The sequence below is a fragment of the Eleutherodactylus coqui genome, chromosome 1 (assembly GCF_035609145.1).
Source record: "Eleutherodactylus coqui strain aEleCoq1 chromosome 1, aEleCoq1.hap1, whole genome shotgun sequence".
Lineage (NCBI taxonomy): Eukaryota > Metazoa > Chordata > Amphibia > Anura > Eleutherodactylidae > Eleutherodactylus > Eleutherodactylus coqui.
In genome coordinates this window covers 536,529,303-536,600,722 of record NC_089837.1, presented here as the reverse complement: position 1 = coordinate 536,600,722, position 71,420 = coordinate 536,529,303, and the positions used below count along the sequence as shown (strand labels likewise).

The 71,420-nt window shown below is 54.5% G+C and overlaps 2 protein-coding genes across 6 annotated transcripts in view; one reads left to right on the top strand and one right to left on the bottom strand.

Moving 5' to 3' along the window:
• Window positions 1–24,170, top strand: part of LOC136592012 (FH2 domain-containing protein 1-like) — a 55,843-nt gene extending 31,673 nt beyond the window's left edge. The window contains exons 2-13 of one of the 5 annotated variants that reach the window (XM_066588568.1): window positions 6,728–7,077; window positions 7,189–7,676; window positions 9,790–9,851; window positions 9,931–10,033; window positions 12,269–12,354; window positions 12,919–13,019; window positions 13,286–13,356; window positions 19,702–19,809; window positions 20,104–20,174; window positions 20,376–20,493; window positions 21,490–21,654; window positions 22,178–24,170. In XM_066588568.1, coding sequence (XP_066444665.1) covers window positions 6,816–7,077; window positions 7,189–7,676; window positions 9,790–9,851; window positions 9,931–10,033; window positions 12,269–12,354; window positions 12,919–13,019; window positions 13,286–13,356; window positions 19,702–19,809; window positions 20,104–20,174; window positions 20,376–20,493; window positions 21,490–21,654; window positions 22,178–22,951 — 2,409 coding nt within the window. In that variant the 5' untranslated portion in view covers window positions 6,728–6,815 and the 3' untranslated portion in view covers window positions 22,952–24,170. Of the gene's footprint in view, window positions 1–6,727; window positions 7,677–9,789; window positions 9,852–9,930; window positions 10,034–12,268; window positions 12,355–12,918; window positions 13,020–13,285; window positions 13,357–19,701; window positions 19,810–20,103; window positions 20,175–20,375; window positions 20,494–21,489; window positions 21,655–22,177 lie in introns of all 5 variants that reach the window. The other 4 variants (XM_066588566.1, XM_066588567.1, XM_066588565.1 and 1 more) reach the window with 4 other exon arrangements.
• Window positions 24,171–37,563: 13,393 nt separating this feature from the next.
• TRIM3 (tripartite motif containing 3) lies at window positions 37,564–64,613 on the bottom strand. Its single transcript, XM_066588564.1, has 11 exons — window positions 64,476–64,613; window positions 55,524–55,758; window positions 55,289–55,440; window positions 55,019–55,199; window positions 52,664–53,387; window positions 52,139–52,242; window positions 51,889–52,056; window positions 51,601–51,781; window positions 51,409–51,479; window positions 49,025–49,165; window positions 37,564–41,063 (listed from the first exon to the last, which is right to left on the bottom strand). Exons 1-11 carry the CDS (start codon window positions 64,586–64,588, stop codon window positions 40,911–40,913), a joined length of 2,223 nt encoding a protein of 740 aa, XP_066444661.1. The 5' UTR covers window positions 64,589–64,613; the 3' UTR covers window positions 37,564–40,910.
• Window positions 64,614–71,420: the final 6,807 nt, after the last annotated feature.

The following is a 71,420-nucleotide window of genomic DNA, read 5'->3' as shown; positions in this document are numbered from 1 at the left end:
GTTGTCAGCTCTACACCGGTGACATCCCCCCCCACCAGAGCCAGTTGTCAGCTCTACACCGGTGACATCCCCCCACCAGAGCAGTGTCAGCTCTAACCGGTGACATCCCCCACAGAGCCAGTTGTCAGCTCTACACGGTGACATCCCCACAGACCACGTTGTCAGCTCTACACTGGTGACATCTGTTGTCTTTCCCAGATGAAGTCTTCAAGTAGGGTTGAGCCGGCAGATACTGATAATTATAGGCGTGACGGATATTCTGCAGAGGGAAGGGATGATCTGCAGTCCTGGTGGAGCTCAGTATCTGTATCTCATCCATGATGGATGTCTACATGAATCACTGGAGGTTGCCCAACCTGTCCTGCAGCCCTCGGTGCCCCACACCCCGCTTATCTGCCACATCCATAGATTACACATATCACTGGAGGTATAAATATATGTACATACGTCATATATATATATATATATATTACACATACATACATACACACACACCTACATCAGACGAGACCATCATATCACACGTCCCCCGCAGACCCCCTCCCCCACAACAGCACGTCCCCCGCAGACCCCCACCCCACAAGAGCACGTCCCCACAGACCCCCTCCCCACAAGAGCACGTCCCACAGACCCCCTACCTACCCACAAGAGCACGTCCCCCACAGACCCCCTCCCCCACAGACCCCCTCCCCCACAGACCCCCTCCCCCACAAGAGCACGTCCCCCACAGACCCCCTCCCCCACCAGAGCACGTCCCCCACAGACCCCCTCCCCCACCAGACCCCGTCCCCCACCAGACCCCGTCCCCCACCAGACCCCGTCCCCCACAACAGCACGTCCCCCACAGACCCCCTCCCCAACAGCACGTCCCCCACAGACCCCCCTCCCCCACAGACCCCCTCCCCCACAACAGCACGTCCCCCACAGACCCCCCTCCCCCACAGACCCCCTCCCCCACAACAGCACGTCCCCAGACCCCCCTCCCCCACAGACCCCCTCCCCCACAACAGCACGTCCCCCAGACCCCCTCCCCCACAGACCCCCTCCCCCACAACAGCACGTCCCCCACAGACCCCCTCCCCCACAAGAGCACGTCCCCCACAGACCCCCTCCTCCACAAGAGCACGTCCCCCACAGACCCCCTCCTCCACAAGAGCACGTCCCCACAGACCCCCTCCCCCACAAGAGCACGTCCCCACAGACCCCTCCCCCACAAGAGCACGTCCCCCACAGACCCCCTCCTCCACAAGAGCACGTCCCCCACAGACCCCCTCCCCACAAGAGCACGTCCCCCACAGACCCCCTCCCCCACAAGAGCACGTCCCCCACAGACCCCCTCCTCCACAAGAGCACGTCCCCCACAGACCCCCTCCTCCACAAGAGCACGTCCCCCACAGACCCCCTCCCCCACAAGAGCACGTCCCCCACAGACCCCCTCCCCCACAGACCCCCTCCCCCACAAGAGCACGTCCCCCACAGACCCCCTCCCCCACAGACCCCCTCCCCCACAAGAGCACGTCCCCCACAGACCCCCTCCCCCACAAGAGCACGTCCCCCACCAGAGCACGTCCCCCACAGACCCCCTCCCCCACAGACCCCCTCCCCCACAACAGCATGTCCCCCACAGACCCCCTCCCCCACAACAGCACATCCCCCACAGACCCCCTCCCCCACAACAGCACGTCCCCCACAACAAATCTATGTCAATTTCTGTAGTAAATGACAGTCTGAGGCCGCCGTGCTTCTTCCTTATAAGCCACACCCACTTTTTTAACTAGTGTGAATGGCATGAATTTTTTAAAAAGTTGCAATTCTTTGTGTAAAATAGGCTAAATCACAACTTGTGACTTCTTATTCCCTGTGCACTGGCTGAAGTGACTGCAACCATCAAGCTCATTGCCTCTCTGAAGGTTAAGTGTTGTGTTGGATCCGTCTGTCTCTATCTGCCTCATTCTTCCCATTGAAAGAATTTGCAGCCGATTGGCCCTTTGATCCCCCGACCCGTGTTCTGCAGGCGCATTACACCCCCACACTCACCTCTCTCGTCCACCCATAACCAGGAAGCCACATGGCCGATCAGTAGCAGGAGCCTGGCGTTGGGCAGCGTGAGGGCCGTGTATAAGGCATAGAGGGAAGCTGCAACCAACTGCCACCTGATGGTGGTCCAACAATCTGAATGGGCCCAGGTGACCCTCCATGGGGTCCGTGCAGCAGCAGTCGAGGCTAGGAGAGAGAACACGAAGTGTGAACCAGGCCTGAAAACTAGAAACCACAAGTACTTTGAGGCAGAGCAGGTGCCTGGCTTTATGGGGTTAACATCTCTAGGGCAGAATGGAGTTTGGACTCGGGGCCAGCCGGAGACAGGACTCAGGGATGAAGGCTGCAGTGGAGCCTGGACTTGGGAATGGAGCCTGGACTCAGGGATGAAGGCTGCAGTGGAGCCTGGACTTGGGAATGGAGCCTGGACTTGGGAATGGAGCCTGGACTCGGGCGGAGGGTGCAGTGGAGCCTGGATTTGGGAATGGAGCCTGGACTCGGGCAGAGGGTGCAGTGGAGCCTGGATTTGGGAATGGAGCCTGGACTTGGGAATGGAGCCTGGACTCAGGCGGAGGGTGCAGTGGAGCCTGGATTTGGGAATGGAGCCTGGACTCGGGCGGAGGGTGCAGTGGAGCCTGGATTTGGGAATGGAGCCTGGACTTGGGAATGGAGCCTGGACTCAGGCGGAGGGTGCAGTGGAGCCTGGATTTGGGAATGGAGCCTGGACTCGGGCGGAGGGTGCAGTGGAGCCTGGACTTGGGAATGGAGCCTGGACTTGGGAATGGAGCCTGGACTCAGGCGGAGGGTGCAGTGGAGCCTGGATTTGGGAATGGAGCCTGGACTCAGGCGGAGGGTGCAGTGGAGCCTGGATTTGGGAATGGAGCCTGGACTCGGGGAAGAGGGTGCAGTGGAGCCTGGACTCGGGAATGGAGCCTGGACTCGGGGCAGAGGCTGCAGTGGAGCTTTGACTTGGGGCGGGCTGGAGCATGGACTCAGGTGTGGAGCCTGGAGTGGAGCCTGGACTCGGGGCGGGATTGGGATTTCCTGTGACTAAGACTTTAGTCTGGAGGGTGGAGAATAAGGTGCTGAGTCCGTCCTCCCAGTCATGGCCAGGAGAAGGCACTGGGGCCCCAGACATTAAGCAGGTGTGTGAAGCTGGGGGCCACACATTTACTATGAATGATTGCAAACCAAAGACCCCCCCCCACAAGTGAACGACGTAGAGTTGGGAATCCCACTCGAGCTCGTAAGTTGTGTTTAGGGTTCTTATAGTGAAAGATGGTGAATAAGATGGCAGAAGTCTGAAGGAAGGGGTGAAAACCGACGTGGCAGCTTCTGGGGAGGTGACAAGCCATGGCCAGCAGGGCCGCGCTAGAGAACCAGTTGAGGATGTCTGGGTGGTACACACAACCGATGTTTCCAAGATGGCAGCACATGGGGGGTGGTCTGTCCTGTACACACCTGATGGATCCAAGATGGCGACACGTGGGGGCACTGCATTATATTAGACCATGTTATGGCTTTGCAGACCAGCAATATGAGCAGCGAGCTGCCTGAGACCCCTAGAGGTTGCTGGCCGCAGGCCCCTCAGTCATGAAGAAGCGCAGAGCACTACAACCCCCAGTGGAAGACACCATTACACAACAGGCCTCGCTAATCACAGCGACCAATCACAGCACACCTCTCATTTTACCTCAGCAGTGAAAGGAATGAGAGCTGCACTGTGATTGGTTCCTGTAGGCAACAAGGTCTCATGAGGGCAAACGTGTATCTAATCCTCTGCTGTGTGGTGCCGTCTGCTGAGCCGCATATGCAGCGTCTGAGGAGCGGGCCCTCAGCCAAGGAGACAGTGGGGTAGAAAACTAACCTTGTCACAGGGCTCTACCGTCTCCGCCCTAAGGGAGGCCAAGAACCCGTCCTCGTTACTAATCGGGGGAGATCACATTTAGTAACGTGAGTTACCTTAAGTCTTGTTTTTGTCACCGTGACGCCAACGTTCCTTCTTCTGCGGTGGATCACCCAACTGGAATAATCCGCCACAGAAGGAGCCTCCATCATTATAAAAGTACAGCGCCATTCCAAAAAAGGCCGAACAAATTCCGCAGCATTTCTGCATCCAAAAACAGTCAGAATCTGTACCATTTGTGTGGATTATGACTGGCGATCAGCCGCGTACCCACAGCTGCCATACTAGGCTGCGCTCCCCCTCACCTCCCCGAAGGCTTCCCACATCAGTGCTACCAGCTTCTGTTCCCAGCGGCCTGTAGTGGCCGCTTCTGACCAGCATCTCCTGAGGAGCGGCGCCGCATCTGACCAGCATCTCCTGAGCAGCGGCGCCGCATCTGACCAGCATCTCCTGAGCAGCGGCGCCGCATCTGACCAGCATCTCCTGAGCAGCGGCGCCGCGTCTGACCAGCATCTCCTGAGCAGCGGCGCCGCGTCTGACCAGCATCTCCTGAGGAGCGGCGCCGCGTTTGACCAGCATCTCCTGAGGAGCGGCGCCGCGTCTGACCAGCATCTCCTGAGGAGCGGCGCCGCGTCTGACCAGCATCTCCTGAGGAGAGGCGCCGCGTCTGACCAGCATCTCCTGAGGAGCGGCGCCGCGTCTGACCAGCATCTCCTGAGGAGCGGCGCCGCGTCTGACCAGCATCTCCTGAGCAGCGGCGCCGCATCTGACCAGCATCTCCTGAGCAGCGGCGCCGCATCTGACCAGCATCTCCTGAGCAGCGGCGCCGCATCTGACCAGCATCTAATGACCAGGCCGCTGGGAACGGAAGCTGGTAGCACTGATGGTGGGAAGCCTTCGAGGAGGTGAGGGGGAGCGCAGCATAGTAGGACAGCAGCTGTGGGTACGCGGCTGATCGCCAGTCATAATTTGTACAGATTTTGACTGTTTTTGGATGCAGAAATTCTGCAGCATTTCTGTCAGGTGTAAACACAGTGTAAGTCAGCTTGAGGTACACTGCCACATGCAGAGCGGCCCTCAGTGGTATTAGTGGCCCTCAGTGGTAATGGTGGCCCTCAGTGGTAATGGTGCCCCCCACAGTGGCCCTCATTGGTAATAGTGACCCCCCCCCCCCCCCACACACACACAGTGGCTTTCGGAGTAACAGTGACCCCACTCCTCTTCTCTTGTGGAACTAGTGGTAACCTGTTCCACTCATTGATCCCCCTCACTGTCTAATATCTAATCTGTGTCTCCTCCCTTTCAGTTTCACCCCATCGCTTCTAGTCTTTCCTTGTACAGATGAGAATAGGGCTGATCCCTCTGCACTGTGACAGCCCTTCAGATATTTGTAGACCACTATTAAGTCTCCTCTCAGCCTTCTCTTCTGCTAAACATTCCCAGATCCTTTACCCGTTCCTCATAGGACATGATTTGCAGACCGCTCACCATCTTGGTAACTCTTCTCTGAACTTGTTCCAGTTTGTCTATGTCTGTTATAAAGTGGGGTGCCCAGAACTGGACCCAGTATTCCAGATGAGGTCTGACTAAGGAAGAGTAGAGGGGATAATGACCTCACGTGATCTAGACTCTATGCTTCTCTTATACATCCCAGAATCATGTTTCCCTTTTTGGCTGCTGCATCACATTGTTGACTCATGTTCAGTCTGTGATCTATTAGTATACCCAAGTCTTTTTCACCTGTGCTGCTGCTTAGCCCAACTCCTCCCATTCTGTATGTGCTTTCTTCATTTTCCTTGCCCAGATGTAGGACTTTGCATTTCTCCTTGTTAAATACCATTCTGTTAGTCGCCGCCCACTGTGCAAGCTTTACTAGATCTTTTTGAATCCTCTTTCTTTTCCCTAGCGTTGGCTATACCTCCTAGCTTTGTGTTATTGGCAAAATGATCATGATCTATATTAAAATTAATCTTAAAATCCTGCACTTCACCCACTGGCCACTAGGCCTAATACTAGTCTGACACTTCCTGTTATGTAGAGGAAACTTCTTAGTCATCATCATCACAGGCAGGATTACACTGAGAGGAGACACCTATATATAGGTAACACAGGACCCACCATTCACAATAGTCACAGCTCACCTCCTCCCCCCTCCCTGTACAGACAGGATTACACTGAGAGGAGACACCTATATATAAGTAACACAGGACCCACCATTCACAATAGTCACAGCTCACCTCCTCCCCTCCCTGTACAGACAGGATTACACTGAGAGGAGACACCTATATATAGATAACACACGATCCACAACACATCCAGCAAGTAAAGAATTCCAGGCAGCATCAAACTGGTGCAAATTACAGCTGCCCCATAGGGAGAGGTCTTATAGTGCATGCAATCCCTGCGTAGCAGCAACGTTTCGACCCTCTGCACTGATGGGTCTTTGTCAAGCTTGTGCAATATAAGACCTGTCCTTATGGGGCAGCTGTAATTTGCACCATTTTGATGCTGCCTGGAATTCGTTACTTGCTGGGAGTCTTACATAGAATAAAATGGTGATCACAGGCCACCTCCTCCCCTCCCTGCACAGAGCATGCCCATAGCACTCACCATAAGAGTCCAGATGTGACATGGAAAATAAAAAAAAAAAGCCAAACATTAAAAATAAAACCCATAACCCAAAGCTTGATTGATCAGATTGCGCGTATCGCAGTGACATCTTCCTTAAACCGTATTATGTACGTGGAGCGATTCGTAGTGACGCCATCTTGTTTTTCCTCCTAGGCCGGAGTTTTTACCATGAAAGTGCCCTGAGTGATCGTCCTCTTCATACTCCGCAACCTCACTGATCTCATTACTTGCTACGGAGCAGATGGATGACACACCTGATGTTTCCATGGTAACTACAAGGAACTCTCCTTCCCCGCCATTACCCCCCTGCCCACCACCACTGCCACCTGGGGGCATCTTTAAGTCTAGTACTTCTATATTAGTGGACCTTCCTGTATCTTCACTGCTACCTCCACCAGGAAAAGTCCCGCTACTGCCACCACCACCCCATGGAATACCTCCTCCCGCTGTTCCGCCACCCCAAGGAATACCTCCTCCCGCTGTTCCGCCACCCCAAGGAATACCTCCTCCCGCTGTTCCGCTACCCCAAGGAATACCTCCTCCCACTGTTCCGCCTCTGCCACCCCAAGGAATACCTCCTCCCGCTGCTCCGCCTCTGCCACCCCAAGGAATACCTCTTCCCGCTGCTCCGCCTCTGCCACCCCAAGGAATACCTCTTCCCGCTGCTCCGCCTCTGCCACCCCAAGGAATACCTCTTCCCGCTGCTCCGCCTCTGCCACCCCAAGGAATACCTCTTCCCGCTGCTCCGCCTCTGCCACCCCAAGGAATACCTCCTCCCGCTGCTCCGCCTCTGCCACCCCAAGGAATACCTCCTCCCGCTGTTCCGCCACCCCAAGGAATACCTCTTTCCGCTGCTCCGCCTCAGCGCTTAGAACAGCGGAGGCCTAAACTACGCAACTTCAACTGGGAAGCTCTACCTGCTGAACGGGTGTTGGGAGGATGTAATCTCTGGACTTGTGGCCCTCAGGGAGCCAGTCTGCAAATAGATGTAGTTCATATGGAGGAACTTTTTGGGCAGAGAGAGGAACCCCTCATACGTAGAGGATCAAGGAGCTTCAGAGGCCGACCATATCACGGGGTGACTGAGCACGACATGAAGGAGGTAGGAAGCCGTTTCTTCTGTTTTCTTGATGACCATATAGACCGTGTTCACCACAGTGTCCTGCACTTGGTTGGCTCATTGCTCTGCTTAATGACTTGTTGGGGATTTGTCTCTATCTTGTCCTCTTCATTCTTCTTCATAGTTGTCCGTTTTCTCTAGGGAGTCTAGTCTTGAAGACTCCTCGATCACTGTGGGTGACTTCTATGTGGGTTGCAGGAAGGAGGTTGGAGACGAGGGCTGGCTTCTACACCCCGGCAGTGGCCCACCTTTTCATGGGGCTGGTTTTTACTTTGAGTCTGAGATGCAGCACCGGACAGAACTATTGAGGGAGCGCTGAAAGAGCCTTCCTCTATCATGCAGCCCCTATCATTCTATCACCAAGGTTGTGGCAACTGGAGGGCAACATGACTGACTAGCCAGTATAATCTGCTTACCAGTTCACATACCCCCCCATAAGCATGGATACCGAAATCAGTTGATTGTGTAGCTGAATTGCTATGGGGGAACGTACTGCTGTCTGTCCCCCCTTCAAACTGTTGTTTAATAGTGGACACTTGGCTGCAGTGGTGACTGGCATTGGTTGTAATGGCTTGGCTACGTAGAGTAAGATGGTGATGATTGGCATTGTTTGTATTGATTTGAAAATGTAGAATACAACGGTGATGACTTGAATTGGTTGTGGTTACTTAGCTTCGTAGAGTAGGATAGTCATGACTGGCACTGGTTGTGGTGCCAATGTAGAGTAGGACAATGATGACTGGCACTGGTTGTGGTGACTTGGCTACAAAGAGTAGGATGGTGATGACGGGCATTGGTTGTGGTTACTTGGCTATCAAGAGTAACGCGCTGATGACTGGCACTGGTTGTGGTGACTATGTAGAGTAGAACAGTGATGACTGGCAGTGGTTATGGCGACTGTAGAGTAGGACGGTGATGACTGGCACTGGTTGTGGTGACTGTAGAGTAGGACGGTGATGACTGGCACTGGTTGTGGTGACTGTAGAGTAGGACGGTGATGACTGGCACTGGTTGTGGTGACTGTAGAGTAGGACGGTGATGACTGGCACTGGTTGTGGCGACTATGTAGAGGAGGACGGTGATGACTGGCACTGGTTGTGGCGACTATGTAGAGGAGGACGGTGATGACTGGCACTGGTTGTGGCGACTATGTAGAGGAGGACGGTGATGACTGGCACTGGTTGTGGCGACTATGTAGAGGAGGACGGTGATGACTGGCACTGGTTGTGGCGACTATGTAGAGGAGGACGGTGATGACTGGCACTGGTTGTGGCGACTATGTAGAGGAGGACGGTGATGACTGGCACTGGTTGTGGCGACTATGTAGAGTAGGACGGTGATGACTGGCACTGGTTGTGGCGACTATGTAGAGTAGGACGGTGATGACTGGCACTGGTTGTGGCGACTATGTAGAGGAGGACGGTGATGACTGGCACTGGTTGTGGCGACTATGTAGAGTAGGACGGTGATGACTGGCACTGGTTGTGGCGACTATGTAGAGGAGGACGGTGATGACTGGCACTGGTTGTGGCGACTATGTAGAGGAGGACGGTGATGACTGGCACTGGTTGTGGCGACTATGTAGAGGAGGACGGTGATGACTGGCACTGGTTGTGGCGACTATGTAGAGGAGGACGGTGATGACTGGCACTGGTTGTGGCGACTATGTAGAGGAGGACGGTGATGACTGGCACTGGTTGTGGCGACTATGTAGAGGAGGACGGTGATGACTGGCACTGGTTGTGGCGACTATGTAGAGGAGGACGGTGATGACTGGCACTGGTTGTGGCGACTATGTAGAGGAGGACGGTGATGACTGGCACTGGTTGTGGCGACTATGTAGAGGAGGACGGTGATGACTGGCACTGGTTGTGGCGACTATGTAGAGGAGGACGGTGATGACTGGCACTGGTTGTGGCGACTATGTAGAGGAGGACGGTGATGACTGGTTGTGGCGACTTGGCTACATAGTGTTGGACCTCATGCTGTATTTTGGGCTGCAGGACCATTTTGAAGAAACCCTTTGCACCCATTTGGTTTCTTCCATATGTGATGTTTCGTACCACTGATGGCTGATGATGTCCTTTTTATGTAGGTGTCTCTTCTGGATTCCAAGCGGAGTATGAACCTGGGAATCTTCTTGAAGCAGTTGAAGAGGTGAGATGGCTTACGTTGGTGGTGATCATTCTTTTCTGCTCAGACCTGTCAGTTCTCTTATGTTCTCGATTCCCCGCAGGCCGGTACTCGTAATGATAGCCGATATAAGGCAGGGAGTGGGATCTAACTTTGGCGCAGAGAAGTTGGGAGAGCTGCAGCGACTGCTTCCAGAAAAAGATGAGGTACGTGGATGTCCCAAGACCCAACCTAGTATTCACCTGCTACATACTGGTGAATGATGGCTCAGGCTCCACTGCCCCCACGATAATAGAGGGTGACGCGCCGGCTCCGCCGGGATACGGGAGGCAGGGTGACGCGCCGGCTCCGCCGGGATACGGGAGGCAGGGTGACGCGCCGGCTCCGCCGGGATACGGGAGGGAGTGTGAGCGCCGGCTCCGTCGGAATACGGGAGGTAGGGTGACGCGCCGGCTCCGCCGGGATACGGGAGGGAGTGTGAGCGCCGGCTCCGTCGGAATACGGGAGGCAGGGTGACGCGCCGCCTCCGCCGGGATACGGGAGGCAGGGTGACGCACCGGGATACGGGAGGCAGGGTGACGCGCCGCCTCCGCCGGGATACGGGAGGCAGGGTGACGCGCCGCCTCCGCCGGGATACGGGAGGGAGTTTGAGCACCGCCTCCGCCGGGATACGGGAGGCAGGGTGACGCGCCGGCTCCGCCGGGATACGGGAGGCAGGGTGACGCGCCGGCTCCGCCGGGATACGGGAGGGAGTGTGCGCGCCGGCTCCGTCGGAATACGGGAGGTAGGGTGACGCGCCGGCTCCGCCGGGATACGGGAGGGAGTGTGAGCGCCGGCTCCGTCGGAATACGGGAGGCAGGGTGACGGGAGGCAGGGATACGGGAGGCAGGGTGACGCGCCGGCTCCGCCGGGATACGGGAGGGAGTGTGCGCGCCGGCTCCGTCGGAATACGGGAGGCAGGGTGACGCGCCGCCTCCGCCGGGATACGGGAGGCAGGGTGACGCACCGGGATACGGGAGGCAGGGTGACGCGCCGCCTCCGCCGGGATACGGGAGGCAGGGTGACGCGCCGCCTCCGCCGGGATACGGGAGGCAGGGTGACGCACCGGGATACGGGAGGCAGGGTGACGCGCCGCCTCCGCCGGGATACGGGAGGCAGGGTGACGCTCCGCCTCCGCCGGGATACAGGAGGGAGTTTGAGCACCGCCTCCGCCGGGATACGGGAGGCAGGGTGACGCGCCGGCTCCGCCGGGATACGGGAGGGAGTGTGAGCGCCGGCTCCGTCGGAATACGGGAGGTAGGGTGACGCGCCGGCTCCGCCGGGATACGGGAGGGAGTGTGAGCGCCGGCTCCGTCGGAATACGGGAGGCAGGGTGACGCGCCGCCTCCGCCGGGATACGGGAGGCAGGGTGACGCACCGGGATACGGGAGGCAGGGTGACGCGCCGCCTCCGCCGGGATACGGGAGGCAGGGTGACGCGCCGCCTCCGCCGGGATACGGGAGGGAGTTTGAGCACCGCCTCCGCCGGGATACGGGAGGCAGGGTGACGCGCCGGCTCCGCCGGGATACGGGAGGCAGGGTGACGCGCCGCCTCCGCCGGGATACGGGAGGCAGGGTGACGCGCCGGCTCCGCCGGGATACGGGAGGCAGGGTGACGCGCCGGCTCCGCCGGGATACGGGAGGCAGGGTGACGCGCCGGCTCCGCCGGGATACGGGAGGCAGGGTGACGCGCCGCCTCCGCCGGGATACGGGAGGCAGGGTGACGCGCCGCCTCCGCCGGGATACGGGAGGCAGGGTGACGCGCCGCCTCCGCCGGGATACGGGAGGCAGGGTGACGCGCCGCCTCCGCCGGGATACGGGAGGCAGGGTGACGCGCCGCCTCCGCCGGGATACGGGAGGCAGGGTGACGCGCCGCCTCCGCCGGGATACGGGAGGCAGGGTGACGCGCCGCCTCCGCCGGGATACGGGAGGCAGGGTGACGCGCCGCCTCCGCCGGGATACGGGAGGCAGGGTGACGCGCCGCCTCCGCCGGGATACGGGAGGCAGGGTGACGCGCCGCCTCCGCCGGGATACGGGAGGCAGGGTGACGCGCCGGCTCCGCCGGGATACGGGAGGCAGGGTGACGCGCCGGCTCCGCCGGGATACGGGAGGCAGGGTGACGCGCCGGCTCCGCCGGGATACGGGAGGCAGGGTGACGCGCCGGCTCCGCCGGGATACGGGAGGCAGGGTGACGCGCCGGCTCCGCCGGGATACGGGAGGCAGGGTGACGCGCCGGCTCCGCCGGGATACGGGAGGCAGGGTGACGCGCCGGCTCCGTCGGGATACGGGAGGCAGGGTGACGCGCCGGCTCCGCCGGGATACGGGAGGCAGGGTGACGCGCCGGCTCCGCCGGGATACGGGAGGGAGGCCCTTATACTGTCCCATTTCTCTCGGTTGCTCCAGGTGAAGCGGCTCCGAGCATTCAAAGGAGACCGGAGCCGATTGAATGATCCAGAACTTTTTATGGTCATGTTAGTGGAGATTCCTAGGTGAGACTATTATGTGTTATATCTGTATAGTATATAGCTCTACCAGCCCCTCCCCCACCTCTTGTACTAGGACTGATTGACATATCTCATGTTAAATATTGTTGGGCCTTTAAATGGGCGGCACTCCTTGTATATGCAGTATGTATGATGGGGTTCACATACTCTGCTAACCTCCACATCCAATCTCCTGTCGGGCCTCTGACCCCTCCCCCTCGCTGCTGTCTCCTGTCGGGCCTCTGACCCCTCCCCCTCGCTGCTGTCTCCTGTCGGGCCTCTGACCCCTCCCCCTCGCTGCTGTCTCCTGTCGGGCCTCTGACCGCTCCCCCTCGCTGCTGCCTCCTGTCGGGCCTCTGACCCCGCCCCCTCGCTGCTGTCTCCTGTCGGGCCTCTGACCCCGCCCCCTCGCTGCTGTCTCCTGTCGGGCCTCTGACCCCGCCCCCTCGCTGCTGTCTCCTGTCGGGCCTCTGACCCCGCCCCCTCGCTGCTGTCTCCTGTCGGGCCTCTGACCCCGCCCCCTCGCTGCTGTCTCCTGTCGGGCCTCTAACCACATCCATCCTTGTGCAGTTTCCGCAAACGTCTTGAAGTGATGATCCTGAAGGAGGAGTTTTTCCCCCAGCTGAAAGCTCTGAAGCAGGCAGTGGAGGTGCAGATGGCGGCCGCTACAGGTGAGACGTGCGTTTCATCGGTTCTGCATGGATCGGGGTGTGATTTGGTACCTTTGCTGTTTTCACAACAGCCCCCTCCCCCCAGACCCTATCCATCCCCCCGCCTGACCCTATCCAACCCCCTGACCCTATCCAACCCCCTGACCCTATCCAACCACCCCCACCCCCATGACCCTATCCAACCACCCCCTCCCCCCCCTCCCCTATCCAACCACCCCCCCCCCTCCCCTATAACGTCCTCCATGTTGTCTGTGGTCTTGTTTCAGAGCTCCTGCGGTGCGAGGATCTGCATGTCATCATCCACCTGGTGCTGAAGGCTGGGAACTACATGAACGCGGTGAGTGATCCCGCCCCATGTCCTGTATGGAAGCGCCCATATATAATGTTAGCGGTCACTCCACCCGTAACGCCTCTCTGCTTGAGGAGACTAAAAATGACTACCTATGCATTCAGAAGCTGCCAGCAACGTCTGCCAGGGGCCCGGGCAGTGTGCGGCCTGGGGAAGATGGTTGGCAGGATGATGCTTTATGAGCTTGTCACCAAAACTGGCATCTAAATATGTCGGACCTGTTTGCACTATTTCCAAATCTGTCCGTGTCCCATTTAAACCCTTAAGAAACCTCTAGCATCAGGGGCGTACCTAAGGGCTCAGGGGCCCGGGTGCAAAGGTTCAGCTCAGGGCCCCCCCCCACACTCCCCCGTACCCATACCTAGATCGTGCTGCATACATGATCCGCCCCTTGGCGTAATCTTTCCTGCACATGATAATTTGTCTGCAGCCCCGCCGGCCGCTCTCACACACACCGCTTTTTACCGCTATTAGCGCGGTGTCCCGAGCGCCGTACTAACCGTGGTACAACGCTCCCAGAGATTTTAATGGGGTTACTCAAACCTGCGCTGGAACGCGGTGTCCCTATCGCTGTGATTTTCGAGAGCTGTCTGTTCTATTTTTGCGTTTTCGTGATTTTTAACACACCTCATCACCCATCATAATGATGGGGGGCATTAAAAACCGCCGTCACACGCTGTAACCTGCGTTCAAAAAGGCTGCGCGAAATTCCGGTAAAAATGCCACGATTACAAGCTGCGTTTTCTGAACACGTAGGAGAGCGGCCTCGGGGGGGGGGGGGGGGGGGGGGGTCATGTTTAAGTTGTACTTTAGAACCACAATTAAGAAAAACACATAAAAACCTGCAGGCAGTATTTAAAGACCGCGTCCGTTATTAAGGAGCCGCAGACACCATTAATGACCGCATGCGGTTTAGAGGCGCTTTGTAGTTGTGTGTAAAGTGTGCAAATAAAGACAGTAAATTCAGGGAGATGTATAACTTATACCAGAGAGAGGGAGCGAGAGGGGGGGGGGGGGAGAGAGAGGAGAGGAGGAGGAGGGGGGGGGAGAGGGGGGAGAGAGAGAGGAGAGGAGGGGGGGGGGGGAAGAGATGGATGGATAGATGGAGCGAGAGTGAGAGGCAGTGAGGTGTCCCGGCATCAGGAAGATCTGCCTAGAGCTATGGTTAGCTCGGTGTAGAGGTGGATGAAGTGGGGAGAGCAGCCAAGTGAGGTCGGTGGTGTTCGTGCCGCAGCTGGACGGGCGACAGTTTGGCCCTGGGCAAATTGTGGAAGGGGCAAGTACACCACTGGGAAGTCTGTTCCAGTACCAGCTGGAGGAATCAACATCAGAGTCGGCTGGATCTGCGGAGGATGGGTGGTGGGGTCACAGCCCCCCCGTGGCCTGCTGAGCATGATTTCATGTGTCTACTCCTAATGATGTTAGTCATGTTAGGGGTGGATAGTAGTATGGAAGGTGGTGTAGGTGGGCATCAGGAGGGAGGTCTGTGGTCGCTGTCGGGTAGTGAGTTATAGGCCCCTTGCAAGCAAGGGTTGGGGGTGGTGAGTCAGGTGTCTCCACCGCGGGTCGTGCTTGGTTAGCTTTGGGAATGTTGGGTAATTTACAGGATGGGGGGGGACTCTGTCGATGACCATTTTAGGGGTAACGGTCGCAATTCAAACGGAGCAGGACGGGGATGCGATTCGTTTAGATGACAAAGCAAAAGGGGAAGTTTACGTGTTTTGAGGGACCATTGGGGGCATTAAAAAAAATGTCAAAATTGGGGAGATGAATTTGCGGTGGAAAAATTAAATTTGGAGAAGGGTAAAAGAACGGACTCAAAAAAGGAGGCTGAAGAACAGAAGCGGTGGCGGAGGATCCGCAAGGTTCTCAACTTGGTCACAGGCTCTGGCTATGTTGGCGAGTGTTATTTAGCGTATCGGACCTATGGTGGGCAGACTCGGCTGCAGTATGACCAACCGTTTCATCAGCGTCAAGTGGTTGGACCATAAGGATATCGGGTTATGGCTGATAGTGATGGTGCCGCTGCGGTATGGGCATCCCTGTCAGGGAGGAACCGGCCTCGCCAGCCCCAGTGGTAGTGCCGGGGCTGGGCAACAGGCGGGCAGTCAGGGTTTAAGAAGCCAGGAGTGTGCTGGCAATTTAATGATGGAAAGTGTAAATCTGGAGCAACATGTGGCTTGAAGCATGTCTGTTCGGTGTGCGATGGTACCTCACGTGGGCCACACCGTCGTTTTTGGGTAGAAAAAGGAAAAGATAGCAGAGGTAGTGAAGAAGGCACGGCGGCGGTGAGGTTCAAAAGATGGCCCTTGCCTAAATAGGGAAAAAGGGTTGCTGTTGTTTTAAGGGTTTTAAGGAGGGGTTTCATGTACCCCCATCACAACACACACACATCCCGCCGCCCCCCCCCATCCTCCACCACACACACACACACCCACACACATCCCGCCGCCCCCCCACCCACCACCACACACACACACACATAGATACACAGCCCCCCCCACACACACACACATCCTCCCCACCACACACACACGCACGCACGCACGCACGCGCGCGGGCCCGCCGGCCCCCACACACATCCCGCCGCCCCCAAACCACCACCACACACACACACACATAGATACACGGGCCCCCCCCCCCCCACATCCTCCCCCACCACCACACACACACACACACACACACGGGCCCGCCGCCCCACCACCCATCCTCCCACCCTCCCACCACCCACACGCACGCACGCGCGCGGCCCGCCGGCCCCCCACACACATCCCGCCGCCCCCACCTCACACACACACACACACACACACACACACACACACACACACGGCCCGCCGCCCCACCACCCATCCTCCCACCCTCCCACCACCCACACGCACGCACCGCGCGCGCCTGCCGGCCCCCACACACATCCCGCCGGCCCCCACCTCACCCACACACACACACACACACACACACACACACACACACACACACACGGGCCCGCCGCCCCACCACCCATCCTCCCACCCTCCCACCACCCGCACGCACGCACGCGCGCGCCCGCCGGCCCCCACAGCACATCCCGCCGCCCCCCACCTCACCCCACACACACACACACACACGGCCCGCCGCCCCACCACCCATCCTCCCACCCTCCCACCACCCACACGCATGCCCGCCGGCCCCCACACACACATCCGCCGCCCCCACCTCACACACACACACACACACACACACACACACACACACACACACACATAGATACACGCCCCCCCCCCCCCACACACACACACAGCCCCCCCCCCCACCACCACACACACACACACACACATAGATAGATACACGGCCCACCGGCCCCCACACACAGCCCATCCTCCCACCACCACACACACACGCGCACACACACAGCCCGCCCCACCACCACCACCACACACACACACACACACACACACACACATAGATACACGGCCCGCCGGGCCCCCACACACACCCCCCCCCCCCCATCCTCCCACCCACACACACACACACACACACGGGCCCGCCGCCTCCCACCCTCCACCACCCACACGCACGCACGCACGCGCGCGCCCGCCGGCCCCCACACACATCCCGCCGCCCCCACCTCACCCACCCCACCCACCCACCCACCCACCACCACCACCACACACGACACACACACACACACACACACACACACACAGCACACACACACACACACACACACACAGCCCCCCCCCCCCACCACACACACACACACACACACACACACATAGATACACGGCCCGCTGGCCCCCACACACAGCCTGCCCCCCACCCACCAACACACACACAGCCCCCCCCACACACTTGGTGGTGTTGGGTTTGTTCTTGACTGCATGGGTGTTGGTACATGTCCCTGCGGTTGAGAATTCCATACATGACTCACTATCTCGTTTTCAGTGGGATCGTTTTTGGGCTCTGGTGCCGGAGGTGGAGATGGAAGAAACGCAAAGCCCTCAGGAACTTTGGTGTCTGGTCGACATGCGGCAGAGCACCTGATTCAAGGGTCGCTGGTGGCTGGCACATGGACGGCATATGAGTTGGCGTAGCGTGAGTGGGAGCATTGGGTAGAAAGTATAGGCGACGTGAAGTCAGACGCGGTAGAGGATTGGTGCGTTATTGGTTGTGGTTGTGGGCGAAGCATCAAGTGGGGTTGGTCTGTGGCAAAGGGTGACCGAGTAATGGCGGTTTTGGTTTTAAATTACAGGAATACTGTAACAAAGGATTTTGTGGTTAGGCGGGCCATGGAGGGTTTTCGGAAAGGTAGGCGATTGAAGGACAGGAGGAGTCCAAGTTCGTTTGCAATTTTGGGGCAGTTGGGTATGGCGTTGGAGAAGGTTTGCCATAATGGGTCGGAGGGGGTTTATTTCTGTTGGATTTCTGATTAACTTTTGGGGGGCTTTTCGGATTAGTGAATTGGTGTTTCCCATCATGAAAGTAGGGGTGGTGGGGGGCTTGATAGGATCAGGCGTGAGGGTAATGGAAGACAGGGTGGGAATTTGGTTTAAACAGTCCAATACGGATCAGTTTGGAAAGGGAAAGAGTATTGGGTGACCGGTGGAGATCTGTCCGGTGAAGTGTATTACAGGGTTTTCCCAGTATGGTGGTGACCGGTGGAGATCTGTCCGGTGAAGTGTATTACAGGGTTTATTACAGGGTTTCCCAGTATTGGGGGTTCATTGTTGCGACATGGGGGTGGGTCATTTTTATTCAGATTTCAATTTGAGGCAGTGTTCAATAAAGCTTGGGGTCTGGAAAATGCTGCTTACTCTTCATTAATTTAGCATTGGGGCAGCGACGGAGGCCGCTGAATGGGGTTTGAGCCCGGTGGTGGTGCAAAAAATCAGGCATTGGGAATCAAATTGGTATTGGTTATACGTGGAGGGCTGGTTCAGTGGTTCGGATTGAGGTGTTTTTCATTAGGAGGGTAGTGGCAATAAGGAGTGTTGGGGTTAATTTTGAGATTGCACGTTGGTGTCAAGGTCTAGTATGGATCCTTGGACACTCGTTGGTCTTCTGGGTGGTGGAGCGTGCAGTTCGGCATCTCTCGGAGGGATGTGATGGATGGGTGGGTATCTTGGGCATGATGTGGGGAAGGATGTTGCTGGAAGCAACATCTTATGCAGAGTTGGCCAGGGCTCCGGACATTTTGTTTTATGCGTGGGGGGCAACGATTTGGGTGGTTGACCTGCAAGAGAGGTATGCAGGGACATTCAACATGACTTTTTGAGGTTGCACAGACTATTCCTGGGATGCTGATGGTGTGGCCAGAGACGCTTCACAGGAAATCATGGAGGATGGCCAGATCCGTTGAGAAAAAAGATAAAACCCGAAACAAAACAAATGGACCTATCTGTGGTGCGAAATGCAGGGGTGAAAGTGTTAGTTTGTAAGGGGGGGAAGAGGCGGCTTTTGGTTGAGTGACGGGGGCACATTTGAATGATGTTGGGACTGATGTGGACATTGGCAATACAAGAGAGGATAGAGAGGGCTTTGTGGGGGGGAGGGGGGCTGCACCGACTTGGGGGGTCAGTTGTGCAGGCTGTGGTGGGTTGTGGGGGTCCTGGGAGGTGGGTTTCTTATATTGGGTGGAGGGAGTTTTGGTGGGTACAGCTTCACTTGTAAGACCTGCCACCCTGTTGGTTCATCGTGGTTGGGTCTGGTGCATTGGGGAAGGCCAGAGAAGGGACCCCAAGTGGCCTTAATCAATTTTTGATAATTCTAGCTTCCCAGTAGGGGGAGGGGAGTCTAGTGGTGTCTCTGAGCCGGGTGTACGGTTGGCGGCAAGGTTCAGTCTTAAGTGAAAAGCACCAGGCCCTTAGTTTTGGTTGCGTCTCCACGGGCCTCCCCTCCGTATCTGGAAAGTTTTAATTTGTAATGTTATTTTGTTTAAAAAAATGGCTGCTGTGGCCAAAATATCCAGCAAAAAAGGGGATGCGGCCCGGCGGAGGTGGAGCCGGCATAACGGGTCATGACTGCAGATTCCAGAGATGAGATCCAAGATGTTCGGGGACTGAAGGGCTGAGCTGCCGGGCAGACTCTTCTCACCTCTAGGACCCCATAGATTACCGCTGACCACAAGGCTTCAGCGACAGGTGTGCCGTTTACCTGCACAGCGCCCCCTCCAGTGGTGCATCAGCCTCACATGAGCGGTGATGATACAACAGGGGGCGCTGTCTCTCATGTTACTGGAATTTCTGAGTAAATCTAAAGCTCTGCAGGGTCCTCCTCACACGGACGACGTCTGTCTGCTCCTCAAGGGCGAGTGTAGAAGTCTCTACTTATGACTTCATATTGTTTGCCTTTTTTTAGGGTGGATACGCAGGGAGCGCAATGGGTTTTCGTATGGGATCCCTCCTGAGACTGGCTGACACTAAAGCGAATAAACCTGGAATGAACCTCATGCATTTTGTAGCAAGGGTAAGAATGAGAGCGCTGAATCAAGTCTGCAGGATTGCTTTAACTGGGACTGTCCTGGCCCTGGGGGCGGAGGAGGGGGCGGCCCGGGCCCTGGGGGCGGAGGAGGGGGGTGGCCCGGGCCCTGGGGGCGGAGGAGGGGGCGGCCCGGGCCCTGGGGGCGGAGGAGGGGGCGGCCCGGGCCCTGGGGGCGGAGGAGGGGGCGGCCCGGGCCCTGGGGGCGGAGGACGGGGCGGCTGGGGGCGGCCGGGCAATAGGTGGCTACAGCTGTAACGAAAATGTGTCTCTTATACACAGGAAGCGGAGAGAAACAATGGCTCCCTCCTGTCCTTCCCGGAGAAGCTGCCGCACATCAGCCAGGCATCTCGGTGAGGATTTCTTGACCTGATGATAGCAGTGAGGGAGGGGGCACGTTGCTGCGGGTCTGGTTGTATGTATGCTTGGACTCTTCTGGTTGACTGCTTTGCCAGTTGTGAGAACGTGACGCCCTCTTTCCAAATCCATCAAGTTGTTCCTCCTCTTCTGGGGACTGACTGTCCTTCATCTACTAACTGAGCCTTTCTCCTTAGTATCACATCTCAGGAGGTGGAGAACGACTTGGAGGCCTTATCTCAGAAACTTAAGGGCACCAGGGAATCCCTCCGAGATCAGCCGGACCTCAGACATGACATTGCGCCATTCTTACAGGTAAATAAACTCCGCCTCCTGCTGTTAGTGATCTTATGTCAGGTTCAGCTTCACCATATTGCCTGATAGACCCTCAGAGAGACCTATTAACCCCTTAGTGACCACCCATACATGTCTTCATATCCTGGGCGTCTGGGCTTTAATTTGCAGCCCCGTCAAAACACGCCAGCCCTGTAGACTAAATGTTAAGTTTGTTTGTCTTCTAAATGGTTAAAAATAACTGAAGTTTTCCCAATGTGCTTCCAGAATAAAGTAACCAGATGGGAATCTATATCTTATAAAACCGTGTGCAGCAGGTTTGCACATATCTGACATATTACAGTTGAAAATGTGAGAATATGAAAGAAATTTACAAACTTTTCCCAATTTTGTCGCTTTTAATAAATATCCACAAATTCTATCGGACTTTTTTCACCACCTGAATGAAGCACACCATGTGGTGAACGAACGTCAGAATCGCTGGGATATGCAGAACCTTTACGGAGTTGGACCTTTTTGCTGCAGAATCTGTGTGGGCGTCCGCTCCGCAGCGCGATGGGAAACTGATCCTTCCTGCACACGAGCAGAAACCAATTGCGGAGGAAAAATCGCAGCATGCTCCATTTCTGCGCACATTCCGTGCGGGCGGCTTCCACTGAAGTCAATGGAAGCCATCCAACCAGCCATTGTCATTGCAGAAAGGTTGCAGATTCCACGTCATCGCCTACCAGGAAAAGCAGGAGTTGAAAAAAATAATCTGTACTGCGCATGTCTGACGGCGAGCCGTGCGGAGCATGCGCAGTACAGAAAAAGAAGGCAAACTCCAGGTAAGCTCAGACGCCGCCGCTGCCAGGGTTGGATCCCGCACTGCTGTGTATTCTATGTTACAGGGACACATGTCTGATTTCCAAAATTTGGCCTGGTCATTGAGGCACAAAATGGCTTGGTGACTAAGGGGTTAATGAGACCCTTGGCAGTGGTGGGGTCCACATGTTATCGTTATCTGTTCTTTCACAGGTGGCGGAGGTGGAGCTGTGTGAGGTGCTGTGCGCTCTGCAGAGTATGCGAGACGCCCGCCGGGCCTTGATGGACTATTTCTGTGAAGATGAGTCCACCTTCCGGTTGGAGGAAATGTGTCTCGTCTTCACCACCTTCTGTGCCAAGTTCATGTCGGCTCTACAGGTAAATCCGTTGAGATGGCTTTGGGTTCATGTCGTCTCACATATGTTCCTACGTGTCCGTATTCTCTTGTACGGAATGTGGGGTTGGGGATATGGGATTGGTTTAGTCACCAATAGACTTAGAACTATAGGAGATACATGGGGTCCTGCTGATCCCCTCTACCGATGGTTGTGGACTTGATGGTGGAGACCTTTTATAGCCAGCATTGCCCAAGGAGCTGAGGTAGGCCAATGTAGCCTGGGCCGCCGACGTCCTTGGTTTGACCTGTGATATGAAGATTGAAAGTGAGTTGCAAAATGTCAGGTTGTGCCACATAGAAGCGGCTCAGTGATCCGGAGCCATGGTGTCGTTGTAGCCCCTGATCCTGCCTTGTTGCCGGCTCCATCTGTCATCGGGAGGTTATGTTTCCGGTAAACGGCTTACTGCTCACATTTACATTGACCATCCTTGGACTTCCTCGCCCCCCTCCCGTACATGCAGAATTGTTACCATTTTACAACTCTATAATTTTTTTGCCCTGCAGGAGAACCGAGAACGTGAGAAGGCGGAACATCGGAAGGAGCGTCTGGAGAAGCGACGGTCAATAGCCAGTTGTTCCTCACAAGACAAAGACCTTCAAGATGTGGAGTTGGAGTTTTTGATGCTTCGTCTTCCTCGCAGAGTTCGTTCAAGTAGAGGTCCGCGGGCGCTCCCTCGTAGCTACTCCACAGAGGTCCTTAATACTTCACCCACAGGCCATGCACTGCACTCTGTGAGCACCTCCACCAACCTGACCGTGGAGCCCATCAGAGAGGAGGATGACTATGTCACAGACAGCATGCAGAGTCATGGACTGAGGAGACAGCGAAAGGCCAGCAGAGAAGGTGACAGGCAGCAAGACGCTCCTAACAAGATGAACAGGAGACATACATTTAGCTGCCTCACGTCTCACAGGGAAGATGTGGATGTGCAATCCAGTCTTACTACCGCTCCAGTTGGGTCTTCTAAGGATCCACTGCCCTTAACTTGTGAGCCAGTCTCCAGTTCTACTCCATGCACCCCCAATGCTTGCTCCCGCAGCCGAGCTCTAAGATCTCGGACTGTAGATACTTCTCAGAAGGACCTCTCCTCTCTGACCTCAGGCACCCCAAGCCCTTTCCGCCTGGGTGGACTTTTTCATAGGCGAGGAAGCTTCAAGAGTCCTGAAGCTTTAACCCTCCAGCCAGCGGACGGCTCCCCCCGAGGAGGCAGCAGCGACGCCTCTGCACTTACCAGCTTTCTAAGACGTTTTGACAATGCACTTCGCACACCTAAGTAGGATCCGCATTTTACAAGTCATCCTCTAAGTCACTGGTCCGTTATTGGCGCCTCATGCAGATGGTCACCAGCGGGGGACAACATTGATGGAAGGGGCCATCGGGTGGTATGCCATGTCTCTGCTTTTGAGGTTTTGTGAGTTTTGATCATTGACCAGTCATAGAGGGCAGACACACGACTTGGCTCATGAGTCGGCGAGAGACTGGAAGGATGAGTAACTCTTGTGTTTCTCTCTGGATTTTTGCACTTTCACCGGGACATTATTATAAAACAGTATTTTATAGCTCTTAACTGTGCGATTCCGGCCTGACCTGCCCAGCCGGTGGTTCAGTCACCCTCTGGGCCGGCTGCCATCCCGGCCTGCCCAGCCAGTGGTCCCATCGCCCTCTGGGCCGGCCCTGCCCAACTGGTAGTTCCATCACCCTCTGGGCCAGCTGCAAGCCTGGCCTGCCCAGCCGGGGGTTCCATCACCCTCTGGGCCGGCTGCGATCCCGGCCTGCCCTGCTCAGCCAGTGGTCCCATCACCCTCCGGGCCAGCCCTGCCCAGCCAGTGGTCTCGTCACCCTCTGGGCCAGCTGTGATCCTGGCCGGCCCTGCCCAGCCGGTGGTCCCGTCACCCTCCAGGATGGCTGTGATCCCGGCCTGCCCTGCCCAGCTGGTGGTCCCATCACCCTCCAGGCTGGCCCTGCCCAGCCAATGGTCCCATCACCCTCCGGGCTGGCCCTGCCCGGCCGGTGGTCCTGTCACCCTCCGGGCTTGCCCTGCCTAGCCGGTGGTCCTGTCACCCTCCGGGCTTGCTCTGCCTAGCCGGTGGTCCCGTCACCCTCTGGGCCGGCCCTGTCTAGCCGGTGGTCCCGTCACCCTCTGGGCCGGCCCTGTCTAGCCGGTGGTCCCGTCACCCTCTGGGCCGGCCCTGTCTAGCCGGTGGTCCCGTTACCCTCTGGGCCGGCCCTGTCTAGCCGGTGGTCCCGTTACCCTCTGGGCCGGCCCTGTCTAGCCGGTGGTCCCGTTACCCTCTGGGCCGGCCCTGTCTAGCCGGTGGTCCCGTTACCCTCTGGGCCGGCCCTGTCTAGCCGGTGGTCCCGTTACCCTCTGGGCCGGCCCTGTCTAGCCGGTGGTCCCGTTACCCTCTGGGCCGTCTGCGAGCTTCAGATGTCTTTCTTTTTAACTGTGAACAGGATGGATTGTGTGTGGATTTAATAAAGGGGATTTATTCTGGAGTGTTTGGGCACCATGTTGTGGAGGGGAACCCCTGGGAGTGGTGGGACGGCGGAGGACTCCTGTCTATGCTAATGTACAATGGGAAGATTTGCACTTTCTTCCATTCTTTGACCCGCTTCTAAACTTGACTTACAAATGCTGATGCAAAGTTCTGCTTGGGGTTTTCTCACAATGTGTCAATCCAAGCCTAGGTGATGAATGTCTGATCGCTGGGGGTCCTGAGCGTTTGTTCCTCATCATTGGATGGATTTAAAGGGGTTGTCTAGTTGTAAAAAAAAACCTGATGGCCTATCGAGGAAAAGCTATCTCTAGTAGAGCACTGGGGGCGTATGCTGCCTGGGATCCCCTGCTGATCACTTGTTTGCCGCTCTGGTGCACAGAACTAATTTCTGCAGGAAGCAGACAGCTCCACTTGCACTGCAGTGGCCAGGCTTGGTATTATAGGCTTTGAAGTAAACAGTAATACCAAGCCTGACCACTACCCTGGGAATAGAGCTCTACTTTCTGCAAAAATCGGCTGAGTCCATGAATGCGTCAGCCTAGCAAACAGCTGCGCAGTGGAGGTCTAGGTGGCAGACCCCCTGATCTAAGCTGTTGCTGACCTATTTTTAGGAAGGTCATAAATAGTAGAGCTGGAAAATCCCTTGAAGCAGTGTGATGGTAACACATGGGCAGTGACCCTACTTTGGATCATCAAGGGCTCTAGCTGCTAGGCACCTCTTCATAATGAAGTCAGCCCTCTCCCCAAAGAGAGCAGGAAAGTGGAATCCCCAAAGCAGATGTGAAAGTGCTGCAATCTGGGGATTGTATATTTATATTATAGCTGGTGTAAGTTATACATCTCCTGTATAAAGTGATATGGAGCGTGCTGGTATAACCTGGGTATCTCCTGTATATAATTATATATGTACGGCTGGTATAAGTTATACATCTCCTGTATATAGTGATATGGAGCATGCTGGTATAACCTGGGGATCTCCTGTCTATAGTGATATGGAGCATGCTGGTATAACCTGGGTATCTCCTGTATATAATTATATATGTACAGCTGGTGTAAGTTATACATCTCCTGTATAAAGTGATATGGAGCGTGCTGGTATAACCTGGGTATCTCCTGTATATGATTGTATATGTACAGCTGGTATAAGTTATACATCTCCCTGTATATAGTGATATGGAGCATGCTGGTATAACCTGGGTATCTCCTGTATATAATTATATATGTACAGCTAGTATAAGTTATACATCTCCTGTATATAGTGATATGGAGCATGCTGGTATAACCTGGGTATCTCCTGTATATAATTATATATGTACAGCTGGTATGTTATACATCTCCTGTATATAGTGATATGGAGCATGCTGGTATAACCTGGGTATCTCCCTATATAATTATATATGTACAGCTGGTGTAAGTTATACATCTCCTGTATATAGTGATATGGAGCATGCTGGTATAACCTGGGTATCTCCTGTATATAATTATATATGTACACCTGGTATACATTATACATCTCCTGTATATAGTGATATGGAGCATGCTGGTATAACCTGGGTATCTCCCTATATAATTATATATGTACAGCTGGTGTAAGTTATACATCTCCTGTATATAGTGATATGGAGCATGCTGGTATAACCTGGGTATCTCCTGTATATGATTGTATATGTACAGCTGGTATAAGTTCTACATCTCCCTGTATATAGTGATATGGAGCATGCTGGTATAACCTGGGTATATCCTGTATATAATTATATATGTACAGATAGTATAAGTTATACATCCTGTACATAGTGATATGGAGCATGCTGGTATAACCTGGGTATCTCCTGTATATAATTATATATGTACAGCCGGTATAAGTTCTACATCCCCCTGTATATAGTGATATGGAGCATGCTGGTATAACCTGGGTATCACCTGTATATAATTATATATGTACAGCTGGTATAAGTTATACATCTCCTGTATATAGTGATATGGAGCATGCTGGTATAACCTGGGTATATCCTGTATATAATTATATATGTACAGTTGGTATTAGTTATACATCTCCTGTATATGGTGATATGAAGCATGCTGGTATAACCTGGGTATCTCCGGTATATAATTATATATGTACAGCTGGTATAAGTTATACATCTCCTGTATATAGTGATATGGAGCATGGTGGTATAACCTGGGTATCATCTGTATATAATTATATATGTATAGCTGGTATGTTATACATCTCCTGTATATAGTGATATGGAGCATGTTGGTATAACCTGGGGATCTCCTGTATATAATTATATATCTACAGCTGGTATAAGTTATACATCTCCCTGTATATAGTGATATGGAGCATGCTGGTATAACCTGGGTATCATCTGTATATAATTACATATGTATAGCTGGTATAAGTTATACATCCAGTATATAGTGATATGGAGCATGCTGGTATAACCTGGGGATCTCCAGTATACAATTATATATGTACAGCTGGTATAAGTTATACATCTCCTGTATATAGTGATATGGAGCATGCTGGTATAACCTGGGTATCATCTGTATATAATTACATATGTATAGCTGGTATAAGTTATACATCCAGTATATAGTGATATGGAGCATGCTGGTATAACCTGGGGATCTCCAGTATACAATTATATATGTACAGCTGGTATAAGTTATACATCTCCTGTATATAGTGATATGGAGCATGCTGGTATAACCTGGGTATCTCCTGTATATAATTATATATGTACAGCTGGTATAAGTTATACATCTCCTGTATATAGTGATATGGAGCATGCTGGTATAACCTGGGTATCTCCTGTATATAATTATATATGTACTGCTGGTATAAGTTATACATCTGTATATAGTGATATGGAGCATGCTGGTATAACCTGGGTATATACTGTATATAATTATATATGTACAGTTGGTATAGGTTATACCTCTCCTGTATATAATTATATATGTACTGCTGGTATAAGTTATACATCTCCTGTATATAGTGATATGGAGCATGCTGGTATAACCTGGGGATCTCCAGTATATAATTATATATGTGCAGCTGGTATAGGTTATACCTCTCCTGTATATAATTATATATGTACTGCTGGTATAAGTTATACATCTCCTGTATATAGTGATATGGAGCATGCTGGTATAACCTGGGGATCTCCTGTATATAATTATATATGTACAGCTAGTATAAGTTATACATCTCCTGTATATAGTGATATGGACCATGCTGGTATAACCTGGGCATCTCCTGTATATAATTATATATGTACAGCTAGTATAAGTTATACATCTCCTGTATATAGTGATATGGAGCATGCTGGTATAACCTGGGGATCTCCTGTATATAATGATATATGTAGCACTGGTATACGATATACCAGCTATACATGCAGCACTTGCCTCTTTGTACCGCACGGTCCGCTGACTGCTCTACTCTTCTGCTATCTTCAGCCACTGCCGGCAGACCAAGCACAACTCTATTCTCTCAGTTGACGGGAGCCTGTAATTGGCTGCCGATTCCCCAGATAACGGCCCTCCCTGAGTGCTGCCCCCAGCCGGCCTGCCTCGGGGAAGCGGCACATTGCAGGGGGCTGTGCTTGTAGTTTTCCCAGCCCTTCCTGGATTGGAGGCTTTTGTGATTGGCTGAGCCGCAGCGCTTGAGAACCAATCAGAGCCAGGCCTTTTAAACCTCCTATCCAGGAAGGGCTGGAAAAAAAACCTACAAGCAAGTCTGCCGGGGCCCTGAGGAGCCCCACGCCGGAGCGGACGGCCCCTCTTAGGTGATGTAGTATTCTTCATGCAGCCAGGGATTGGTTTAGGCCTTTTATAGTTGGAGTTTCTACTGTAAAACCGCGTATTTGTGCGACGCAACGGAGGCTCCATGGGGAAACCCACCGAAAGAGGGCGGGGGCCGGAATAGTTATCCTCAATATGGCATCCGTGAAAACATGGCGGATGGGAAGGAAGCGGCGTCCGCCGTGGGACTCCTGAGTGGTGGGAGCAGCCGTGGGCTCCTTCTGCAGGTTGTTACATTCCATTCCTTGTTATTTTGTAGCCCTTTGCTCCGCCTCCAGCCACGCGGCCGCCGTCCTGTCACTGAAGAACTTGTAACTTGCCCCAATTCCTACATGACCCTCCGGGCGGCGCTGTGGAGCGAACGCTGAACGAGGCATGTTATTAGCCCGTAATATGGCCAGAGGTGCAGAGCCCGTGGCCCCTGCAGCGGTGTATAGCTGCAGCCGTTATACTGTAATGGGGTCCTCCGCAAGCAGGGGGCGCTGTTCGGGTCGAGCAGCCAGAGGATATTCACCGCAGTCGGTGCAGCCTGGACTCTGCAGGTGGATTGGTAGCATTGGGAGAAGCCGTACATCTGCAAGTCCACCACAAGCCCCACATCATTCGGGGGTCCCGCCGCCGCCCCCCATACATCACCATCAGCTAATCCGTTGTGTGCATGGCAGCCGGTGGCATTATATGTAGTGGATGCAGCCCAGCGCCACTGCTTGGTGCCAACTGTATTGTGCGCCACTCTAGATAGCGGCCTGTAAAGTTGCAGGAGGGTGCAGGTTCACGCCAAGACACGGATGCCGCCTGGATCTTATGCCGAAGCATTGGCTCATCCAGCTCTTCTATTTTATGGTTTCCATCCGCTTTACTACGATTAGACCCTTAACATCGCGGCTCTGGCCCTGAGCGCGTGCGTTCTCTCCTCTATGGCCAGAGGTGCCTTCATCCTGCCCGAGGTGAAGTGTGAAACGGCGCCCCCCTTAATTTACAGGCAGTGAAAGCTCCAAGAGGCAAGACAGCCAACACACATCTGACCCCCTGAGACGTGTCTAGTGGCCCCAGTAGTAATAATTACCCCCACAGTAGTTCCTGTAGTGATGGTGCCCCCCGCAGTGGTCTGAATACCAATGGTGCCCCCCGCAGTGGTCTGAATACCAATGGTGCCCCCCGCAGTGGTCTGAATACCAATAGTGCCCCCCGCAGTGGCCTGAATACCAATGGTGCCCCCCGCAGTGGTCTGAATACCAATGGTGCCCCCCGCAGTGGTCTGAATACCAATGGTGCCCCCCGCAGTGGTCTGAATACCAATGGTGCCCCCCGCAGTGGTCTGAATACCAATGGTGCCCCCCGCAGTGGTCTGAATACCAATGGTGCCCCCCCGCAGTGGCCTGAATACCAATGGTGCCCCCCCGCAGTGGCCTGAATACCAATGGTGCCCCCCGCAGTGGTCTGAATACCAATGGTGCCCCCCGCAGTGGTCTGAATACCAATGGTGCCCCCCCGCAGTGGCCTGAATACCAATGGTGCCCCCCCGCAGTGGCCTGAATACCAATGGTGCCCCCCCGCAGTGGCCTGAATACCAATGGTGCCCCCCCGCAGTGGCCTGAATACCAATGGTGCCCCCCCGCAGTGGCCTGAATACCAATGGTGCCCCCCCGCAGTGGCCTGAATACCAATGGTGCCCCCCCGCAGTGGCCTGAATACCAATGGTGCCCCCCGCAGTGGCCTGAATACCAATGGTGCCCCCCGCAGTGGCCTGAATACCAATGGTGCCCCCCGCAGTGGCCTGAATACTAATGGTGCCCCCCCGCAGTGGCCTGAATACCAATAGTGCCCCCCACAGTGGTCTGAATACTAATGGTGCCCCCCGCAGTGGCCTGAATACTAATGGTGCCTCAAGTTAACGAGCGCTGCCGACCACTTCCGTCTTTGCTTTAATCGTTTCCCCGTGTGTGGCCCGCTTATATCAACCTTCTGGATTCACCGCAGAAGAAGGAACGATGGCGTCACGAGTGACAAAAGGACGTTGTGGTAAACCGCGTAGTGGGTTACCCCGTGAAACTCCCCCAGCAGTAACTTGGTTGGGTCCTGAGCTCCCCCCAGGTGAAGAGATGGTAGAGCCCCGTGACAAGGCCACAATTGACCCGCTATCTCCTGGGCTGTGGGCCCGCTCCATGGACGCTGCACTGACCTTTACCTTCAGCGGTCCGCACTGCGTACAGGGAGGTCTGCTACAACAACGCAGCTGTTCAGGAAGTGGGGCGAGAGGTCAGGAATCACAGCCTGAGAGCAGCGGCCGCCGCATGACGCTGCGTGACATGCGTGTAATATTGCCGCCCCGGCGCCGCTGGTTCTTTTTTTTTCATGTATTACTATGGTTTGAAAAAAATAAATGCAGGCCGGCCTGCAGGCTGCCACCGGGGGGCGCCACCAATGAGGCTAGATAGACTATAGTAGCCCAGCTATACAGGAGTGCATTATGGGTGCTTACAGCTCATGACGGCCGCTGGTCTAATGCAGCTACTGCTATCCTGCAGAGCCCGGGGCAGAAGACCTGCGGACGGCTGCGACTCATCCAGAGTACGGGCGCAGTAAGGCATCTGTAAGGGGCTCGACTAACACTGCCATTACCCCAAATATAAGGGTGCTTTCCTCAGCAACTCCTCCTGCTCCTCCGGTCCTGATGCTGGAGGGTATTCTGTAGGGCTCTGGTAGCTCCTCCTGTTCTTCTGGTCCTGATGCTGGAGGATATTCTGTAGAGCTCTGATAGCTCCTCCTGTCCCTCCGGTCCTGATGCTGGGGGGTATTCTGTGGGGCTCTGGTAGCTCCTCCTGTTCCTCCGATCCTGATGCTGTAGGGTATTCTGTAGGGCTCTGGTAGCTCCTCCTGTTCTTCAGGTACTGATGCTGGAGGGTATTCTGTAGGGCTCTGGTAGCTCCTCCTGTTCCTCCGGTCCTGATGCTGGAGGGTATTCTGTAGGGCTCTGGTAGCTCCTCCTGTTCCTCCGGTCCTGATGCAGGAGGGTATTCTGTAGGGCTCTGGTAACTCCTCCTGTTCCTCCGGTCCTGATGCTGGAGGGTATCCTGTAGGGCTCTGGTAGCTCCTCCTGTTCCTCCGATCCTGATGCTGGGGGGTATTCTGTAGGGCTCTGGTAGCTCCTCCTGTTCCTCCGATCCTGATGCTGGGGGGTATTCTGTAGGGCTCTGGTAGCTCCTCCTGTTCCTCCGATCCTGATGCTGGGGGGTATTCTGTAGGGCTCTGGTAGCTCCTCTTGTTCCTCTGTTCCTGATGCTGGAGGTATTCTGTAGGGCTCTGGTAACTCCTCCTGTTCCTCCGGTCCTGATGCTGGGGGGCATTCTGTAGGGCTCTGGTAGCTCCTCCTGTTCCTCTGGTCCTGATGCTGGAGAATATTCTGTAGGGCTCTGGTAGCTCCTCCTGTTCCTCCGGTCCTGATGCTGGAGGGTATTCTGTAGGGCTCTGGTAGCTCCTCCTGTTCCTCTGGTCCTGATGCTGGAGAATATTCTGTAGGGCTCTGGTAGCTCCCCCTGTTCCTCTGGTCCTGATGCTGGGGGGCATTCTGTAGGGCTCTGGTAGCTCCTCCTGTTCCTCCGGTCCTGATGCTGGAGGGTATTCTGTAGGGTTTGGTAGCTCCTCCTGTTCCTCCAGTCCTGATGCTGGAAGGTATTCTGTAGGGCTCTGGTAGCTCCTCCTGTTCCTCCAGTCCTGATGCTGGATGGTATTCTGTAGGGCTCTGGTAACTCCTCCTGTTCCTCCGGTCCTGATGCAGGAGGGTATTCTGTAGGGCTCTGGTAACTCCTCCTGTTCTTCCGGTCCTGATGCTGAAGGGCATTCTGTAGGGCTCTGGTAGCTCCTCCTGTTCCTCCGGTCCTGATGCTGGGGGGCATTCTGTAGGGCTCTGGTAGCTCCTCCTGTTCCTCTGGTCCTGATGCTGGAGGGTATTCTGTAGGGCTCTGGTAGCTCCTCCTGTTCCTCCGGTCCTGATGCTGCAGGGTATTCTGTAGGGCTCTGGTAGCTCCTCCTGTTCCTCCGGTCCTGATGCTGGAGGGTATTCTGTAGGGCTCTGGTAGCTCCTCCTGTTCCTCCTGTCCTAATGGTGTAGGGCATTCTGTATGGCTCTGATAGCTCCTCCTGTTCTTCAGGTACTGATGCTGGAGAGTGTTCTGTAGGGCTCTGGTAGTTCTTCCTGTTCTAATGCTGGAAGGCATTCTGTAAGGCTCTGGTAGCTCCTCCTGTTCCTCCGGTCCTAATGCTGCAGATTATTCTGTAGTCCTCAGGTAGCTCCTCCTGTTCCTTCGGTCCTGGTGCTGGATGGCATTCTGTGGGGCTCTGGTAGCTCCTCAGGTCCTGATGCTGGAGGTTATTCTGTAGGGTTTGGTAGCTCCTCCTGTTCCTCCGGTCCTGATGCAGGAGGGTATTCTGTAGGGCTCTGGTAACTCCTCCTGTTCCTCCGGTTGTGATGCTGGAGGGTATTCTGTAGGGCTCTGGTAACTCCTCCTGTTCCTCCGGTCCTGATGCTGGAGGGTATTCTATAGGGTTCTGGTAGCTCCTCCTGTTCTTCTGGTCCTGATGCTGGAGGTATTCTGTAGGGCTCTGGTAACTCCTCCTGTTCCTCTGGTCCTGATGCAGGAGGGTATTCTGTAGGGCTCTGGTAACTCCTCCTGTTCCTCCTGTCCTGATGCTGTAGGGCTCTGGTAGCTCCTCCTGTCCTGATGCTGGAGGGTATTCTGTAGGGTCTGGTAGCTCCTCCTGTTCCCCTGGTCCTGATGCTGGAGAGTGTTCTGTAGGGCTCTGGTAGTTCCTCCTGTTCTAATGCTGGAAGGCATTCTGTAGGGCTCTGATAGCTCTTCCTGTTCCTCCGGTCCCGATGCTGGAGGGTATTCTGTAGGGCTCTGGTAGCTCCTCCTGTTCCCCTGGTCCTGATGCTGGAGAGTGTTCTGTAGGGCTCTGGTAGTTCCTCCTGTTCTAATGCTGGAGGGTATTCTGTAGGGCTCTGATAGCTCCTCCTGTTCCTCCGGTCCCGATGCTGGAGGGTATTCTGTAAGGCTCTGGTAGCTCCTCCTGTTCCCCTGGTCCTGATGCTGGAGTGTTCTGTAGGGCTCTGGTAGTTCCTCCTGTTCTAATGCTGGAGGGTATTCTGTAAGGCTCTGGTAGCTCCTCCTGTTCCTCCGGTCCTGATGCTGGAGGGTATTCTGTAGGGCTCTGGTAGCTCCTCCTGGTCCTCCGGTCCTGATGCTGGAGGGTATTCTGTAGGGCTCTGGTAGCTCCTGTTCCTCCGGTCCTGATGCAGGAGGGTATTCTGTAGGGCTCTGGTAGCTCCTCCTGTTCCTCCGATCCTGATGCTGGGGGGTATTCTGTAAGGTTTGGTAGCTCCTCCTGTTCATCCAGTCCTGATGCTGGAGGGTATTCTGTAGGGCTCTGGTAGCTCCTGTTCCTCCGGTCCTGATGCTGGAGGGTATTCTGTAGGGCTCTGGTAGCTCCTCCTGTTCCTCCGGTCCTGATGCTGGAGGTTATTCTGTAGGACTCTGGTAGCTCCTCCTGTTCCTCCGGTCCTGATGCTGGAGGGTATTCTGTAGGGCTCTGGTAGCTCCTCCTGTTCCTCCGGTCCTGATGCTGGAGGGTATTCTGTAGGGCTCTGGTAGCTCCTCCTGTTCCTCCGGTCCTGATGCTGGAGGGTATTCTGTAGGGCTCTGGTAGCTCCTCCTGTTCCTCCGGTCCTGATGCTGGAGGGTATTCTGTAGGGCTCTGGTAGCTCCTCCTGTTCCTCCGATCCTGATGCTGGGGGGTATTCTGTAGGGTTTGGTAGCTCCTCCTGTTCATCCAGTCCTGATGCTGGAGGGTATTCTGTAGGGCTCTGGTAGCTCCTGTTCCTCCGGTCCTGATGCTGGAGGGTATTCTGTAGGGCTCTGGTAGCTCCTCCTGTTCCTCCGATCCTGATGCTGGAGGGTATTCTGTAGGGCTCTGGTAGCTCCTCCTGTTCCTCCGGTCCTGATGCTGGAGGTTATTCTGTAGGACTCTGGTAGCTCCTCCTGTTCCTCCGGTCCTGATGCTGGAGGGTATTCTGTAGGGCTCTGGTAGCTCCTGTTCCTCCGATCCTGATGCTGGGGGGTATTCTGTAGGGCTCTGGTAGCTCCTCCTGTTCCTCCGGTCCTGATGCTGGAGGGTATTCTGTAGGGCTCTGGTAGCTCCTCCTGTTCCTCCGGTCCTGATGCTGGAGGGTATTCTGTAGGGCTCTGGTAGCTCCTCCTGTTCCTCCGGTCCTGATGCTGGAGGGTATTCTGTAGGGCTCTGGTAGCTCCTGTTCCTCTGGTCCTGATGCTGGAGGGTATTCTGTAAGGCTCTGGTAGCTCCTCCTGTTCCTCCGGTCCTAATGCTGCAGATTATTCTGTAGTCCTCAGGTAGCTCCTCCTGTTCCTTCGGTCCTGGTGCTGGATGGCATTCTGTGGGGCTCTGGTAGCTCCTCAGGTCCTGATGCTGGAGGTTATTCTGTAGGGTTTGGTAGCTCCTCCTGTTCCTCCGGTCCTGATGCAGGAGCGTATTCTGTAGGGCTCTGGTAACTCCTCCTGTTCCTCCGGTTGTGATGCTGGAGGGTATTCTGTAGGGCTCTGGTAACTCCTCCTGTTCCTCCGGTCCTGATGCTGGAGGGTATTCTATAGGGTTCTGGTAGCTCCTCCTGTTCTTCTGGTCCTGATGCTGGAGGTATTCTGTAGGGCTCTGGTAACTCCTCCTGTTCCTCTGGTCCTGATGCAGGAGGGTATTCTGTAGGGCTCTGGTAACTCCTCCTGTTCCTCCTGTCCTGATGCTGTAGGGCTCTGGTAGCTCCTCCTGTCCCGATGCTGGAGGGTATTCTGTAGGGCTCTGGTAGCTCCTCCTGTTCCCCTGGTCCTGATGCTGGAGAGTGTTCTGTAGGGCTCTGGTAGTTCCTCTTGTTCTAATGCTGGAGGGTATTCTGTAGGGCTCTGATAGCTCCTCCTGTTCCTCCGGTCCCGATGCTGGAGGGTATTCTGTAAGGCTCTGGTAGCTCCTCCTGTTCCCCTGGTCCTGATGCTGGAGTGTTCTGTAGGGCTCTGGTAGTTCCTCCTGTTCTAATGCTGGAGGGTATTCTGTAGGGCTCTGGTAGCTCCTCCTGTTCCTCCGGTCCTGATGCTGGAGGGTATTCTGTAGGGCTCTGGTAGCTCCTGCTCCTCCGGTCCTGATGCTGGGGGGTATTCTGTAGGGCTCTGGTAGCTCCTCCTGTTCCTCCGATCCTGATGCTGGAGGGTATTCTGTAGGGCTCTGGTAGCTCCTCCTGTTCATCCAGTCCTGATGCTGGAGGGTATTCTGTAGGGCTCTGGTAGCTCCTGTTCCTCCGGTCCTGATGCTGGAGGGTATTCTGTAGGGCTCTGGTAGCTCCTCCTGTTCCTCCGATCCTGATGCTGGAGGGTATTCTGTAGGGCTCTGGTAGCTCCTCCTGTTCCTCCGGTCCTGATGCTGGAGGGTATTCTGTAGGGCTCTGGTAGCTCCTCCTGTTCCTCCGGTCCTGATGCTGGAGGGTATTCTGTAGGGCTCTGGTAGCTCCTCCTGTTCCTCCGGTCCTGATGCTGGAGGGTATTCTGTAGGGCTCTGGTAGCTCCTGTTCCTCTGGTCCTGATGCTGGAGGGTATTCTGTAGGGCTCTGGTAGCTCCTCCTGTTCCTCCGATCCTGATGCTGGAGGGTATTCTGTAGGGCTCTGGTAGCTCCTCCTGTTCCTCCGGTCCTGATGCTGGAGGGTATTCTGTAGGGCTCTGGTAGCTCCTCCTGTTCCTCCGGTCCTGATGCTGGAGGGTATTCTGTAGGGCTCTGGTAGCTCCTCCTGTTCCTCCGGTCCTGATGCTGGAGGGTATTCTGTAGGGCTCTGGTAACTCCTCCTGTTCCTCTGGTCCTGATGCTGGAGGGTATTCTGTAGGGTTTGGTAGCTCCTCCTGTTCCTCCAGTCCTGATGCTGGAAGGTATTCTGTAGGGCTCTGGTAGCTCCTCCTGTTCCTCCGGTCCTGATGCAGGAGGGTATTCTGTAGGGCTCTGGTAGCTCCTCCGGTCCTGATGCTGGAGGGTATTCTGTAGGGCTCTGGTAGCTCCTCCTGTTCCTCTGGTCCTGATGCTGGGGGTATTCTGTAGGGCTCTGGTAGCTCCTCCTGTTCTTCCGGTCCTGATGCTGTAGGGCATTCTGTAGGGCTCTGGTAGCTCCTCCTGTTCCTCCGATCCTGATGCTGGGGGGTATTCTGTAGGGCTCTGGTAGCTCCTCCTGTTCCTCCGATCCTGATGCTGGGGGGTATTCTGTAGGGCTCTGGTAGCTCCTCCTGTTCTTCCGGTCCTGATGCTGGGGGGTATTCTGTAGGGCTCTGGTAGCTCCTCCTGTTCTTCCGGTCCTGATGCTGGGGGGCATTCTGTAGGGGTCTGGTAGCTCCTCCTGTTCTGATGCTGGAGGGTATTCTGTAGGGGTCTGGTAGCTCCTCCTGTTCCTCTGATCCTGATGCTGGGGGTATTCTGTAGGGCTCTGGTAGCTCCTCCTGTTCCTCTGGTACTAATGCTGTAGGGCTCTTGTAGCTCCTCCTGTTCCTCTGGTACTAATGCTGTAGGGCTCTGGTAGCTCCTCCTGTTCCTCTGGTACTAATGCTGTAGGGCTCTGGTAGCTCCTCCTGTTCCTCTGGTACTAATGCTGTAGGGCTCTGGTAGCTCCTCCTGTTCCTCTGGTACTAATGCTGTAGGGCTCTGGTAGCTCCTCCTGTTCCTCTGGTACTAATGCTGTAGGGCTCTGGTAGCTCCTCCTGTTCCTCTGGTACTAATGCTGTAGGGCTCTGGTAGCTCCTCCTGTTCCTCTGGTACTAATGCTGTAGGGCTCTGGCAGCTCCTCCGGTTCCTCTGGTACTCATGCTGTAGGGCTCTGGTAGCTCCTCCCGTTCTGATGCTGGAGGGTATTTTGTAGGGCTCTGGTAGCTCCTGCGGTCCTGATGCTGGAGGGTATTCTGTAGGGCTCTGGTAGCTCCTCCGGGTCTGATGCTGGAGGGCATTCTGTAGGGCTCTGGTAGCTCCTCCTGTCCTGATTCTGGGTCGATGCCATCTTGTCCGGCTCTCCTCCTGTAACGCCCCGTGTCCTGCTATTTGCTCTTGTGCAGACAGTAAGCTTTCTTGCTGCAGCACGTATGGATGCACCATCCTGGAAGATCAGGACCGCCGGTGTAACCTGGGTGGCTGCAGGTGGCGCCTCGTGTGGCGGTAGTGACAAGGACAGCAGTTACACCCATCACTAGAGGAAACAGGAAGGAGAGGGGAATTCTTGGGCTGTCCCGCTGTGGATGTAGGTCCCACCCCTAGCTGCACCCTACATTGCACAGTGCCTCAGGTTCTTTCCAAGCCCCGTACACTTCAATAGTAGTCAGGCTGCAGTACCAACCTGGGCCACTGCACAAGGGAGGGAGCTGTCTGCTTCCTGTCGCCAACCTCTTGACGAGTCCCCAACGTTATTTTGGTATACATTTGTTGTTATCTCCCATTTCCCACAATGCCCTGCAGCAGGGAGAATCCCTGGCTTTAGCGCAGAAGTTACCAGACCGCACACGGTGAGGGATGGCTTTATTGGCAGCGAGCTGTTCAATCCCGTATAATACAGAGGTCCAATAGTCAGGACAAGAGCCACAGGTCCCAGCATCGTCCTGCCCCTCCCATTCATGCACACCTACCTGCCCCCATCCTGGACCACTGAGCTCACTCTCTAGTGTGTGAGCGCTGCAGCATCTCCTGCTGGAGGTGGAGTGGCAGATGTACATAGTGGTGGGCTGTGCTGCAGTGGCTGGAGCTGAGCCTGCGGAGTGCTGCAGTGTATGATGGGATGTGTGAACCGGGTTGCGCTCTGCTGCGGGCGGGGGGGGGGGGGGGGCGGGCAGCGGTGTGATGGCGGGCAGCGGTGTGATGGCGGGCAGGGCCCTCTACAAGCTTGTGAACTCTTCAGAGTTGTCCGTTCTGCTGTTAGCTCGGGCCTGAAGCTACAGCCGGGTGTCACACAAGTCCTAAAAGTAGATAAAAAGGACCAAATCAAACAAATATCAGCCTCGGTCAGCTATGTGCTAAATGAGTCAATATCCCACGTCTGTGTGGAAGAAGTATGTGAACCTTTGCTTCAGTATCCGGTGTGACCCCTGTGTGCAGCACCGAACGGTTCCCCATGACTGTTGATGAGTCCTGCACATCCTGGAGGAAGGTCAGCCCGTCCTCCGCGCTCAGCAGCTTGGGCTCTGCTCTGTTGGTTGGGTTCCCTCCCATGCGCTGCAGGGTCAGGCCCTTCACCTACATACTAGAGCAGTGGGGTCACGACTTCACCTTCATCCTTGTAGGACTTGTGGGCCCCGGGTCGTTGTCTCGCTGTGTGACCTGCCTTCTCTGGAGATTCGGCTCACGGATGTCCTGACATTTTCATGTAAAACGCATAATTCATGTTCCATCAGGAATGGCTCGCTGTCCTGGCCCAGGTGGCCGCGACCCTACCGCTGCCGTGCGCCCAGGTGGCCGCGACCCTACCGCTGCCGTGCGCCCAGGTGGCCGCGACCCTACCGCTGCCGTGCGCCCAGGTGGCCGCGACTTCACCGCCGTGCGCCCAGATGACCATCACCCCACCACGGCCGCCGTGCGCCCAGATGACCATCACCCCACCACGGCCGCCATGCACCCAGATGACCATCACCCCACCACGGCCGCCGTGCGCCCAGATGACCATCACCCCACCACGGCCGCCGTGCGCCCAGATGACCATCACCCCACCACGGCCGCCGTGCGCCCAGATGACCATCACCCCACTGCCGCCATGTGCCACAGATGACCATCACCCCACCACGGCCGTGCGCACAGATGGCCATCACCCCACCACGGCCGCCATGTGCCACAGATGGACCAGGTTTTATGTTCTTCTCATTTAAGCCATACAGCATCATCTTGGTCCCATTCTTCCACTAGCCTTCTGGCTTGTGCAGGTGATGTTCAAACTGTAGCGGGGCAGCAGCTGTCTCCTTCAGTCCTGCCCTATGGCCCATTGTTGTCCAGTGTCCTCCTGATGTTGGCCTTCTTTTGCTCAGAGGTTGCCTTGGGTTCCTCTGTGACCTCCTGGACTTGCCTTGCTCTGGCCATGATCTCTATCGGCCGCTGGCTCCCGGGGGGTAATGATGGTCTTGAATTACCTCCTTTTGGGCACAGCCCATCTGGGGAGTCCCGACTCGTTACAGTTGGTTCTTTCCTACCTGATGATCATCAACAGCTCTTCTGCTGAGGTCCGCCGGGATCTCCTTTGTGTGACGATCCCTCCACAAACATGATCGGACTCTGCTAGAGCCAAGGACTTTACAGGGCGCCCGCTCGCACCTCATTGTCATCCCCGTGATCCCTACAGGTTCACATACTTATCTCACCTACGGACATGATCTAGGATTATTTCCCCCAATTGGCCGAGTCTGAGGGATGTTCCATTTGGTTCTTTATCTACTTTTACGACTTGTGTGAAAATCTGATGTAGTTTTAGGTCAAAATTAATCAGAAATGTCAACAACTGTGAAGGGTTCACAAACTTTCAAGCCTCACTGTCTCCACTCTCTTCCCTCTGAAGCTGAGAGATGCTGGCGGCCTGTACTGGGGAGGAGATGGACATTGGCATCGGGGCATTTCCCACGTATATGCCAGCAGCAGTGCCAATACCGCTCCCGCGCTGCTTGGGTTCAGGCTCGGAGCGCCGGCATCGTGTCATGTGACCGTGTCTGAGCTGCACATGGCAGCAGTAGCAGCCATGTCACTTCCTCATGTCCACGGTGGGAAGTCCCATGCAGCCAGCGGTCGGGTCGCGGTTCACGCTGTGACACACTTATTGCAGCCGACCTCGCCCTGCGACGCTGCGCTCTATGGGGGGTAGCCCGACCATGGACTCAGCGCTACGTATAATGGCTGGTACTGCCACGTAGCCGACAGCGGGTCACAGCCAGAGAGAGCAGGAAACCCATCCATGGCGGCCGCTTCATACACCCCACGGCGCAGGTGGAGCAGAGCTCATCAAGTGTTACATAGGACTGCACGGCTCTGCTACATCTGCACTCCCCTGCCGGTCCCCCCATCGCCTCCGCCCCGGCTCGGCCCTTTGTTGCTGGTATCATGTGCTTGTGGCGAGCAGCGGGACGTTACATTCATGACCGTGCGTACAAAAGGACGTAAAAAACAAAAGTACTGTGAAAATGGTAAAGTAAAAAACACAATGAGATGCAGACGGGCAGCGCCCGGACACGGGGCACCAGGGCCGCAGTATTTGGCACAGGGGCGGGCTCCACGCTGTGGCACATGCCTGCTGGATGACAACTTACAGAGAGAAAAGGTCCAGAGGGCACGGGCGTGGCAGCCACCGTGTAGGCGGAGCTTATGACAACGGCATGCTGGGAACCCTGTAAGCGGCTGAGACCCTGTTTACCTTTCGGGCGGCCCCCACTAGTGCCCCTTGTGTCCCCTGTGTCCCCGGGGCGTGCCAAATCCGGAGCCCATACTCCCAGGACACACGGGGTACAGGCCGCCCCTGGGGAATATTCGGCACATCTACTCCATCGTAACACATAATCCATCAGTGCAAATTCCAGACAGCCGCCATCGCTGTCCTCAAGGTGCGGCCGCCTCCACCGGTCATCAGCGGCTCGTCCACCGTCCTTTCTAGCAGCGTCCGGAGCACAGAGTTCGCAGCAGAGATAAGCGAGGAGGGGGGCGACGGACGGCAAGTAGGCAGAAGTCATTTGGCAGAACACAGAGGGCATCACGGCGGCAGCTGGCACGAGGACAAGGGGCTGGCGGCTGGGGTGGACGAGGAAACACCACTTCAGGATGAATAGACAGAGCGGGCATCATGTAGACCGCGGGGACAGCGTGCCGCCTCCTGGACCAACAAGATCACTGCAGATACCTGTAGACCTTGAAGCAATGGTTTCCAGAGTCGGCCACCACCACGTGCCCATCTGAGGTGAGCGCCAGCCCCTGCGGACCGTACAGCGGGTCAGCCATGGTGTTAATGTAGGACAGAAAGGAGCCGGAACTGTCAAAGACCTGCAATGAAGGAGGGGAGAGGAGAAGAGATGTTGGTAGTGGCCTACTGGGTGGTGCGCTAGCCCGGGACTGTGCCTACTGCTAGTGCATGACAGCAACTCCAGCTTCATTTACATGGGATGACTGTGAGGCCACCAATGCCCGCACATACCCACGGCGCTGCTGCTGCATAAACGATGCCCAGCACATACTGGCTGCGGTGCTGCTGCAGGAGAGCTCGTATCCCTGGCTCACAGCAGGGCGGCTGCACATTTCTCTCCTCGCTCCCCCGCCCCTCTCCATGGATTTAACATAGCAGCCGTTCAGTACTGACCGCCTGCTATTTACACCGAGCGATCAACGATCAGGTCATCCTCCATTATTTATGCAGCGTATGGCGCTGGACGGTGAGCTGATCGGTCAGTGTAACCAGCAGCCGGTCAGCAGTGAACAGCCGCTGTGTTATGTCAGTGAAGAAAGGCATGTCCTGCAGCCGTCCCACTGTGAGCCAACGATACTAGCATCCCTGCAGCAGTGCCGCAGCCAGTATGTGCGGGGACGAGCGGCCGGCGTCGTTAGCCCAACACTTGTCCCGTCTAAATGGGCCATAAGAAAATACAGCCCCCCTCCCCTAACGAGCAACACCCGTCGGCCGTCCTCTTACACCCCCCACCTTCGTCGGCCGTCCTCTTACACCCCCCACCTTCGTCATTCCTGTAAGTGTGTTTATGTATATATTACAGAATGGAATGTGCCGGCACATCTGTACTGCCAACCGTTATCGGTATACGCACCTTGATAGAAGCACAGGCTCATAACCTCAGGGCACACTTGTTACCCGCACATAACCCTCAGGTGTCATTCGATGACACATTGCTTACTTCACCCGCTGCCCCCTCCATCGAACTCGAGAAGATGGCGCTGCATCTGAGACCACGTGATGTCGGACGTCCATGACAACAGAAGCTCACGCAGGACCGGATGTAAGACCACCCAATCCCATGCTTTGGTTTCCAACCACGTATTGCTTCCTGCTGCCCATAAAGGGCAGTTAACCCATCATGCTCTATAAGATGCTATACGCCTACTAATAACCGGAGTCAGGAAGGCTTTCTACACGGACCGTCCGTCTCCGTGTGATCTCTTCCATCGTGCGCACAATCTGTGAACGTGAATCTGGAAGGGTGCAAACATTCCTGTTGATTACCCCGTGGACCCCAAAATAAATCCATGTCAGCTGACGCCCAACTGGGGCCACGGTCGATTTGGGTTCGGACGCGACAGGAACTTGGAAGGACGCAGACACACAAGGCAATCCTAGGACCTGCGGGGCCCAACCAACATCTGAACACCGCTTGATAAACTATCTCTACCTGTGTGGCCAGTTCCAGGCTTGCCTGTGCGCCCGTGCCCCATCCGGTCAGTCCAGATCGGTCAGACAGGTACCTTAAGTCTGGACCACACCGTACTGAGCCTGTCATATGTTAAAAGGAATGGATGGCATGCCTGTTGTCGGAGAGTTCTGGTTAATCGGCAGAGTCAGCGGACTGTCCGGGGGGAGGGTAACATTCATTGAATTAGTCTGTACAGACTCTTCTCCAGGGGAGCCATAGGTAACTCCAGGGGAGCCATAGGTAACTCCAGGGAGTCAGAAGGTTCTGCCGGACGGTGTTAGGGTTGAGATAGATGAACCTGGTTGCTCTCGGGAGGACAGTGAGACGACCCCGATTGTACCAGTGCTCCGTCTATGTGTATGTATGTCCTGCTCAAACTGTAAGAGGACATTGTTGTTGGCAATAAGCACGCATTAACTGGGTTATAGCCAAGATTGATGCCCCGTACACAGCGGCTCGTTGTGGGTTTGGCCCACGGCTAGAGGACTGTCCTCAGAGCAAAGTGTGTAGGTTAAATGTGCATTATTGGATCCCTTCTAGTGAAGCCCCCTGACTCTTTAGGAGCGGCAGAATAATGAGCTTAAAATGTAACTTTTATTTATTCACTTAAAAAGTCTGAAATCGAATCCACTACATATATGTGTATGGTTGTTGGTCTGTCTCACTTAGAGATCTCAATTCCTCAATCGAAGATTTCGGACAACTAGTGTGTCCAATTACTAGCCAGCTCCTACAGTGCGTATATTTTCCGCGTGCCCTCAGGTAGAGTGGCAATTCTGAATAATTCGCAGGCCCTCCGGCCACAAACACAGCAGCGGCGGGCGATTTGTATGATAGATTTTGGCCGCAACAAGTGTTTAATAAGTGCCTACGCGTTTCACCCCCAACCACACGGGGCTCCTCAGGGGCCAATAGTTGTACCAGGAATCAGTTTCTGGCACGTGGTTATGGAGAACAAGAATGTCGTACGAAGGTCAAATCACCTCCCTCACCTACCTATTCGTTAGTGATCGGCTAGTAGGTTTCACAATTATTTGTTAGTGATTAGCTGGTAGAATCTGCCCACAAAAACAATCAAGGACAAAAAAATGTATCTTTTTGGGAGTTCCCCTCAGGGGTATTGTTATTATAGGCAGGGGAACCCCAATAGATATGAATACGTCCCTCTATGGTGTCCACTGCCTTGTCCTCTAAGGAGCTAATCCCTCACTGGTGACTCACTGCAGGGAAGGTAGTAGCATCCAACGAGCAGCTGTTCTCCTTGGATATCTAATGCATCTACCTAACCTTCTCTCAGGAGTCAATAGTGACAACCCACAATCGGTTATTCACCCTCTGTTTCTAAGATAAGAGACAGCGTTTAAAAGCAGATGCCAGAAAATAAATGAACAGAGATGCAGTATGTCAGCCCTGATGGTGGGCTAACAGCAATAGTGAGGAAAAATAAATGAGCAGAGATGCAGCATGTCAGCCCTGATAGCTGTTAGCCCACCATCAGGGCTGAGATGCTGCATCTCTGCTCATTTATTTTACGCACTATAGTAGCTTGCTAGTAATTGGACACACTAGTTGTCCGAAATCTTCACTTGAGGAATTGAGATCTCTAAGTGAGACAGAATCCACTACATCTATGTATACAGAATCCGCTACAGATGTGCGTACAGAATCCGCTACAGATGTGCGTACAGTATCCGCTACAGGCGTGCGTACAGTATCCGCTACAGGCGTGCGTACAGTATCCCCTACAGGCGTGCGTACAGTATCCCCTACAGGCGTGCGTACAGTATCCGCTACAGGCGTGCGTACAGTATCCGCTACAGGCGTGCGTACAGTATCCGCTACAGGCGTGCGTACAGTATCCGCTACAGGCGTGCGTACAGTATCCGCTACAGGCGTGCGTACAGTATCCGCTACAGGCGTGCGTACAGTATCCGCTACAGGCGTGCGTACAGAATCCGCTACATATATGTGTACAGTATCCGCTACAGGTGTGTGTACAGAATCCGCTACAGATGTGTGTACAGAATCCGCTACAGATGTGTGTACAGAATACACTACAGGTGTGTGTACAGTATCCGCTACATATATGTGTACAGTATCCACTACAGGCGTGTGTACAGTATCCACTACAGGCGTGTGTACAGAATCCACTACAGATGTGTGTACAGAATCCACTACAGGTGTGTGTACAGTATCCACTACATATGTGTGTACAGTATCCACTACAGATGTGTGTACAGTATCCACTACAGATGTGTGTACAGTATCCGCTACATATGTGTGTACAGTATCCACTACAGATGTGTGTACAGTATCCACTACAGATGTGTGTACAGTATCCGCTACAGATGTGTGTACAGTATCCGCTACAGATGTGTGTACAGTATCCGCTACAGATGTGTGTACAGTATCCGCTACATATGTGTGTACAGTATCCACTACAGAGATGTGTACAGTATCCGCTACATATGTGTACAGTATCTACTACAGAGATGTGTACAGTATCCGCTACATATGTGTGTACAGTATCCGCTACATATGTGTGTACAGTATCCGCTACAGATGTGTGTACAGTATCCGCTACATATGTGTACAGTATCCACTACAGATGTGTGTACAGTATCCACTACAGATGTGTGTACAGTATCCGCTACAGATGTGTGTACAGTATCCGCTACAGATGTGTGTACAGTATCCGCTACAGATGTGTGTACAGTATCCGCTACAGGTGTGTGTACAGTATCCGCTACAGATGTGTGTACAGTATCCGCTACATATATGTGTACAGAATCCACTACAGATGTGTACAGTATCCACAACAGGTGTGTGTACAGTATCCGCTACAGGTGTGTGTACAGTATCCGCTACAGATGTGTGTACAGTATCCTCTACAGGTGTGTGTACAGTATCCGCTACAGATGTGTGTACAGTATCCGCTACAGATGTGTGTACAGTATCCACTACATATATGTGTACAGTATCCGCTACATATATGTGTACAGTATCCGCTACAGGCGTGTGTACAGTATCCGCTACAGGCGTGTGTACAGAATCCGCTACAGATGTGTGTACAGAATCCGCTACAGATGTGTGTACAGTATCCGCTACATATATGTGTACAGTATCCGCTACAGGTGTGTGTACAGAATCCACTACATATATGTGTACAGTATCCGCTACAGATGTGTGTACAGTATCCACTACATATATGTGTACAGTATCCGCTACAGATGTGTGTACAGTATCCGCTACAGATGTGTGTACAGTATCCGCTACAGAGATGTGTACAGTATCCGCTACAGGTGTGTGTACAGAATCCACTACATATATGTGTACAGTATCCGCTACAGATGTGTGTACAGTATCCACTACATATATGTGTACAGTATCCACTACAGAGGTGTGTGTACAGTATCCGCTACAGATGTGTGTACAGTATCCGCTACAGAGATGTGTACAGTATCCGCTACAGATGTGTGTACAGTATCCGCTACAGATGTGTGTACAGTATCCGCTACAGAGATGTGTACAGTATCCGCTACAGAGGTGTGTACAGTATCCGCTACAGAGGTGTGTACAGTATCCGCTACAGATGTGTGTACAGTATCCGCTACATATGTGTACAGTATCCACTACAGAGATGTGTACAGTATCCACTACAGGTGTGTGTACAGTATCCGCTACAGGTGTGTGTACAGTATCCGCTACAGATGTGTGTACAGTATCCGCTACAGGTGTGTGTACAGTATCCACTACATATATGTGTACAGTATCCGCTACAGATGTGTGTACAGTATCCGCTACAGATGTGTGTACAGTATCCGCTACAGATGTGTGTACAGTATCCGCTACAGAGATGTGTACAGTATCCGCTACAGATGTGTGTACAGTATCCGCTACAGATGTGTGTACAGTATCCGCTACAGGTGTGTGTACAGTATCCGCTACAGGTGTGTGTACAGTATCCGCTACAGATGTGTGTACAGTATCCGCTACAGATGTGTGTACAGTATCCGCTACAGATGTGTGTACAGTATCCGCTACAGGTGTGTGTACAGTATCCGCTACAGAGATGTGTACAGTATCCGCTACATATATGTGTACAGTATCCGCTACAGAGATGTGTACAGTATCCGCTACAGATGTGTGTACAGTATCCGCTACAGATGTGTGTACAGTATCCGCTACAGGTGTGTGTACAGTATCCGCTACAGATGTGTGTACAGTATCCGCTACAGATGTGTGTACAGTATCCGCTACAGATGTGTGTACAGTATCCGCTACAGGCGTGTGTACAGTATCCGCTACATATGTGTACAGTATCCGCTACAGAGATGTGTACAGTATCCGCTACAGAGATGTGTACAGTATCCGCTACAGGTGTGTGTACAGTATCCGCTACAGGTGTGTGTACAGTATCCGCTACAGGTGTGTGTACAGTATCCGCTACAGGTGTGTGTACAGTATCCGCTACAGGTGTGTGTACAGTATCCGCTACAGGTGTGTGTACAGTATCCGCTACAGGTGTGTGTACAGTATCCGCTACAGGTGTGTGTACAGTATCCGCTACAGGTGTGTGTACAGTATCCGCTACAGGCGTGTGTACAGTATCCGCTACAGGCGTGTGTACAGTATCCGCTACATATGTGTACAGTATCCACTACAGAGATGTGTACAGTATCCGCTACAGGCGTGTGTACAGTATCCGCTACAGGCGTGTGTACAGTATCCGCTACAGGCGTGTGTACAGTATCCGCTACAGGCGTGTGTACAGTATCCGCTACAGGCGTGTGTACAGTATCCGCTACAGGCGTGTGTACAGTATCCGCTACAGGCGTGTGTACAGTATCCGCTACAGGCGTGCGTACAGTATCCGCTACAGGCGTGTGTACAGTATCCGCTACAGGCGTGTGTACAGTATCCGCTACAGGCGTGTGTACAGTATCCGCTACAGGCGTGTGTACAGTATCCGCTACAGGCGTGCGTACAGTATCCCCTACAGGCGTGTGTACAGTATCCGCTACAGATGTGTGTTTGTTTGTTGGTCTATTTCAGACTTAAGTGAATAAATAAAAGTTACATTTTAATTTTAAGCTCATTATTCTGCCGCTCCACAAGAGTCAGGGGGGGATTTAGTAACTGGACCTTGGCTGCCCCTGTGACACTCCTTCTAGTGAAGGCAGATTGCTAAACTGTGTTGCTGCTGAATTGTTTGAAAGTACAAGACATGATATATTGTGCCGGCGTGGGGAGAGCGTCTACTGAGCGTTAACGTGATCGCCCTACAGGAGATCGTCCAGGTATAGACGGCCTGTCAGGGGGTGAGAGACCGGCCTAGCCGCTCCCGAGACATATGGGGAACAAGCATAGGGGAGAGAAAGGTTACAAGGCATGTGATGTGGTGGCAGAGGATCAATACGTGATAATGGATATATATGCAGGTCAAGAATGTGATTGTGTCACCTATAGATACATAGGAGAAGGCGGGTGCGTGTCTGCGTGTGCGTGTCTGCGTGCGTGTCTGCGTGTGCGTGTCTGCGTGCGCGTGTCTGCGTGCGCGTGTCTGCGTGCGTGCTCAAATGGTTAACGGAGATTGCATTTAGTGAGAGAAAGCCAGAAAAAAAACAAGACATCCTCTTACACCCCCTGAACCTCGTCGGGAGTCCTGTTACACCTCCCCACCCCCCTTCAGCAGTCCTGTTACACCTCCCCACCCCCCTTCAGCAGTCCTGTTACACCTCCCCACCCCCCTTCAGCAGTCCTGTTACACCTCCCCACCCCCCTTCAGCAGTCCTGTTACACCTCCCCACCCCCCTTCAGCAGTCCTGTTACACCTCCCCACCCCCCTTCAGCAGTCCTGTTACACCTCCCCACCCCCCTTCAGCAGTCCTGTTACACCTCCCCACCCCCCTTCAGCAGTCCTGTTACACCTCCCCACCCCCCTTCAGCAGTCCTGTTACACCTCCCCACCCCCCTTCAGCAGTCCTCTTACACCACAAGCACCCTTGACGGCAGTCCTTTTACATCCCCCCACACCATCGGCAGTCATCTTATACCCCTCTCTCCCCTGACGACAGTCCTTCAACCCCCCCACCTCTGTGGGTAGTCCTCTCAGCCCCCGTCTATATACCACGCGCTCTGCCGTATAACCCGCCTATCCCAGATGTTAAAGGACTGAATGAGTTTTTTCTACATTGCTTTCATCTCCAGCTTTCCGTCTTTGTGAATTGTGTTATTGGTGCATCTACTTCTCCTGCCCCGCCGTTTATCATCCGTTTTCATGTTGATGAAGTGTAGATGTCTGCACGCCGCCTACCATGTAAGTCACCTCTCTCCGGTATATTAGTTGTGCTTGCCTGCTCTCCGGTACGCTGTCATGTACTGCAGTGTGAAATCTACTGCAATACCCCAGCAGCACGGGGGAGGCGGCCTCAAAACACATTGCTGCACGTCGGAATCCTTACCAATAAATTGGTTAATCCGATCGAATCCTGGAGAGTCGCGCCGGGTCTCCCTTTAGTCGCTCCTCATTACTGCCCATATATAACACCAAGACAATACCCCAATGAGGAAACCTAGAGCCCCCACCTGAATCCGACTGTTTCCCCAGTCAGCCACAATGATGTTTCCATTTGAATCAACAGCGACCCCAGTGGGAGCGTTAAACTGCCCGTTCCCCTCGCCGTGCGAGCCAAACTTAAAGAGGAACTCTCCTTCTGCACTGTAGACCTGCAAAGACAGAGAGGACCAAGGTGGAGCATCAGGAAGGGTCACATGGGGCGCCCTTAGAAAGACAAACACACAAGAATGTGGCAGAAATCTGGCAAAAATGGCAAATGTGAACATATGTGAAGGGTGCATGTAGCCACCGGCATTACAGGTCCCACAACAGCGCCATAGGGATCACTGCTGCCGACCAGTACTCCGCTGACAGGAGACCAGGGAACAGAGTGCTCAAATTCTACTTCTCCATCTGCTGTTGTACACCATTAGCCTCCATGCCTGCAGTCCCCCTCCGCGACCGCTCCCACCAGATCCCCATAGATGTGTGCAGGGATTTGCCTCCATTCCTAGAGAAGCGTCAGATAGTGATGAGGATGAGGGGTGTGTTGGGCGCACGGATACGGTTCTAGTTCGTCCCGCTCGATGGGATTGAGATCCAGACTTTAGGCGGCCAACGAAGTCTGCAGACGTTCTGCTCCTCCACACTGTGTGCTGTAGGACATGGCGCTTGTCGTGTTGGTGGAGACCTAGAGCTGTACCAGAGTATTACCACAGGGGAGGTGATGCCACATATGCGGAGGTCTCTGTACCCATTAGTGTTGAGGTCTCCCTGAACGTGTAGGCACCGCACACACCGGATGGCTTCCATCTCCCAATAACATGGCCAACAGTGGACTCTGGAAGGTCCAGAGGCTGCAATGTCCATACTGATTGGTTGGTACACTTGACAACATCCCTCCGCCAGACCCCGTTGTCAGCTCTACACCCGGTGACATCCCCCCACAGACCCCTGTCAGCTCTACACCCGGTGACATCCCACCACCAGACCCCGTTGTCAGCTCTACACCCGGTGACATCCCCCCACAGACCCCGTTGTCAGCTCTACACCCGGTGACATCCCCCCACAGACCCCGTTGTCAGCTCTACACCCGGTGACATCCCCCCACAGACCCCGTTGTCAGCTCTACACCCGGTGACATCCCCCCACAGACCCCGTTGTCAGCTCTACACCCGGTGACATCCCCCCACAGACCCCGTTGTCAGCTCTACACCCGGTGACATCCCCCCACAGACCCCGTTGTCAGCTCTACACCCGGTGACATCCCCCCACAGACCCCGTTGTCAGCTCTACACCCGGTGACATCCCCCCACAGACCCCGTTGTCAGCTCTACACCCGGTGACATCCCACCACAGACCCCGTTGTCAGCTCTACACCCGGTGACATCCCCCCACAGACCCCGTTGTCAGCTCTACACCCGGTGACATCCCCCCACAGACCCCGTTGTCAGCTCTACACCCGGTGACATCCCCCCACAGACCCCGTTGTCAGCTCTACACCCGGTGACATCCCCCCACAGACCCCGTTGTCAGCTCTACACCCGGTGACATCCCACCACCAGACCCCGTTGTCAGCTCTACGCCCGGTGACATCCCACCACCAGACCCCGTTGTCAGCTCTACGCCCGGTGACATCCCACCACCAGACCCCGTTGTCAGCTCTACACCCGGTGACATCCCCCCACAGACCCCGTTGTCAGCTCTACACCCGGTGACATCCCCCCACAGACCCCGTTGTCAGCTCTACACCCGGTGACATCCCCCCACAGACCCCGTTGTCAGCTCTACACCCGGTGACATCCCCCCACAGACCCCGTTGTCAGCTCTACACCCGGTGACATCCCCCCACAGACCCCGTTGTCAGCTCTACACCCGGTGACATCCCCCCCACAGACCCCGTTGTCAGCTCTACACCCGGTGACATCCCACCACCAGACCCCGTTGTCAGCTCTACGCCCGGTGACATCCCACCACCAGACCCCGTTGTCAGCTCTACACCCGGTGACATCCCCCCACAGACCCCGTTGTCAGCTCTACACCCGGTGACATCCCCCCACAGACCCCGTTGTCAGCTCTACACCCGGTGACATCCCCCCACAGACCCCGTTGTCAGCTCTACACCCGGTGACATCCCCCCACAGACCCCGTTGTCAGCTCTACACCCGGTGACATCCCCCCACAGACCCCGTTGTCAGCTCTACACCCGGTGACATCCCCCCACAGACCCCGTTGTCGGCTCTACACTGGGGGCATCTGACAGTTTGTGGGATCCTCTCCTTTATACCTATTGCTCACCCACAACCTGACCTCACCATAAATCATAGCACAGATGTGAGGACCAAAGGGACAGCACAGCCCCTATGGCTCATATAAAGCTGCAGCGGGTGCAATGCGTCATCAGCTCACTCACCTTCACTGAATGGTTGTGAAAATCGGTCACTATAATCTCATTCTTGTTATTGACCGCCACAAAATGGGGACCTGAGAACACAGCAAACGGGAAACACCAATTCACAACACAAGCCAATAACACCCTTGCCCACAAGCTAACCACCCCCTTTACCCACGCCAGGCTCCTCCCACCAATCAGCATGATAATTACCATCCAGACTTCCAGTCTGCTGCTTATCTCCCGGGCTGCGACCTCCGAACCTCCCCACTAACTTCCCATTGGACTGGAAGATAAAGATGCAGCAGGACTTGTTGTCCACAACAATCAGATGTCCGTTCCGGTCCACGGCCACGCCCTTAGGACCCATAAGACGCCCAACGCCCACCTTGTTCTGCAGACATAGGGCAGTATAAGGCAATGAGAGGTGGTAAGAACCGACCCGTGACGTCATACAGAGAGAGCAAGAGTCACAATGACATCAGAACGGGACCGTCTCACCTTGAACTTCCCCTCCGGAGAGAAGATGCTGACCCAACGATTGTCGTAATCTGCCACGATGATGTCTCCGTTCATGTCCACGGCCACGCCTGTAGGGCGCTGCAGCTGCCCCGGGGATCTCCCACGTATACCGAAGCGCAGCTTAAACTGCCCCTCGTTGGAGAAGACCTGCGGTGGGAAAAGGGAGAACAGATAAGGAGCGGAAGAGGGAGGAGCAACTGCAACCTTCCCGGAGGCCCACGCACGCTACCTGTATACACTGGTTGTTACTGTCCGCCACCACGATGCGGTTATTACTGGAAGCCGAGATACCTTGTAAGTTGGAGAATTCACCTTTGTCTCGACCGCGGGACCCTAAAATAGAAGGCAGTCAAGGGGTGAACCCAAAAACAGAACTGCAGCATGATGCACATCAGTCCCGGTCATCAATGTCAACTCATCTCTCCAACACCTCGGACAATTTCAGAGGAATCCAAATAAAGGGGATGTCCAGGGTTAAAGAAACATGGCGGCTTTATTCCACAGACAGCGCCACTCCTGTCCACAGGCTGCATTTTGTATTACAGCTCTGCTATATCGCAGTGAATGAGGCTATGATGCAATACCAAATACAACCTGTGGACAGTGGTGGCGCTGTCCTTACAAGAAAGACGCCATGCTTTTCTAATCATGGTTTAATCACTCAGGATTTGTTTTTGCAGTATAGGAGGAAACTGAAGAAACCGATGAGAAGAGGGGGAGAAGATCCTAACGCCACGACCGTCATCATCCTCACCTACTCGGAGGATCATCTCATCTTCTATAGGGTTCTCCTTCTTCTTGTTGGTGCTGTACATACTGGATGGCCTCCTCACAGCCTTCTGTCGTATATGTCCGCCACTGGGGGACTTCACTCTGCGCTTCACGTCTTCCGGTGAGGCGGGCACATCTCCAGGCTTCACCACTCTCACACGGTAGGGGCTTCCACGCAGGGGCTGGCCGTAGAGCCTCAGCGCCAGCTGGTGTTCCCCTTCATGGCGAGGAGTGTAGAGCACCTCGTACGTCCCGTTCTTATTGTCTGTCACCTCTCCATCCTGGGCCCCTCCGTCTGGGCCGGTCAGCTGGGTCTGCAGGGTGGCGTTACCGCTTCGGACTAATTCTCCGTCTTTGTCTTTCGTGGTAACCGTGACAGAGGTTTGGTGGCCCACCAGGGCCTGGCGCAGACCCTCCCCTGTAGCCACCGAGGCATACGCCACAGCACTGGTGGTGAGGAGCGCTCCCAGGTTCTGCAGGGATCGGCGCAGCCCGTCGGTCTCTACTCGAAATTCTAGCTGTGGGTTCTGCTGCGGATGAAGAGGGAAATCGCGGGAGGCCAGCTCGTTCAGACGCTCACTCATCTGCTTTCTCACCAGGAGGACTTCTGTCTCCGAGCCATGACCAAGAGCCTGCTCCGTGAAACGTACGCTGCTCTCCATGTTATCTAGACCTTGTCTGAGGGACAACAGCTGAGTCTGCAGGACCTGTAGACAGAGAACACAAGATATGGCTGATGTCTCAACATACACCGTATCCAGCGTGCAACCCCCCCAAGACCCTCAAAGAACACAGGATACAACTGATCTCTCAGCATACACCCTATTGTCCCATCTTCAGGGTGGGAATACGGTGGATCCAGGAAACTACAGGCCCGTGAGCCTGACTTCTATACTGGGAAAGATCTTTGAACAGATTATTAAACAGCATGTATGCAAGTACTTGGATGAGAATGGAGTAATTAACCAGAGCCAGCATGGGTTTGTAACCAACAAGTCATGCCAGACTAATCTAATGTCCTCCTATGACAGAATCACCGACCGGGCTGATCAGGGAGATGCGGTGGATATAGTATATCTGGACTTTAGTAAAGCATTTGACAAAGTATCTCATACCAGACTTATTGATGAAATGACCAAATCTGGGATTGACAAGGCAACTGTTAGGTGGATTCACAACTGGCTGAGTGATCGTACTCAAAGAGTGGTCATAAATGGCTGCACATCCAAGTGGGAGAATGTATCAAGTGGGGAACCACAAGGCTCTGTCCTGGGCCCAGTGTTGGTCAACATTGTTATAAATGATCTGGGGGAGGGAATTGTGGGAAACTGATCAAATGTGCCGACGACACAAAGCTAGGAGGGATAGCTAACACTAGGGAAGAGAGAGAGGATTCAGAAAGATCTAGGAAAGCTTGCACAGTGGTCGGCGACTAACAGAATGGTATTTAACAAGGAGAAATGCAAAGTCCTACATCTGGGCAAGAAAAATAAAAAAAGCATATACAGAATGGGAGGAGTTGGGCTAAGCAGCAGCACATGTGAAAAAGACTTGGGTATACTAATAGATCATAGCCTGAACATGAGTCAACAATGTGATGCAGCAGCCAAAAAGGCAAACACAATTCTGGGATGTATTAGGAGAAGCATAGAGTCTAGATCCCGGGAGGTCATTATCCCCTCTACTCTTCCTTAGTCAGACCTCATCTGGAATACTGGGGCCAGTTCTGGGCACCCCACTTTAAAAAAGACATAGACAAACTGGAGCAAGTTCAGAGAAGAGTCACCAAGATGGTGAGCGGTCTGCAAATCATGTCCTATGAGGAACGGTTAAAGGATCTGGGACTGTTTAGCAGAAGAGAAGGCTGAGAGGAGACTTAATAGCCGTCTACAAATATCTGAAGGGCTGTCACAGTGCAGAGGGATCAGCCCTATTCTCATCTGCACAAGGAAAGACTAGAAGGGATGAAACTGAAAGGGAGGAGACACAGATTAGATAGTAGACAGTGAGGGGGGGATCAGTGAGTGGAGCAGGTTGCCAGGGGAGGTGGGGAGTTCTCCTCCAATGGAAGTCTTCAGAGGCTGGACAAGTATCTGCCTGGGATGATTTAGTGATCCTGCACTGAGCAGGGGGTTGGACCCGATGACCCTGGAGGTCCCTTCCAACTCCACCAGTCTATGATTCTATGATATCCAGCCCTCAATCCCCCCTAAGACCCCCAAAGAACACAAGACATGGCAGATGTCTCAGAATATACACCACATCCAGCCCGCAGCCCCCAAGACTTCTGAAGAATACAAGATATGGCTGATGCGTCTTTCACACGCCGGCTCCGCACCTTCTGCTTGCTGACGGAGATGCTCTCCAGGTCCTGAAGCAACGAGTTCTTCCTCTGCTGCAGCGCCCGCTCCAGCTCCTCGAAGGTTGAGCAGATCTCATTCACAGCCGCATTTTTCCTCTCGCTGAGCTGCCGGCTGATTTCACCCACCAGGTCGATGGCCGAGGTCAACTGAGGAATTCTGCGAGTACAAGGCAGACATCTTGTTAAAGGTAACGTTAACTCTTCCTTCTCCGGTGTCCTAGAGAGATGATGGAAGGAGTAGGGCACCTGCTTCGGATGCTGTCCAGCTGGCTGCGCAGCGATGCTTTGTGCTGCTCCAGGACGTCTTTCAGCGGAACAGTGCAATGCTCGCGGTGTTCCCCCTCCGTGCACTCCACACACATGGCCGTCTCGCAGGGCCCGCAGTAATACTCCATAGTCTGCCGGGGGGAAAGGAACGTGTTGTTATGGGGGGCTCACCTTCTACTGGTGACTGGCATAGGCTAAGGGGATCACTGCTCACCTTGCCCTGGTGATTGGGGCAGGATAAGGGGGTAGCGGACGGGTGGCCATCGCATGGGAGGACGCTTTGCTCTTGTCGCCCGCTCTCGGGGCTCCTCTGCAGAACTTCCATAAGGTTGGTGATGAAGAAGTTGTTCTGTAGAGCGGAGACCCCTCGCTCGGGGAGGATGGAGGTCTGGCGGCACACAGGGCAGGACAAGGTCAGGCTCTGCGGGGGGATGTAGCTCTGCAGACACCTGGAAGCAGACGAGGAGAAGGAAGAGATTAGTGGACCTACATGCAGCTCACATACCGCCTCCCCATCCCTCAGATTAGTGGACCTACATGCAGCTCACATACCGCCTCCCCATCCCTCAGATTAGTGGACCTACATGCAGCTCACATACCGCCTCCCTATCCCTCAGATTAGTGGACCTACCTGCAGCTCACATACCGCCTCCCCATCCCTCAGATTAGTGGACCTACATGCAGCTCACATACCGCCTCCCCATCCCTCAGATTAGTGGACCTACATGCAGCTCACATACCGCCTCCCCATCCCTCAGATTAGTGGACCTACATGCAGCTCACATACCGCCTCCCCATCCCTCAGATTAGTGGACCTACATGCAGCTCACATACCGCCTCCCCATCCCTCAGATTAGTGGACCTACATGCAGCTCACATACCGCCTCCCCATCCCTCAGATTAGTGGACCTACATGCAGCTCACATACCGCCTCCCCATCCCTCAGATTAGTGGACCTACATGCAGCTCACATACCGCCTCCCCATCCCTCAGATTAGTGAACCTACATGCAGCTCACATACCGCCTCCCCATCCCTCAGATTAGTGGACCTACATGCAGCTCACATACCGCCTCCCCATCCCTCAGATTAGTGGACCTACATGCAGCTCACATACCGCCTCCCCATCCCTCAGATTAGTGGACCTACATGCAGCTCACATACCGCCTCCCCATCCCTCAGATTAGTGGACCTACATGCAGCTCACATACCGCCTCCCCATCCCTCAGATTAGTGGACCTACATGCAGCTCACATACCGCCTCCCCATCCCTCAGATTAGTGGACCTACATGCAGCTCACATACCGCCTCCCCATCCCTCAGATTAGTGGACCTACATGCAGCTCACATACCGCCTCCCCATCCCTCAGATTAGTGGACCTACATGCAGCTCACATACCGCCTCCCCATCCCTCAGATTAGTGGACCTACATGCAGCTCACATACCGCCTCCCCATCCCTCAGATTAGTGAACCTACATGCAGCTCACATACCGCCTCCCCATCCCTCAGATTAGTGGACCTACATGCAGCTCACATACCGCCTCCCCATCCCTCAGATTAGTGGACCTACATGCAGCTCACATACCGCCTCCCCATCCCTCAGATTAGTGGACCTACATGCAGCTCACATACCGCCTCCCCATCCCTCAGATTAGTGGACCTACATGCAGCTCACATACCGCCTCCCCATCCCTCAGATTAGTGGACCTACATGCAGCTCACATACCGCCTCCCCATCCCTCAGATTAGCGGACCTACATGCAGCTCACATACCGCCTCCCCATCCCTCAGATTAGTGGACCTACATGCAGCTCACATACCGCCTCCCCATCCCTCAGATTAGTGGACCTACATGCAGCTCACATACCGCCTCCCCATCCCTCAGATTAGTGGACCTACATGCAGCTCACATACCGCCTCCCCATCCCTCAGATTAGTGGACCTACATGCAGCTCACATACCGCCTCCCCATCCCTCAGATTAGTGGACCTACATGCAGCTCACATACCGCCTCCCCATCCCTCAGATTAGTGGACCTACATGCAGCTCACATACCGCCTCCCCATCCCTCAGATTAGTGGACCTACATGCAGCTCACATACCGCCTCCCCATCCCTCAGATTAGTGGACCTACATGCAGCTCACATACTGCCTCCCCATCCCTCAGATTAGTGGACCTACATGCAGCTCACATACCGCCTCCCCATCCCTCAGATTAGTGGACCTACATGCAGCTCACATACCGCCTCCCCATCCCTCAGATTAGTGGACCTACATGCAGCTCACATACCGCCTCCCCATCCCTCAGATTAGTGGACCTACATGCAGCTCACATACCGCCTCCCCATCCCTCAGATTAGTGGACCTACATGCAGCTCACATACCGCCTCCCCATCCCTCAGATTAGTGGACCTACATGCAGCTCACATACCGCCTCCCCATCCCTCAGATTAGTGGACCTACCTGCAGCTCACATACCGCCTCCCCATCCCTCAGATTAGTGGAACTACCTGCAGCTCACATACCGCCTCCCCATCCCTCAGATTAGCGGACCTACATGCAGCTCACATACCGCCTCCCCATCCCTCAGATTAGTGGACCTACATGCAGCTCACATACCGCCTCCCCATCCCTCAGATTAGTGGACCTACATGCAGCTCACATACCGCCTCCCCATCCCTCAGATTAGTGGACCTACATGCAGCTCACATACCGCCTCCCCATCCCTCAGATTAGTGGACCTACATGCAGCTCACATACCGCCTCCCCATCCCTCAGATTAGTGGACCTACATGCAGCTCACATACCGCCTCCCCATCCCTCAGATTAGTGGACCTACATGCAGCTCACATACCGCCTCCCCATCCCTCAGATTAGTGAACCTACATGCAGCTCACATACCGCCTCCCCATCCCTCAGATTAGTGGACCTACATGCAGCTCACATACCGCCTCCCCATCCCTCAGATTAGTGGACCTACATGCAGCTCACATACCGCCTCCCCATCCCTCAGATTAGTGGACCTACATGCAGCTCACATACCGCCTCCCCATCCCTCAGATTAGTGGACCTACATGCAGCTCACATACCGCCTCCCCATCCCTCAGATTAGTGGACCTACATGCAGCTCACATACCGCCTCCCCATCCCTCAGATTAGTGGACCTACATGCAGCTCACATACCGCCTCCCCATCCCTCAGATTAGTGGACCTACATGCAGCTCACATACCGCCTCCCCATCCCTCAGATTAGTGGACCTACATGCAGCTCACATACCGCCTCCCCATCCCTCAGATTAGTGGACCTACATGCAGCTCACATACCGCCTCCCCATCCCTCAGATTAGTGAACCTACATGCAGCTCACATACCGCCTCCCCATCCCTCAGATTAGTGGACCTACATGCAGCTCACATACCGCCTCCCCATCCCTCAGATTAGTGGACCTACATGCAGCTCACATACCGCCTCCCCATCCCTCAGATTAGTGGACCTACATGCAGCTCACATACCGCCTCCCCATCCCTCAGATTAGTGGACCTACATGCAGCTCACATACCGCCTCCCCATCCCTCAGATTAGTGGACCTACATGCAGCTCACATACCGCCTCCCCATCCCTCAGATTAGCGGACCTACATGCAGCTCACATACCGCCTCCCCATCCCTCAGATTAGTGGACCTACATGCAGCTCACATACCGCCTCCCCATCCCTCAGATTAGTGGACCTACATGCAGCTCACATACCGCCTCCCCATCCCTCAGATTAGTGGACCTACATGCAGCTCACATACCGCCTCCCCATCCCTCAGATTAGTGGACCTACATGCAGCTCACATACCGCCTCCCCATCCCTCAGATTAGTGGACCTACATGCAGCTCACATACCGCCTCCCCATCCCTCAGATTAGTGGACCTACATGCAGCTCACATACCGCCTCCCCATCCCTCAGATTAGTGGACCTACATGCAGCTCACATACCGCCTCCCCATCCCTCAGATTAGTGGACCTACATGCAGCTCACATACTGCCTCCCCATCCCTCAGATTAGTGGACCTACATGCAGCTCACATACCGCCTCCCCATCCCTCAGATTAGTGGACCTACATGCAGCTCACATACCGCCTCCCCATCCCTCAGATTAGTGGACCTACATGCAGCTCACATACCGCCTCCCCATCCCTCAGATTAGTGGACCTACATGCAGCTCACATACCGCCTCCCCATCCCTCAGATTAGTGGACCTACATGCAGCTCACATACCGCCTCCCCATCCCTCAGATTAGTGGACCTACCTGCAGCTCACATACCGCCTCCCCATCCCTCAGATTAGTGGAACTACCTGCAGCTCACATACCGCCTCCCCATCCCTCATACACTCAACATTCACAGTGCAAAGCCAAGAAGGACAAGCTGTAAGATTAAGCAACTCAAGGAAGTGGAAGGTATCACTTGGATATGCAAATGATTAACATTTCAAGCAGCTAGCTCCAATCTGTGGCATGTGGGAGGGGCTTCAACTGTATCAAAGCCAGATGGAACACGTTTTTTCAGCTACATAAAACCTGAAATATCAGATGTGTTGAGGTGTGATGGTGCGGTGCCTCCTGGTCGCCGCGGTGCCTCCTGGTCGCCGCGGTGCCTCCTGGTCGCCGCGGTGCCTCCTGGTCGCCGTGGTTCCTCGTGGCGCCTCCTGGTCGCCGCGGTCCCACCAGATATCGCCACTTCTTGCAGACAGGGAGGGACACAATACTTGAGCTGGGAGACCTTGGTTTCTTCCAGATCGCTACCTGCGTTGGCTGAGAGGTCAGCACTGATCAACGTTGTGTGTCCGAGTGGTTGGGAGAACAGAGAGCTCAACGGACGGCAAGAGGTGGTCAGAGGTAAGCCTCTGCACAGATGGGTCGTCAGGTTAGAAGAATGGCGCGTACTGATCCGGTCTGTACTGCGAGTGATCTTGGACGTCACATTCCAAGCCAAGAGCGTCTGTGTCTACACAAAGCACCACAAGGCGACAGGTGACCCTGGACTACGAGACAGGCGCCCAGCGACAGGTGACCCTGGACTACGAGACAGGCGCCCAGCGACAGGTGACACTGGACTACGAGACAGGCGCCCAGCGACAGGTGACCCTGGACTACGAGACAGGCGCCCAGCGACAGGTGACACTGGACTACGAGACAGGCGCCCAGCGACAGGTGACCCTGGACTACGAGACAGGCGCCCAGCGACAGGTGACCCACTGACCTCCCCCACCTCTCACAGGCTACCATGGTGCAGAGCAAGATGGCAATGGAGGTCCTTCCTCTTCAGTGAGGAGTCCTGCTTTTGTGTCAGACGCAATGACAGATGGAGAACTGGAGACCACGTGGGCAACGCCATGAAAATGCCTTCACGAGGGAACATCACGCCAGTCCTACTCCAGATTATGGGGTGGGGTGGCAGAATGTACCGTAGCGGGACCCCTCCAATCTTCAGATCAGCTCAGCAATATAGGGATTTGGTGGTGGAACTAGCAGTGCGCCATTTCTCCAAAGTGTTCCAGGAGCCGTTTACGACAACGCCATATTGTTGATACAGTGTGACCGGCCTGCATGTTTACACATCCCATCATGGCTGCATCGTCTGTGGACTTGTCTCCCATCAAGCACATCCGGGATGTCATTGGTCGGCAGCGGGAGCCGCCAGCAGCGCGTGTTGATCGTTTGCGTACCCATTATTTCATCATTTGCATATCATTAATGTGTCCATCCATCCTGCCACTTCCATAAAATCACAACTTTCCCTTCTTGGTGTTGCGGTTTCAATGTTGAAAAGAATAGATCTGTGCCGAGGTCCACTGCATGGACTTTGTGGTCCGTTACATGGGACTGACCTGGACTGTGTGGTCCGTTACATGGGACTGACCTGGACTGTGTGGTCCGTTACATGGGACTGACCTGGACTGTGTGGTCCGTTACATGGGACTGACCTGGACTGTGTGGTCCGTTACATGGGACTGACCTGGACTGTGTGGTCCGTTACATGGGACTGACCTGGACTGTGTGGTCCGTTACATGGGACTGACCTGGACTGTGTGGTCCGTTACATGGGACTGACCTGGACTGTGTGGTCCGTTACATGGGACTGACATGGACTGTGTGCATAAATCTTATGTGGACAGCACAGCCCAGTTGTCTGTGGTGCTCAGCAGTGCATTATGGGTGTTCACTACGGTCCTTGTATCAGAGGGCTGCAGACAGAACTGCTCACGTCTGAGGAAGGCCCCATGGAGCAGAAGCGTTGTGCACCTCTGAAACCTCCAGTTCTCACCTGGGATCACGTGAAGTAGCAGCAGTAAGGCTGCGTCCTCGTCTGCAGCAGTGAAGCCCTTGCTTATATCGCTATCACTGTACAGAGGTGGTCAGCATCAGGTCAGCAGTGACTCTTGGCCATGACTAAAGCTGGCTACATAGCCCTGCGGCCTAGCACGGTCACTGAGGTCAACGGTGCGAGTTACAGGTTGCCACAAACACATTCCAGATGTGGCAATAAAAATTCAACCTCATAGGATTTTTGGCAACCGGCGGGTCCGGATCGCAGCAACGCAGAACTCGTACCGTGAATCTACTAACCTCAATGACCGTGCAAGGCCGCAGGGCTACACAGCCATCTCCAGTCACCGCAGAGCCTCATAGGATCGTCCCATGTACTGGGTGTGGTCAGCCTCATAGGACTATCCCGTGTACTGGGTGTGGTCAGCCTCATATGATCATCCCGTGTACTGGGTGTGGTCAGCCTCATATGATCATCCCATGTACTGGGTGCGGTCAGCCTCATATGATCATCCCATGTACTGGACGCGGTCAGCCTCATATGATCATCCCATGTACAGGACGCGGTCAGCCTCATATGATCATCCCATGTACTGGGTGCGGTCAGCCTCATAGGATTATCCCGTGTACTGGGTGCGGTCAGCCTCATAGGACTATCCCATGTACTGGGCGCGGTCAGCCTCATAGGACTATCCCGTGTACTGGGTGTGGTCAGCCTCATATGATCATCCCGTGTACTGGGCGCGGTCAGCCTCATATGATCATCCCGTGTACTGGGTGTGGTCAGCCTCATATGATCATCCCATGTACTGGGTGTGGTCAGCCTCATATGATCATCCCATGTACTGGGTGTGGTCAGCCTCATATGATCATCCCATGTACTGGACGCGGTCAGCCTCATATGATCATCCCATGTACTGGACGCGGTCAGCCTCATATGATCATCCCATGTACTGGACGCGGTCAGCCTCATATGATCATCCCATGTACTGGGTGTGGTCAGCCTCATAGGACTATCCCATGTACTGGGTGCGGTCAGCCTCATAGGATTATCCCGTGTACTGGGTGCGGTCAGCCTCATAGGATTATCCCGTGTACTGGGTGTGGTCACCCTTATATGACCATCCCATGTACTGGTTGCGGTCAGCCTCATAGGACTATCCCATGTACTGGGTGTGGTCAGCCTCATAGGACTATCCCATTTACTGGGTGCGGTCAGCCTCATAGGATCATCCCATGTACTGGGTGCGGTCAGCCTCATATCATCATCCCATGTACTGGGTGCGGTCAGCCTCATATCATCATCCCATGTACTGGGTGCGGTCAGCCTCATAGGACTATCCCATGTACTGGGTGTGGTCAGCCTCATAGGACTATCCCATTTACTGGGTGCGGTCAGCCTCTTAGGATCATCCCATGTACTGGGTGCGGTCAGCCTCATATGATCATCCCATGTACTGGGTGCGGTCAGCCTCATATGATCATCCCATGTACTGGGTGCGGTCAGCCTCATATGATCATCCCATGTACTGGGTGCGGTCAGCCTCATAGGATCATCCCATGTACTGGGTGCGGTCAGCCTCATAGGATCATCCCATGTACTGGGTGCGGTCAGCCTCATAGGATCATCCCGTGTACTGGGTGCGGTCAGCCTCATAGGATTATCCCGTGTACTGGGTGCGGTCAGCCTCATATGATCATCCCATGTACTGGGTGTGGTCAGCCTCATATGATCATCCCATGTACTGGGTGTGGTCAGCCTCATAGGATTATCCCGTGTACTGGGTGTGGTCAGCCTCATAGGATTATCCCGTGTACTGGGTGTGGTCAGCCTCATAGGATCATCCCGTGTACTGGGTGTGGTCAGCCTCATAGGATCATCCCGTGTACTGGGTGTGGTCAGCCTCATATGATCATCCCATGTACTGGGTGTGGTCAGCCTCATAGGATCATCCCGTGTACTGGGTGTGGTCAGCCTCATAGGATTATCCCGTGTACTGGGTGTGGTCAGCCTCATAGGATCATCCCGTGTACTGGGTGTGGTCAGCCTCATATGATCATCCCATGTACTGGGTGCGGTCAGCCTCATATGATCATCCCATGTACTGGGTGTGGTCAGCCTCATATGATCATCCCATGTACTGGGTGTGGTCAGCCTCATATGATCATCCCATGTACTGGGTGTGGTCAGCCTCATAGGATCATCCCATGTACTGGGTGTGGTCAGCCTCATATGATCATCCCATGTACTGGGTGCGGTCAGCCTCATATGATCATCCCATGTACTGGGTGCGGTCAGCCTCATAGGACTATCCCGTGTACTGGGTGTGGTCAGCCTCATAGGATTATCCCGTGTACTGGGTGCGGTCAGCCTCATATGATCATCCCATGTACTGGGTGTGGTCAGCCTCATATGATCATCCCATGTACTGGGTGTGGTCAGCCTCATAGGATTATCCCGTGTACTGGGTGCGGCCAGCCTCATATGATCATCCCATGTACTGGGTGTGGTCAGCCTCATAGGACTATCCCGTGTACTGGGTGTGGTCAGCCTCATAGGATCATCCCATGTACTGGGTGTGGTCAGCCTCATATGATCATCCCATGTACTGGGTGTGGTCAGCCTCATAGGACTATCCCATGTACTGGGTGCGGTCAGCCTCATATGATCATCCCGTGTACTGGGTGTGGCCAGCCTCATATGATCATCCCATGTACTGGGTGTGGTCAGCCTGTTCCTTCTCATCATGAGTTCTCAGGCTTCTAGATACCTGGGACATAATGACCACTAGTGAAGGCCACCATCATACCCCCACAGTGAGCTGCCCCCTCCCCGCTGCAGACACTCACCTTTCACAGAAGGTGTGCAGACATGGCAGGACCTTGGGGACATGGTAGCGCTCCAGGCAGATACTGCAGATCAGGAACTGCTTGTCGATCTGACGCACCACAGGACTCGCCATGATGGCAACGCTGAAGCTTCACCAGAAAACCTGAGGCAGGAAGGAACGATGGGAAATGTGATGTAGATGGGGCAACGAAGAGCGGTCAGAAGGAACCCACAGGGCCACTGCTGCCGAGAAACCCGACAGAGAACCACTTTCCAGCTTACTGCCTCTCGGCCCGCCCGCGGCTACGGGGCCCCGCCCACGGCTACGGGGCCCCGCCCTCTCGGCCCGCCCACGGCTACGGGGCCCCGCCCTCTCGGCCCGCCCACGGCTACGGGGCCCCGCCCTCTCGGCCCGCCCACGGCTACGGGGCCCCGCCCTCTCGGCCCGCCCACGGCTACGGGGCCCCGCCCTCTCGGCCCGATCCTGTGTTCTCCGTCTCCATAAAGAGACCAGCACTTCTATACATTAGTATAACTATATGAAGGCTGTGGATTTGCTGAAAGCTCCGGCACAGATGCCGCTGTGTGAACGAACCCCAACTAAACTCATATTCCTTCGTTATGGCTGGGCTCACATGGCCGCATTCGTAAACGGCTGCGGGGGCCACACAGTGTCTCACATCTCTGGGGCCGGCCAGGACCTGGCTTACTGCAGCGTACGGTATCACACGCACACTGAATCCGCACTCCACCTGGGTTATATCGCACCGTCGTATATATGCACCAACACAGAACAGCGGGCCCCATCTCACGTATATCCGCGGTAAGATGGAACGTGCACAGCTCTCTTTTGCGCTCGCATATTATGCAATTTTAACACACTAAAAGGATGGGACCTGCGTAAGGAAATGTCATGCAGGTTACCCCATAAACATACGCACATATAGGGGAGGCCCTGCTCGTCCAGCTCTCCCGTACAGTGTATGGGTGCAGGATATCCCCTATGTACAGTGTATGGGTGCAGGATATCCCCCATGTACAGTGTATGGGTGCAGGATATCCCCCATGTACAGTGTATGGGTGCGGGATATCCCCCATGTACAGTGTATGGGTGCAGGATATCCTCTATCTACAGTGTATGGGTGCAGGATATCCCCCATGTACAGTGTATGGGTGCAGGATATCCCCCATGTACAGTGTATGGGTGCAGGATATCCCCCATGTACAGTGTATGGGTGCGGGATATCCCCCATGTACAGTGTATGGGTGCAGGATATCCCCCATGTACAGTGTATGGGTGCAGGATATCCCCCATGTACAGTGTATGGGTGCAGGATATCCCCCATGTACAGTGTATGGGTGCAGGATATCCCCCATGTACAGTGTATGGGTGCAGGATATCCCCTATGTACAGTGTATGGGTGCAGGATATCCCCCATGTACAGTGTATGGGTGCAGGATATCCCCCATGTACAGTGTATGGGTGCGGGATATCCCCCATGTACAGTGTATGGGTGCGGGATATCCCCCATGTACAGTGTATGGGTGCAGGATATCCCCCATGTACAGTGTATGGGTGCAGAATATCCCCCATGTACAGTGTATGGGTGCAGGATATCCCCCATGTACAGTGTATGGGTGCAGGATATCCCCTATGTACAGTGTATGGGTGCAGGATATCCCCCATGTACAGTGTATGGGTGCAGGATATCCCCCATGTACAGTGTATGGGTGCGGGATATCCCCCATGTACAGTGTATGGGTGCGGGATATCCCCCATGTACAGTGTATGGGTGCGGGATATCCCCCATGTACAGTGTATGGGTGCGGGATATCCCCCATGTACAGTGTATGGGTGCAGGATATCCCCCATGTACAGTGTATGGGTGCAGGATATCCCCCATGTACAGTGTATGGGTGCAGGATATCCCCCATGTACAGTGTATGGGTGCAGGATATCCCCCATGTACAGTGTATGGGTGCAGGATATCCCCCATGTACAGTGTATGGGTGCAGGATATCCCCCATGTACAGTGTATGGGTGCAGGATATCCTCTATGTACGTGCAGTGTATGGGTGCAGGATATCCTCTATGTACGTACAGTGTATGGGTGCAGGATATCCCCTATGTAGTGTATGGGTGCAGGATATCCCCTATGTACAGTGTATGGGTGCAGGATATCCCCTATGTGCAGTGTATGGGTGCAGGATATCCTCTATGTACGTGCAGTGTATGGGTGCAGGATATCCCCCATGTACAGTGTATGGGTGCAGGATATCCCCCATGTACAGTGTATGGGTGCAGGATATCCCCCATGTACAGTGTATGGGTGCAGGATATCCCCCATGTACAGTGTATGGGTGCAGGATATCCCCCATGTACAGTGTATGGGTGCAGGATATCCCCCATGTACAGTGTATGGGTGCAGGATATCCCCCATGTACAGTGTATGGGTGCAGGATATCCCCCATGTACAGTGTATGGGTGCAGGATATCCTCCATGTACAGTGTATGGGTGCAGGATATCCCCCATGTACAGTGTATGGGTGCAGGATATCCCCTATGTACAGTGTATGGGTGCAGGATATCCCCTATGTACAGTGTATGGGTGCAGGATATCCCCTATGGTACAGTGTATGGGTGCAGGATATCCCCCATGTACAGTGTATGGGTGCAGGATATCCCCCATGTACAGTGTATGGGTGCAGGATATCCCCCATGTACAGTGTATGGGTGCAGGATATCCCCCATGTACAGTGTATGGGTGCAGGATATCCTCTATGTACGTGCAGTGTATGGGTGCAGGATATCCTCTATGTACGTACAGTGTATGGGTGCAGGATATCCCCTATGTAGTGTATGGGTGCAGGATATCCCCTATGTACAGTGTATGGGTGCAGGATATCCCCTATGTGCAGTGTATGGGTGCAGGATATCCTCTATGTACGTGCAGTGTATGGGTGCAGGATATCCCCCATGTACAGTGTATGGGTGCAGGATATCCCCCATGTACAGTGTATGGGTGCAGGATATCCCCCATGTACAGTGTATGGGTGCAGGATATCCCCCATGTACAGTGTATGGGTGCAGGATATCCTCCATGTACAGTGTATGGGTGCAGGATATCCCCCATGTACAGTGTATGGGTGCAGGATATCCCCCATGTACAGTGTATGGGTGCAGGATATCCCCTATGTACAGTGTATGGGTGCAGGATATCCCCTATGTACAGTGTATGGGTGCAGGATATCCCCTATGTACAGTGTATGGGTGCAGGATATCCCCTATGTACAGTGTATGGGTGCAGGATATCCCCTATGTACAGTGTATGGGTGCAGGATATCCCCTATGTACAGTGTATGGGTGCAGGATATCCCCTATGTAGTGTATGGGTGCAGGATATCCCCTATGTAGTGTATGGGTGCAGGATATCCCCTATGTACAGTGTATGGGTGCAGGATATCCCCTATGTACAGTGTATGGGTGCAGGATATCCCCTATGTACAGTGTATGGGTGCAGGATATCCTCTATGTACAGTTTATGGGTGCAGGATATCCTCTATGTACAGTGTATGGGTGCAGGATATCCCCTATGTACAGTGTATGGGTGCAGGATATCCTCTATGTACAGTGTATGGGTGCAGGATATCCCCTATGTACAGTGTATGGGTGCAGGATATCCCCTATGTACAGTGTATGGGTGCAGGATATCCCCTATGTACAGTGTATGTTTGCAGGATATCCCCTATGTACAGTGTATGGGTGCAGGATATCCTCTATGTACGTGCAGTGTATGAAAGACAGTGTGATAGGGGAGCAGGATCTCCTCTTCTCTATACACAATGATATATATATATATATATATATATATATATATATATAGAGCAAGTGATGAAGAGGGTTGGAGTGATGTAAAAGTGTGGAGATCAGTGATCTTTAGGGACAGGGGATGTATAAAGGTATAGAGCAGTGATATGTAGGAAGTAGGAGATGCATAGGGTGGAGAGTAATCATATATAGGAGTAGGGGATGTATAGGGGTGGAGAGCAGTGATATATTGGGGGCATATGGGTGGAGACAAGCATTATAGGGGGCAGGTGATGTAAAGGGTTAGAGAATTGTGATATATAGGGGCAGGGGATCTATAGGGTTAGTGAATAGTGATATATAGGGGCAGGGGATCTATAGGGTGTGGCAAGCACTAATGTATAGCTGTGGAAAGCAGTGATATATGGCATACAGTTGATGTATGGTGGTGAAAGGTGGTAATATATAGGAGAGGAGTGATATATGGTGCAGGTGATATATATGGATAAAGAGCAGTGATACATAGGGGCATTGTACAGAGGTGGAGAAAAGTGATTTATGGAAACGGTTAATGAATAGGGCAAGAGCAGTGATTTATGGATGGTGGAGAGTAGCGATGTATACAGGGCAGGCATTGTATACACTCACTGTCGGGGTCCCGCAGGGCTTGGCACCCTTCTCTTCCCCCTGCTGTTAGGTTCCCAGGGCTCGGTCCTCGGCCCCCTCATCTACTCACTGTCTGGATCCCCCAGGGCTCGGCCCCCTACTCTTCCCCTTGCTGTTGGGGTCCCCCAGAGTTCAGCCCCCTCCCCTCCTCTTCCCTTGCTGTTGGAGTCCCCCAGTGCTCGGTCATCGGCCCCCTACTCTCCTATTCCCCTTGCTGTTGAGGTCCCCCAGTGCTCGGTCATCGGCCCCCTGCTCTCCTATTCCCCTTGCTGTTGGGGTCCCCCAGGGCTTGGTCCTTGGCCCCTCCTCTTTTCACTTTGCTGTTGGGGTCCCCCAGGGCTCGGTCCTCGGCCCCTTCTCTCCTCGTTGCCTGGATCCCCCAGGGCTCGGCCCCCTCTTCCCATTGCTGTTGTGGTCCCCCAGTGCTTGGTCCTCGGCCCCCTCCCCTCCTCTTCCCTTGCTGTTGGAGTCCCCCAGTGCTCGGTCATCGGCCCCCTACTCTCCTATTCCCCTTGCTGTTGAGGTCCCCCAGTGCTCGGTCATCGGCCCCCTGCTCTCCTATTCCCCTTGCTGTTGGGGTCCCCCAGGGCTCGGTCCTTGGCCCCTCCTCTTTTCACTTTGCTGTTGGGGTCCCCCAGGGCTCGGTCCTCGGCCCCTTCTCTCCTCGTTGCCTGGATCCCCCAGGGCTCGGCCCCCTCTTCCCATTGCTGTTGTGGTCCCCCAGTGCTTGGTCCTCGGCCCCCTGCTCTCCTCTTCCCCTTGCTGTTGTGGTCCCCCAGTGCTTGGTCCTCGGCCCCCTGCTTTCCTCTTCCTGTTGAGGTCCCCCAGGGCACGGTCCTCGGTCCTTCCTCTTCTCCTTGCTGTTGGGGTCCCCCAGGAACGGTCCTTGGCTCCTCCTCTTTGGCTTGATTATTACAACTCGTTGCTGATCGGCCCCCCCCTGCACCAGACTCTACCCCCTCCAATCCATCCTGAATGCGGCAGCCAGGCTCATCTTCCTGTCCAGCCGCTACTCGGACGCCTCTGCCCTGTGGCGGTCACTGCACTGGCTGCCCGTTACATACAGAATACAGTTCACACTCACCACCCTCATCCACAAAGCCCTCCACAGTGCAGCGCCCCCTATATTGTATCCCTCATCCACAGCACCGCGCCCCCCTATATTGTATCCCTCATCCACAGCGCAGCGCCCCCCTATATTGTATCCGTCATCCACAGCGCAGCGCCCCTATATTGTATCCCTCATCCACAGCGCAGCGCCCCCCTATATTGTATCCCTCATCCACAGCGCAGCGCCCCACTACATTGTATCCCTCATCCACAGCGCAGCGCCCCCCTATATTGTATCCCTCATCCACAGTGCAGCGCCCCCCTATATTGTATCCCTCATCCACAGCGCAGCGCCCCACTACATTGTATCCCTCATCCACAGCACAGCGCCCCCCTATATTGTATCCGTCATCCACAGCGCAGCGCCCCTATATTGTATCCCTCATCCACAGCGCAGCGCCCCCCTATATTGTATCCCTCATCCACAGCGCAGCGCCCCCCTATATTGTATCCCTCATCCACAGCGCAGCGCCCCCCTATATTGTATCCCTCATCCACAGTGCAGCGCCCCCCTATATTGTATCCCTCATCCACAGCGCAGCGCCCCCTATATTGTATCCCTCATCCACAGCGCAGCGCCCCCCTATATTGTATCCCTCATCCACAGCGCAGCGCCCCCCTATATTGTATCCCTCATCCACAGCGCAGCGCCCCCCTATATTGTATCCCTCATCCACAGCGCAGCGCCCCCCTATATTGTATCTCTCATCCACAGCACAACGCCCCCCTATATCGCCTCCCTCATCCACAGTGCAGCGCCCCCTATATTGTATCCCTCATCCACAGCGCAGCGCCCCCCTACATTGTATCCCTCATCCACAGCGCAGCGCCCCCTACATTGTATCCCTCATCCACAGCACTGCCCTACATTGTATCGCTCATCCACAGCACAGCGCCCCCCTATATTGTATCCCTCATCCACAGCACCGCGCCCCCCTACATTGTATCCCTCATCCACAGCGCAGCGCCCCCCTATATTGTATCCCTCATCCACAGCACAGCGCCCCCGTATATTGTATCCCTCATCCACAGCACAGCGCCCCCCTATATTGTATCCCTCATCCACAGCACCGCCCTACATTGTATCCCTCATCCACAGTGCAGCGCCCCCCTATATTGTATCCCTCATCCACAGCGCAGCACTACCCTACATTGTATCCCTCATCCATAAAGCCCTCCACAGCACCGCCCTACATTGTATCACTCATCCACAGCGCCCCCTACATTGTATCCCTCATCCACAGCACCGACCTATATTGTATCCCTCATCCACAGCACCGCACCGCTCTACATTGTATCCCTCATCCACAGCGCCGCCCTACATTGTATCCCTCATCCACAGCACCGCGCCGCCCTACATTGTATCCCTCATCCACAGCAC

What these genes read in the sequence shown, in the direction of transcription:
- TRIM3 (XM_066588564.1), bottom strand. Translation starts at nt 64,588, where the DNA reads ATGGCGAGTCCTGTGGTGCGTCAGATCGACAAGCAGTTCCTGATCTGC. An exon ending in TCTCCGTCAGCAAGCAGAAG is followed by an intron (nt 53,388 to 55,018) that starts GTGCGGAGCCGG and finishes CTCTGTCTACAG; the next exon opens with GTCCTGCAGACTCAGCTGTT. An exon ending in TTCACAACCATTCAGTGAAG is followed by an intron (nt 49,166 to 51,408) that starts GTGAGTGAGCTG and finishes CTGTCTTTGCAG; the next exon opens with GTCTACAGTGCAGAAGGAGA.